Source organism: Rhineura floridana, chromosome 2 (genome assembly GCF_030035675.1).
Source record: "Rhineura floridana isolate rRhiFlo1 chromosome 2, rRhiFlo1.hap2, whole genome shotgun sequence".
Taxonomy (NCBI): domain Eukaryota; kingdom Metazoa; phylum Chordata; class Lepidosauria; order Squamata; family Rhineuridae; genus Rhineura; species Rhineura floridana.
In genome coordinates this window covers 170,132,738-170,204,826 of record NC_084481.1, presented here as the reverse complement: position 1 = coordinate 170,204,826, position 72,089 = coordinate 170,132,738, and the positions used below count along the sequence as shown (strand labels likewise).

The 72,089-nt window shown below is 41.7% G+C and overlaps 2 protein-coding genes across 6 annotated transcripts; one reads left to right on the top strand and one right to left on the bottom strand.

The window, feature by feature from the left end:
* The first annotated feature begins 19,336 nt into the window (after positions 1–19,336).
* On the top strand, positions 19,337–24,511 carry LOC133377404 (cytochrome P450 1B1-like). The gene has a single exon (XM_061611426.1). It carries the CDS (start codon positions 19,503–19,505, stop codon positions 21,099–21,101), a length of 1,599 nt encoding a protein of 532 aa, XP_061467410.1. The 5' UTR covers positions 19,337–19,502; the 3' UTR covers positions 21,102–24,511.
* Positions 24,512–28,942: 4,431 nt separating this feature from the next.
* RMDN3 (regulator of microtubule dynamics 3) lies at positions 28,943–71,121 on the bottom strand. 5 transcript variants are annotated; one of them, XM_061611421.1, is made up of 13 exons: positions 71,021–71,121; positions 69,181–69,389; positions 67,716–67,911; positions 66,537–66,683; positions 65,251–65,518; positions 63,536–63,638; positions 59,113–59,173; positions 46,890–46,965; positions 46,052–46,129; positions 43,669–43,767; positions 42,574–42,627; positions 40,091–40,171; positions 28,943–34,191 (listed from the first exon to the last, which is right to left on the bottom strand). In XM_061611421.1, exons 1-13 carry the CDS (start codon positions 71,050–71,052, stop codon positions 34,129–34,131), a joined length of 1,467 nt encoding a protein of 488 aa, XP_061467405.1. In that variant the 5' UTR covers positions 71,053–71,121; the 3' UTR covers positions 28,943–34,128. The 5 variants fall into 5 exon arrangements, with proteins under 5 accessions (XP_061467405.1, XP_061467407.1, XP_061467409.1 ...); XM_061611423.1 differs by having other exon boundaries at positions 70,950–71,035; XM_061611425.1 differs by lacking the exon at positions 71,021–71,121 and adding an exon at positions 70,788–70,890.
* Between the last annotated feature and the right edge of the window lie 968 nt (positions 71,122–72,089).

Below are 72,089 nucleotides of genomic sequence, written 5' to 3'. Positions count from 1 at the left end.
TTTGTGGAGTGGCCAGCAGGGACATGCTGTTAGAACACCAAAGAGGAGCCAGGATCCAATTTAATTGAGCACGAACCTGTGATCTGCTCCAACATTTGGTCTCGGGGGTCTGGCATTCGGACCTGGCATGCCCCTGAAAAACTCAATAGTGCTTATTAAGGGATTTTGCAGTCCACACAGTGCCGACATGGAAATGAATTAAGTAATAAGGCCCATAAGGGATTTTTTTCTTTATGCCAAGAAAGCTGTCTTTGCCTCTTGTAGTCTGACAGCAAGTCTAACTGTCCAGGAAAATATTCCTAATGTAATCTTTTTTTTTTTTAACACATTCAGAGACTGCAGTAAAAAACATGACAGGTTTTCAGCAGGCCTTTACCGGCAGGAACCCTCAGAGGAACAGTGTGAGAGGTGAAACCACTGGGGCTACAGGAGGATAAGTTTCTGCTGGATCTTGAGTCCTTCCATGAATAGAAGGAGCCCTTCTAAAGGGCAGGTCTACAGCCAATCCAATGAACTCCATTTTTTAATTGCTTCTAAGTATTTATAACCTGCTCTTCACTAAGTATTTCAGTCTTAGCCGGGGGAACATTAAAGTAAAATATTTGGTGTTTCCCCCTTCGGAGCAGCTGACTATGCTGTAGCAGTGCTCCTTAGTGATCGCTGGGCTGAAAATCAGCTGATAAATCACAGCAGGTGTCTCCTCTTCTTCCCAGTACTGACCAGACTCCAAGTCAGGAAGGCTGCTACAGGGTGTCTATTTGCAGAACTCCTCCATTTCTGTGCTCCTTCCCAGCTGATATCCTTTCAAAGAATAGGCTACAGTAACAGGCCTCAAGGTCGGTAGAGCTGTTAGGAAGGGATGTAATTTTACTCAAAGGATCATGACTCAACATGCTTAGGATTGGGTTTCATGCGATAAGAGACCACTAGCTTCATTTGGAGGGGGCACAGGATTGTCCTGAAGATGATGGTCAGAACATTTTGCCTCCCTTTGCAATAGATTGGCGAAAGAGCCAGTGTTCTTCAACATTTTTTTTAATGACTTGGTTAAGGAGCTGCAGGGAATGTTTATCAAATTTGCAGATGATACAAAATTGGAGGGGATAGCTAATACACTGGAGGACAGAAACAGGTTCTGCTCCCCTTCCTCTGCTTCTTTTTGTGTGATAAGTAGACCCCCCCTGCCCCTGTGAAAATAGGGCAAACATGGTTAACATCTGTCCATTTGCCCTACTCCTCTAGTTTGGTCTTCCTCACCCCAGTCACAAATATGGTAACATCGTACTTGGCAACTTGAATGGAAACTGCTGCTCTAAGAGCAGCTGCAACACTGTCTTCAGGATGAGCTGACCAAAAGCTCTGAATCAACACAGGAGCGGAAGACATTCCTCCTGGATCACTTGTGGCGCACTAAGACAGAGACAGGCCTGGAAACCGAAAATGAAGGATGGAGGGGGATAAAGAGAGCTTATAAGCAAGCTGTCAGGCTCAAGACTCCAAAGTCCTGCAGTCTGAGCATCCCCTCTGTCGCCAAGCCTGCGTTCTTTTCATAAGTTCCCTCAATCATCAACTTGTTTTCAAGAAGCCTTTGCATAAACAAACCTTCCTCCACTGTCCTCCAGTTGCTGGAAGCAAATAGGCTACAGAGTAAGGAGAGCGGCTACTCACAGCTAGGGTCCTCCTTTCAGAGGACCTATTTATTGAGCGTTCATCCTGATTTACTTTCACAAATTTTACACAGGTTAAATTATACCTGTTCTTCACTGAGCATTCATTCTGATTTATTTGTGGGAGGTTTACACCTCTTGCCATTAGTCATTTGTTTATTATCCCACATTTTTCAATCCATTTCCCCATCACTTTCCAAACAGCAGAAACTCAACTTCTTTTTTTAAAGTGGATTTGTTGTTCTACAGCAGGTGCGGGGAACCTTTGGCCCTCCAGATACAGTGCCCATCATCCCTGGCCATTGGCCATGCTTGCTAGGGCTGATGGAAGATGAAACTCACCAACAGCTGGAGAGCCTAAGATTCCTCACTCCTCTGCTAGAGCAATAGAGCCCTTTAATCCCCATTAACTGTGCAAACCTAACGTTCTTGTACATGCTTCAATCCCTCCTGAAAAATAGTGACGGTCTGGGGCATGGGTCACCAGCCCTTTTGGACCAGAGGGCACATTTCAAATGTTGAGAGAGTGCTGGGGGCACCAGTCACAAAATGGCTGCCATGGGGCTTCACTCACTGGCTAATAATACTGACAGGCAGGAGCATAAACACAAAATTAAAAAATAGTCATGGCGAAGCTTTTCCCATAATTGTATTTCCATACTAGAAAAGGCTCAACCTGTTGAATTTCTTCCTGCCATTCTGCTGTTAGGCACAAAACCCGTTTTTTCCTAATGCCAGCCCTAAACCAAAGCCTAGGCTGCCAACCTGTACCCACATATCTGAAAGTAAGCCCCATTAAACACATGTACTTCTGAGTGGACATGTATACAATTGAACTGTAAGTTAACTATACAGTGAATTTTTAATGAGTTCCTGGTCTTTAACTCCCACAAAGCAGTAGACATACCTAAGCCTCTTTGTAGTTTACACATTTGCCTTTTGGGGGGAGAGGGATTGTTTAACATTCACCCACACTTACTGTGTAGTAGTATTTGCAGAAAACAGTAAGAATAAAAAATACACACCTGTCTCTGATGTGATTCTGTGATCCAAAACATTGACTGTACTACCCTCAAAATGTGTCATTTTTAAAAACACACATTAGCCTTGTACCCAATGGAGTTCCGCTTGCAAAATGAGACGTCCCTTTCAGCGCTCTCTCTCTCTCTCTCTCTCTCTCTCTCTCTCTCACAAACACACACACAAACACACAAATGAGTTTCCAGGTGTCTGGTTTTTGCCTGGATACTCCATTTTTTGGGAGTCCTCTCTGGGTGAGTCACCTTAATCGCCGGACGCTTAGCTTTCATTTTAAAAAAAGTTTCTAGGTGGTCTGGTTCAAAAGACGTAAACCAAAATGTTAGCCACTGTTCCCCCCCCCCAAACGTCTGTTAGTACCGGCTACTCTAATCCCCTTCAGGTTTTTAGCCAATAAGTGAAGTCAGGGTTGTGATTGACAAGATTTATTGACCCCCTGTTGTTCTTATGTCCCTTCAAGTCGACTATGACCCATGGCAACCCTATGAACCAGCGACCTCCAATAGCATCTGTCATGAACCACCCTGTTCAGATCTTGTAAGTTCAGGTCTGTGGTTTCCTTTATGGAATCAATCCATCTCTTGTTTGGCCTTCCTCTTTTTCTACTCCCTTCTCTTTTTCCCAGCATTATTGTCTTCTCTAGTGAATCATGTCTTCTCATGATGTGTCCAAAGTATGATAACCTCAGGTTCATCATTTTAGCTTCTAGTGACAGTTCTGGTTTAATTTGTTCTGATAACCAATTATTTGTGTTTTTTGTGGTCCATGGTATCCGCAAAACTCTCCTCTAACACCACATTTCAAATGAGTTGATTTTTCTCTTGTCCACTTTTTTCACTGTCCAACTTTCACATCCAGACATAGAGATCAGGAATGCCATGGTCTGAATGATCCTGACTTTAGTGTTCAGTGATACATCTTTGCATTTGAGGACCTTTTCTAGTTCTCTCACAGCTGCCCTCTCCAGTCCTAGCCCGCTTCTGATTTCTTGACAATTGTCTCCATTTTGGTTAAGGACTGTGCCGAGGTATTGATAATACTTGACAAGTTCTTTTTTTTTTATCATTAATTTTTATTCAAATTTTCAAAAACAAAACAAAACAAACAAAACAAATTAATAACTATTACAATAAAAACTATTGACTTCTGATTTGTCGTAGATTAGCTATAAGTCTATAATATATAACAAACCTGTCTCTTAATAAAATTATACAATCACCTTCCTCCAGTGGTTATCTTAATTGGTATCAAATCTCATTAACATCATTTTATTCTTTCCACAAAAAGTCAAAGAGAAGTTTCTAATCCTTGAGATATATATCCATCAATTTTTCTCCAAATAGACATGTCAATTAATCCATCTCTTCAGGTCTACTAAGTCCAGTAATTTCAATAGCTCTTCTCCCATTCTCCCATTATCAGTATTGATTCCATCTTCCATCTTTACACACCCAATAATCTTGGTCTTGCTGCCATAGTCATATAATAAGAGTCTGATAGGGATTTCTTTCATCACAGATATTTTCTTGCCATCAATTCTGAATGTATTACTGAAATGTTGTTGTAAAGTTGTATCTCTGTTCCTCTTTTTCACAGAATGCACTAACACATCTCTTGAGAGTTTTTCCATTGTTACATATCTGGAATTTATTCTATAAACTTTCTCTATTTCAAGTTCCATCAAATCCTTCCAATCCAGGAATTTTTTCGAGTCGTTGATATCTTTATCTCTAATCTCTTCACCAATTCCTTCAGGGGCAGCGCTGAATTCCAAACAGTAATATTTGTCTTTAGGATCCATCACAACCATAAAATCCAAATCTTTTTCCAGGTCCATATTTGATAAATCTATTCCAATCTCCAGGGCTTGAACCTTCCCTTTGATCTTTCTTTCATCTTCTTTTTCTTGTCCAGTTATAGAATCCTGAATTTCTTTCAGCTCCTGTCTCATTTTGCCAAATCCAATTTTCATCTCTTGTCTGTTCTGTCCCAGCTCTTGTTTCGTTAGCTTAATCTCATTCATTATTTTCTGAAACATATTTAGAGAGAGAACCCCTTCCTGAACATCCATGGTCTCAGCCACCTTCTTGATTGTCATTCTTAAAACCAAAAGAAAAAAACCCCTTCAATTCGAATATAGTCACTATTCTCAAGCAAAGAACAGTTTATTTCTTTTTCCAGTCACAAATGAGTTAATCTTCCAAGCCAGATGACATCACCCTCTAGACAGCACGAACTGCCTTATCTCTTATATGTCCAAAACAAATTTAGTTCACAGCGTCCAAATGATTAGTGGCATAAGGAATAAGCAGATTCGCCAACAACAAAAAAAAAGTAGACCAGAAAAAATAGTCCCAGACATATAATACTCAAATATCAGATAAAGCAAATTTTCTCTTCAAATCAGATGCCTCTCATCCGTTTATATCTTTAAAATGCTCAATTCCATGCCAGCTTTTTGCAATAAAAAACAAAGATAGGCTATTTCAATTTTCTTCCTCCTTAATTCCGTATGTAAAAGAGAAAGTTATAACTCACCCAGGGCTTCTTTGTTGCTGACTCTTTGACAAATCTCTTTTGCAGTAACGATAACAAAATGATGATAATAGACAGGAGGATGCTTGCCTGTTAATTTCCGTTTTTCTTTGAAGAAAAAAAAAGTCTCGCTTAATCAGTTAGAGCCTGTTTGTAATCCCTGGCTCCATCCGACGCTGTTGTCTACCTTCCTTCATAGGCGATTCCAATGAATTCCAGTCCAACAAACACCATGGAACTTCTGTGGGTAATCTCTAAGTTTCTCCCTTGCCTGGGAGAAAAATTTCCCAGTCAAAAAAACTCTTCTGACTGGTTTTAAAACTGAAAAAGCTTCCTCTGAGACGAGAGCTCGTCTAGAGGCAAGCACAGGCGGAGCGATCCTCCTGGGAAGTCTGATAATCCTTGACAAGTTCAATGTCCTCATTGTCAACTTTAAAGTTACATAAATCTTCTGTTGTCATTACTTTAGTCTTTTTGACGTTCAGCTGGAGTCTTGCTTTTGTGCTTTCCTCTTTAACTTTCATCAGCATTCATTTTAAATCACTACTGGTTTCTGCTAGTAGTATGGTATCGTCTGCATATCTTAAATTATTGATATTTCTCCCTCCAATTTTCATACCTCCTTCATCTTGGTCTAATCAAGCTTTCTGTATGATATGTTCTGCGTATAGATTAAATAAACAGGGTGACAAAATACACCCCTGTCTCACACCCTTTCCGATGGGGAACCAATCGGTTTCTCCATGTTCTGTCCTTACAGTAGCCTCTTGTCCACAGTATAGGCTGTGCGTCAGGACAATCAGATGCTGTGGCACCCCCATTTCTTTTAAAGCATTCCATAGTTGTTCATGATCTACACAATCAAAGGCTTTGCTGTAATCTATAAAGCACAGGGCGAGTTTCTTCTGAAATTCCTTGGTCGATTTCATTATCCAACATATATTTCTGATATAATCTCTGGTGCCTCTTCCCTTTCTAAATCCAGCTTGGACATCTGGCATTTCTCGCTCCATATATGGTAAGAGCCTTTGTTGTAGAATCTTGGACATTACTTTACTTGCATGGGATATTAAGGCAATAGTTTGATAATTACTGCATTCCCTGGGATCCCCTTTCTTTGGAATTGGGATGTATATTGAACGCTTCCAGTCTGTGGACCATTGTTTAGTTTTCCATATTTGTTGACAAATTTTTGTCAGAATTTGGAAAGATTCAGCCTCAGTAGCTTGTAGCAACTCTATTGGTATGCCATCTCTTCCTGGTGATTTGTTTCTTCCAAGGATTTTAAGAGCAGCTTTCACCTCACATTCTAAAATTTCTGGTTCTTCATCATACGGTTCCTCCGTGAATGAATCTGTCATCCGGGCATCTCTTTTATAGAATTCATCAGTGTATTGCTTCCATCTTCCTTTTATTTCATATTGGTCAGTCAGTGTGTTGCCCTGTTGATTATTCAACATCGTGGTTGACTTGGAGGCACACAACAACAAAACTGTTGGTTTAAATTTCCCTTTCATTTCTCTAATCTTTTGGAATAGAGCTCTTGTTCTTCCCTTTTTGTTGTCCTCTTCTATTTCTATACAATAACTATTGTAATAGTTCTCTTTGTCCCTATGTACTAGTCGCTGTACTGTTGCATTTGGGGTTCTGTGTTTCTGTCTCCTTTTGCTTTTGCTTTCCTTCTCTCTTTAACCATTTCAAGAGTTTCTTCAGTCATCCATTGACGTCTTTCTCTGTTTTTAACTAGAGGTATTGTCTTTTAGCATTCTTCCCTGATAATGTCTCTGACTTCACTCCATAATTCTTCTAGTTCTCTGTCAACTAAGTTTAAAGCTTCAAATCTGTTCCTTATTTGATCTTTATATTCTTCTGGGATTTTATTTAAATTGTATTTTGGCATTGTGATTGCTTTGTTCTTCTTTAGCTTTGCTCTGATTTTCGATATTACCAGTTCACGATCTGTACCACAGTCTGCTCCTGGTCTTGTTTTCGCAGAAAGTATAGAACTTCTCCATCTTCTGCTACCAATTATATAATCAATTTGATTCCTATATTGACCATTTGGTGATGTCCACGTGTACAGTCGTCTTTTTGGTTGCTCAAAAAATGTGTTTGCAAGAAACAAATTATTGGCTTCACAGAATTCAATAAGTCTTTCTCCTGCTTCATTTCTGTCTCCTAAGCCCCATTTCCTCACAATTCCTAGTTGTTCTCTGTTCCCTGCTTTCACATTCCAGTCCCCCATGGTTATCATCACATCTTGTTTTGGTGTGTGATCAATTTCTTCCTGTACTTCTGTGTAAAATCTCTCCAATTCCTCTTCTTCTGCGTTTACTGTTGGATTATAGACTTGATGATGGTTATGTTAATGGGTTTCCCGTTTAATCTCACTGATATCACTCGCTCAGGCCTTGCATTGTAGCTCCTAATTGCTTTTGCTACATCACTTCTCACTATTAAAGCTACCCCGTTTCTTCTTCATTTCTTATTTCCTGATAAAATATTTTGTAGTTGCCCGATTGAAAATGTCCCATTCCCGTCCATTTTAATTCATTCACGCCAAGTATTGTAATGTTGATACATTCCATTTCTTGCTTGACAATTTCTAACTTTCCTTGGTTCATGCTTATCTGTGCGCATCAGCCTCTGGGCTTCCTTTTGGCTTTGACCCAGCTGTATCATTAGTCATAATGCTACTCATACTTGTCCTTTGTTCTTCCCCAGTAGCTCAGTGAGTGCCTTCTGACCAGAGGGTCTCATCTTCCAGTACTATCTCGTGTTGCATTTTGGATACTCTGTTTATAGGGTTTTCATGGTAAGAGATATTCAGAAGTCGTTTACCATTGCCTTCCTCTGAGTTTGGATGCACCTTAGTCTGGTGTCTCGGCTTTGACCATTCCTCCTTGGGTGCCCCTGCTAGGAGTCTAGCCTCTGGGTCTAGACTCCTGACAGCATTGCTCTCAGCTTCTTCAACACTCTCAACCCCCCTCACCACGTTAAGGCGTGCATCCTAGAGGGGGTTGACCCCCTGGCAATACCTAAATCCCATTTCAAGTTCTGAGAACTTCCTTTTCCTGCTTGTCTCACATCAGGAATTCAGTAAATGTATAGCTTTCAGAAGCATAAAGAGTACTTTCTCTGTACAGGATTGAGACTTGCTTCTGAATAAACATGCATAGGACTGCACTACAACAGAAAATCACAGCAGGATCTTGGTAGGCATTTTAAATTTAAATTTAAAATTGGTAAACAATTTTAGTTATAATAAAAGTGTGCATGCAGGTTTTTTTAATTACTTGCAAAAATGTCATATTATACATTTTATCTTTCAAATAATTTTTGAGCAGAAGTTTTAAAAAGTGTACATGCCGCAGTGTTATACTTTTCTAATTAAGGAATCAAATAAGTTTAAATTTTACTGGACTGTTGAAGAGGGCAGTTCATTTGTCTTATTCATAACCTGTTTTGAAAACCTTCCAAATATGAAGCTTTTTTGGGAGTAAAGCTGCAGTGCTAATTCCACATACCTGGGAGTTAACCCCATTGAATTCAGTACAACTTACTTTTGAGTAGACATAGTTAGGATTATGCTGAAAATCAGTGGGCCTTTCGAGTAAACATGGAGAAGGATTGTGTTCTAAATCTTTTTCTCCCCCTTTGGTCCTTCAAAAAAAAAAAAACCGTTAGGCAGGTGTCACTGCTTTTATTTCGCAGGAAGCTAATACTTTAAAAAATGTTCTGCAATGGCCAGCTGGTTTTGACAATAAACTGTTATATGGGGTGTATGCATTTTTACATCTCCAGTGTATGTGTATATGGAATATTTCCAGCAACCCTGTGAGGTAGGGTTGGAAACCAAGGCAGCTCACAACAAGAAATAAAGCCATATAAAATCCAATAACCATAAAACAAGTATAAAACAGTTGCAAAACAGCTTAAAGTGGCATGAATGGGTGAGTGAAGTTTCTTATCACTGAATTGCAGTCCTGTGCACGCTTCCTTGTTTGAATTAGCCCAATTGAATACATTAGGACTTGCTTCTGAGTAAACATGCATAGGATTGCACTGTAAATATCTTTACACGTTGTGTAAATAATACGCATCTTTGACATTCATGCTTATATAAATATTTCTTCATACTATGTCTTGATATGTATCTGATTTCACACTATGGTTGTAAATTATTATTTACAAATTATTATTTCCTCTACATTTTAAGTGTGCCCTTCTTCCTTGGGTTGGTCATGGTCCACCTCTGTTGTTTTCATCCTGAAGGGCGGATTAGGCTGAGAGATGCTGCGTAGCCCATGGTCACCCAGTAAACGTAGCTTATTTCCATTTTAAAATTTAAATTAATTTAATTAATTAATAAATTAATTAAATTTAAATGATTTATATGCAGGAAAAGTTTATGAAGTAGTGCAGATCCACATAATACATAATAACTCACATGTAAAGCAAATGACTTCCCTGAAAGAATCCTGGGAAGTGTAGTTTCTCCCTCACAATTATAGTTCTCACCACTCTTAACAAACTACAGTTCCCATGATTGTGTGATGGGATCCACATGCTTCAAATGTATGTTGAATGTACTTTTAATGCATGGTGAGGATCTGCCCTAGTATACTGTGCATTCATTAGTGAATTGAAAACAACAATTTTAAAAGATACTTTTTTAAACAGGGCTGTAGCTCAGTGGTAGGGCACATGCTTTGCATGCAAAGGTCCAAAATCCATTCTCTGGAAAAGATTATTGCCTGGAATCCTGCAGGGCCAATGCTAGTCCATGTCATCAGTACTGGGCTAGATGGTATCAAATGGCCTCAGTCGGTATAAGACAGATTCCTTTGTGCCTAAAATAGGAAAGAGACCCAAGGGCCACAATGGTTCTGAAATTTATTTACGAATTTTATTTTCAACATTTATTACCACTTTATTGTAAAAAACATCAAAGCGGTTTATAGAAGGAATTAAAACAATAGAATCATTGGCAAAAAGTTTTAAGACAGGTATTTTAAAACATTCAAAATAATAAAACCAACAATGAGTTAAGAACAGATGACAAACATAATAGCTTCTACCTGCCTGGGTAGACTTGCCTAAACAAAAATGATTTTAGCAAGTGCCAAAATGAGTACCAAAGCATAGGTACTACCACACTAAAGGATTGATTTCTTACAAGAGCAGAACGAGTACTATGTGGAACCCGTAACATGGAAAGCACACCTTGAACTTGGCCTGGGAGCAAATTGGCAACCAGTGCAGATTTCAGAGCAGAGGTATTATGTGCTGAGAGGATCTCACTCATGTCAACAATCATGCTGCAGCATTCTGCACTAACTGCAGCCCCCAGTCAGGTTGTGCTGCATGGGGATTTCTGTGACCTTGGATGACTGGCTGCCAGGATTTTTTTAGTTTAGGGTTTTGGTTAGGAAACCTGACTGGTTGCAAGATGCTGAGTTTCTGCCTTACTCATAGGAAACTTGTTATGGTTGGCATGGTATTGCATTTAGGAAATCATCACTGTTTTTTCTTTTTCTATTTGCATTTCATTTACCTCTGACCTCACTCCCTTACATCCATAGAACAACAGTGGTTCCATGCGCTCAGCTCAATCCCCTTAAACCCACTGTTGATGCACCTTGTTGGTTGCATGATGGTTTGTTTCTTGCCCAATAGTGATAAAAGAGAATTCACATACTGGGAAGTGTGGATTCAATTACTGTTTTCCCAATCTACTGCCTGTGAAGGTAAACCAAACCATGTGTGTTTTCTCTCTGTCAGTTATTACGCACTGGAATTGGGTTGGCTATCAAAGTGAGTTTATAGCAGCCCACAGAGTAGGCAGGAAAGAGTAGAGAATCTTCTTAACTCTTACTCATTTCTCAAACCTCTCTCTGCAATGAAGGGTCAAGTCTGTAAAGACGTTTGGAGCAGCCACATTAAAAGGCAGGCAGGACATTCCAGGCAGAGGGTTGCCAACCCTGCTTTGATATGGATATCTTTGCACAGGATCCCTAGTCAAACCTTACCAACAGCACAATCCTAATGATATCTGCTCAGTAATAAGTCCTGTTGAGTTCTATGGTGCTTAGTCCCTTTGCAAGTATGTTTAGAATTGCAGTCTTCAGGGCAGCCATTACTCCTGAGTGTGCCCATCTAACATCCCAACACTAGGCTTTCTTCCTACAATGGCCTTCTGGTGACTGGCCTTAGGGCACTTAAACCCTTCTTGCCAGAAGCAAGTAGGTTAAATTAAATGTTCCTTATGAACACACCCAATCTTTTCTGATCTCGGAAGCTAAGCAGGGTCAGGCCTGGTTCATACTTGGATGGGAGACAACCTGGGAATACTGGGTACCATACTCTTAGAGTAAGGCAATGGTAAACCACCTCTGAATACCTCTTACCATGAAAACCCTATGAATATATCCAAAAAAGATTCATGGGGTTGCCATAAGTCATAATCAACTTGAAGGCATATAACAACAACAAACCCAAGCTCTCTAAGCTGGTGAGAAGGAATGATCTTGTCACTTCAGCTGGATCTGGAAACACCCTCATTTAGCTAAGATTTCTATCTTAATATCCAATCAGAGAATTTTTTTTGTTTGAGTGGTATGCTCCAAGCAACTGTGGTTGATGCGTAATGTATCATGCTTAATGACATACCTAGGGCCCGCCCCTATGACATCACTAGGACATGCCCCCATGACATCACTAGGGCCCGCCCCTGACATTTCAGGGTTTGGGATACTTCTGACCTGGCACCCCTAACACACAGTAAGTGGCAGTGGAGCTCCAGGGGTCTTTCCTAGGCCTCCCTGGAGATTCCAAGGATTGGACCAGGGGACTGTCTGCATTCAAAGCATCTGCTCTGTCACAGCCCGCCCCTTGAACACTGGGAACTCACTGACTTCTGAGAGAACATCCGTGGGCTCACACTGTAATGCTGCAGTGTTGGCTAATCTGGGTTTACAGGAGCCACAGCAGGTTCACTAGACAACACCATGAAAAAGCAGCAACGCAGAGAGGAAGGTATTGAAAAGTGTTCCCTAATGAATAAAAGAGCTTCCTCTACAGCTTTATTTGGTACCAACTCAACTACAATGTGGTAAACAGGGCCACGTAAATGATTTTTCCTGAAAGTTACGGCATATGTGCAAAAGGCAGTTTTCAAATGTTGGCAGCTTGCATGGTTTTAATTAAAGCATATACCAAAAAACATTGCAGAACAACTTTCTTTAAAAGGAAGTAAGTGGCTTTGAATTAATAGGGGAACAAAACATGCATTTTAATCCAACAGCTATTGTTTCACATTCATATAAACACAGTCAAATGGATGTTTGAAGGATTTCCTGAAAGTCTGCATATTGGGCAGGGGGGATCCCACTTTGGGCATAATCCATCATTAACGTCTTCTGTACAAGCCTCACTAAAATGAAACAGAACAGCAGAAAAGCATGACTTCCATTCAATGAAATGCACTCATGCAGAACTCTGTGTGTGTGTGTGTGTGTGTGTGTGTGAGTGAGCGAGTGAGATTTTTGTTCCTAAACATTTTATCCTGAACTGAGGTTTTTTAATTATTCAGGAGTATATTTGATACTTTTCCAAACCCTGTGTAGTCAACACACAGATAGGAATGCTGATCCTGTTCAGGTGGCCCTCCTGTGGGCAGCCCACACCGCTGTACAGGGCCAGCCTGAAATCACTCGGCAGTAATAGTCATCTGCACAAACAGTGTTGCTAGTTCTCTGCAGGAAGGGGAGACTTGCCTTGTACTGCTGCTTTTGTGCTACTGGGCACAGCTGTTGCATGGGTGTATCAGATAATTGCTTCAGTCTTCAATGCAACTCATGAAACCCAGTTCCAAACGTGCAGTTACAGTATAGTCAGGATGCCAACAGGATTTCCTGGGCGCAGGACACTGTATGTGGATTGCCCCCCTTGCATTCTCACAGTGCCCCAGTCAGAACAAAACAACGCCAGGTGCATTGTGGGAATTTTATTGGCTGCTGGCCTTAAAATGGGACCAAGGAAGGCAGTGAACCCTTCCAGAATGCCTGGTGGTGATGCTGGCCCTGATGGTGAGAAAAGGGATATGAGAAGAGAGAGGTCAGAGGAATGAGAATTGAATGTGGGCAAGTATGTAGTCTTTGTCAGCTGGGGACAAGGAACTAAGACCTCCTCAGTGGGTGCCATGCCATCATCTGCGCCCACCTTTTTTTCAATCATCCCCAAGATAAACAGCCCCCAAAATGGGACCCCGAAGGAAAAAAATAAACTTCCATGAGTTGCCTTTCTTTAACTTCCCTCAGGGTGAGATGTACTCTCTGCCCACTCCAGTAATACTAGAATGAGAGATGTATCATCCCTGCCACAATGTGTGTGTGTGTGTGTGTTATGTGCCTTCAAGTCAATTACGACTTATGGTGACCCTGTGAATCAACCTAAATAAATGGCCAAATAAATGAATAAATGTGTGGGGTGTCAAGATAAAATATTAGGATTGGTGGAGTGTTTGGGGGGGAGGGATAAAATGAAGATATTACCTCTCTCCTGCAGCAGAACAATCACCTTCACACTGAGATGCAGAAGTCTCTACAGCAAATCACATTCATCACATTTATGGTGTGCAAAAAGGCTACTATTTAAAAATATACTTTCTTCTCCACTTTTCTCCCCACAAGATATTAACTGCTGAATACTTATTTGCCTCTTGTAGGTTATTGGATATGGGGTCCTGTTATCTTTATAGGGCTCTAGATCCCTTTCCCTGCCTCCTCGAGTACCATGCTTGCCAAGGAGGAAAAACACTGCACAGGTTTGTGTATTTTATTGCTAGGTCACTTATTTTAAGTGTCCCAACCTTAACTCTTCACATTTAATTAAATATTCCCCACTGAATTTCTCTGCTTTGGGTGGAATGTCAGATATTAACCCCTCAAGAGAAGAGATGGTTAAGAGGCAATATGAAAGCCATCTCCAGATATTTGAAGGCTGTCACACAGATGATGGGGCAAATTTGTTTTCTCTTGATCCAATGAGTACAATCAATAGGTTCCAATAATAAGAAAGGGGATTTCAACTAAGCCACTCCTTGCAGTCCAACTTTGAAAGGGGGGCAGGATCAGCTAATGTCATAATGATGTCACATGATTGACATCTGTCAAAGTTCAAATGAAGGTTCAAAAGGAAAAAAATGCTCTGTATAAAATTTTTTATTTCCTCAGAGAGCAGTTTGTATTCAAAGCACTGGAGAAAGTGCTTTAAGTTCAAACCACTTTCTCCTACTCCCTCAGCTGCACTAGGGAGTTTCTGAATGGGAATCCCTAGTGCTGCTAACCTCAGGCTGACTGTCAGGGCTTTGGCTGTCCAGGACTCTCTTCCAGCACCAACAATCAGTTGATCATTGGTGCTTGCAGAGAATCCTAGGCTGTGCTTTGAAGTCCTGACAATCAGCTGATAGTCGGGACTTCAAAGAGTCTTCCAAAGGGCATGGCAGGTGCCACTGATCAGCTGATTGGCAATGCCTGCACACTCCTTTTTGGCCCAACCATGACTTTCCCTACCCCACATCTGACATCATATATGTCAGGTGAAGGGCAAGTGGGAATGGCTTGACCAAAATCGCCTGGCTGGCCTAAATAGCTCTGTGGGCCAGATGATCTCCACCCCTGAAACAAACAGTACAAGCTGTTTGACTGCCTTGGGAGGTGGCAGATTCTCCTTTTCTGTTAAACCAGAGACCTGTCAGGGATGCTATAGCCATGCATTTCCTGCACTGGCAGGAAGTTGGATTAGGTGATCTCTGAGGTTCCCTCCAATTCTGTGATTCTTTGACACAGCCTCTGCCATTACTTCCATACAAAACCTGCAACTCATCTTTGACTAAGCAACAAAGAGTCCTGTAACACCTTAAAGGCCAACATATTTAATGTGGCAAATGCTTTTGGGGAATAAACCCACTTGAATTTAATGAGTTCTAATCTAGTCTCTGGAATCTTATGCTACAACTGATCTTTTCCTGTTTAAAATTCCAGAAGACTCTTTTCCTGCAAAGACCAGTGCTGTTACCCCTTTAGAACTTTGTCTAAACAGAATGCCATGTCCTTTGAAAATTCACACTAAGAGGGAAAGGAGGCCACACACTTCAAACAACATCTTTAGAATGAAAATAAAGAGCTTCAATTAAAAAAAAAAAAAAGCACTATCAGAAAGTGTAGTGAAATGAGTTATGACATATCCAGTTTTCTACCGTCTTCCCTTGGGGCTATATGCAAGTCTAAAAAGCAACAGAAACACAGATTTTTCAGAAATCCATGCAAGCCCTCCATTTGGTCGCAATTATTCTGTATTGGAAACGTCCCTAGCAGAACACTTGAGCAACAGACGGGCTCAATTTAGCATCACTCATCATTATGAGTGACATGTTGATAGCGCAAACTGTCAATTTATAACATAACAGTATTTCCTTCCCCCTCAGGAATGTTAGGGGGATTTACCGGAAACTTTTGAAGTTGTAAAGGACTAGATGATATCACATCATCTTGGACAGCAACAATAAAGCTTAATCGTATTTTACAACAGACCTTTGCAAAAAGTTTTGGCTCGAATCAGGCTATCCAAAGCAGAAGCTTCTCCCCTCTGCTAAAATATGACTTGCAGATGCTCCCTCTTCAACCCGCTGTGCCAATAGCTATGATTACTCACAGCTACCCCATTAAGCATGCTCTGACACTGAGGCCGTACAGCTTCATCAAGGTGATCTCTAAGTGGCATGTCACTGACAGCCCGCAATAACTAGATGTTCAACATCCCCTTGTTGCTTACAGATGAGCCCAATGTAAGTTATCCTCTTGCTTTGTTTTGAAGGACTCCCTTATGCCCTTCTGTTCCTGTGTAGTATTTTGGCACAAAAGTACATGCAATTCATTATTATTATTGTGAACTTATCCGTTCTGCAATGAACAAAACAAAGCTTTCTGCAAAGATTTGGTAAGCATCAGTGTGGCCCAGGTTTGCACAAAGGATTTATGTCTAGGCACCTTGGGGACAAATGTCAGCTCAGCCACAGGCTCACTGAAGTCTCTCTCCATCTCAATTCCCTTTTTGTAAAAAAAATGAAAAATGATTTGTTTTTAAGAAGACATATGGGAGAAGGATTATATCAGCAGCAACTTTGCACTCTGGTTGATGTTACAGCCTTATTAATGTGTGTGTACATTTAGGACTGAGGTGGAACATAACCTAGGTAGCCGCCTTATACTGAGTCAGACCACTGGTCTATGCAGCTCAGTATTGCCCACACAGACTGGCAGTGGCTGTCCAGGGTTTCACCCATGGTCTCTCCAAGCCCTACCTGGAGATGCCCGGGATTAAACTTGAGACGTTTTGTATGCAAAGGATGTGCTCTACCACTGAGCTACAGTCACAGTGATGCTATCCTTGCAACTGTGGCACACAATGATTTCCACTGAAGCACAGAAATGCTTGATGGGAAAGGGTGCAGCACTACTCCCTGTACTGCTTTACTTAAAAATGCCACTTCTTAAAACTGTTCTCTCTTTTTTGGAAAGATGTATTTGCATATAATGTGCAGTTAGCCCTTTGGGGAAAAAAGCACTTTTTTTAGCCTGTTATTGTTCTGAAGAAAGCTGTAAAAGCATGGGCCACCCAGTTCACATAGGATAAACCATCATCAATGGTATACCATGAATACAGAGATTGCTCGTGCTTTGCTCTTCCCCTATCACGACTGGGAGTACCAAACCAGAATCTTGGTTTAGCATTATGTCTGAATCAGCCGTCATGGTTCGCTCAAACAAACTACAGTTGGTAAGCTAAGAACAAATTTTGCCCTAATGCCACAGGTTTTTTTGGACTGAAACAAACCACGATCCTCAGTTTGGAAAACCAACAATGATGCTTTGCTACTCCCACTCATGCTAGGAGAGGAGCATCAGCAACAGCCATCCGTACATTCACAGTAAAGCATTGAGAGCCCCGCCAGACTGGGTTTTTTGAGGGTGGGGGGGTGCACTTTGCAACATGTCACTGACACAATCATAGTGCATTAGCGGTGAATTATACTGGACCGTCCACACGTCATTCCACTTTATTAGTTGTTCTGTGCTGCCTCCCCAGCATGATTGCTGTCTGGAGGGGCCTCCTGCACTACACAAGCAAAGGAGGACAAAAACAAAACCAAGGAACATTTGTGATATAAAAAGCTGCAGGATTTCAGTTAGGGGACATGCACTGATTGGAGTCAAAGCAGCATGTCCACCCGGAACCCTTTGCAGGCACAAGCAATATTGAAAGCGGGATTGCGTATTACTGCCCCAATACCATCATGAGCACAAATCATCATGAATGCACAGTAAAAAAGGACATCTGGAGGGAGGGGCCCCAACTACAGTTGAGTGTGAGGTGTGAGCGCTGCCTGTGTGTGCAGAGCTCTGAAGAAGGCTCAACGATCACAGTGGCTCCTAGGGTTGCATCAGCAGACATGTAACATTTGGCCCTGCCCATTATCCCCCTGCAAATTATGACTTGCTCTACTTATTATGAATCTTGTGGCCACTGAAACATTTTCTCCACGTACCTCCTTGCCCTACCTCCTTGCCCTCTGCTTCCTAAGACCTACAGGGGCGGGGAAGCATCCCAAAACAAAACTCCAAATCAATACCACCACCACCACCTAGGAATTTTGTGCGTTCAAAGTCCTTCATGTATTTATCTCAGCAGCCCTTACAGTTAAGTCATAGCAGATGGGGAACTGAGGCTCAGAGATATATAACAGTGGCTTGCCTGTCACACAAGCTCATGGCGGAGAAGAGATTTGAACTGGGAACTCAGTAAGCAGAGCAGCTTTGTTGTGCAAGCAAGTGCTGTGAGATGTAGTGGGACTGTGGCCCCCTGGGACATGTGCAAGGCACTTGCAGAAGCCGTGATCCAATTGGGAGAGGAGGTGGGGGTCTTAATAATACCCAGAAGCCCCACCCCTTGCCTCTCCCCTCTATTTCATCCAAATGATCTCCAAGCCTTATAAAAACAGTACCGCTGTGTGCTCCATTAGGTGGGATCCTCTCTCCCCCCCCATGACCTGAGCACTGTGCGGGAGTGTGGCAGACTGGGAGTGGGGTCGACTAGAGAAAGGGCTGTCAGGAGCTTTGGGAAGCTGTCCAGGGGATCATGGGACTTCCAGACATGCAGCAGTTGTTGACTTTGCAAACTATCATGCAGACATTTCAAGTAAAATTCTAATCCCTAAGAAGTGACACCATGATTTCATAAGAGCACGTACATCAGCATCCGTTTTTCAGCAGTATAATGACTGTGTTTCCTTTTTCTCCATACTGGCATCTTTCCCAAAGCATCCCCCTCTTTCTGGATCACTCCCTCCTCAGTTATCAAGCCCTGTCTCCTTCTGCCACATGCAAGGTCTGCATGGTAGGTAGACTGCTGTGCTCCCACTGAGGAAGGTCCAAGGTCTGAGCAATAGACAGCCCTTTTTTACGGAGATGTTGCACTGCGAAAATGTCTAGTGGCAGGCAGTCAGGCTGCCGGCAGAGTAACCGCCGTCCAGTCACAGTCCCTGACAGGTGTCTCAGCTTTGATGAAATGTGGTGACAAAGCAGAGGAACCAAATGGCAACAAACACCCCACACTTTGGACTGGAGTTATTCTGGCATTTTCCTCCCGCTGGCCGGAGGCACCAGATTCCGCTGCATCCCCCTCCTGCCACTGGCCAGTTTCTCTCCAGTCACGAAAGCAGCAGCATTTCCAAGGCAGCCAAAGGTGTCTGGCAGAGTCCAGCAGCTCTCACACTCTGCCGTCCCTTCCTCCCCCCCCCCTCCTGCTGTGAGGATCAGGCTGTCTTTGGCAGACGGAAGACTTTGGAAAGTTGCACACATTCCTGCTGTGAGGGATCAATGTGCTGTTTCAATTCTCTCTAGGAGGAAAGCACGGAATGGCTGTGCACGGGGGACTCTGGGACCACCACGAGGGGAGGAGGGAAGTTCAGCCCCCTTCCCAGACGGCTATAAAGCCGGGACGGGCATCCTCCGACCTCCTCAGAGCGGAGCCAGGAGGCATCGTGGAGGGGGGGGGGTTCCACACACGGGACAAAAGGAGGGAAGAGAAGTCTCTGGCGAGAAAGTCCCTAACACACGATCTCGGGGCCGAGACAGGAACAGTCGGCCGAAGGTCTCCTCCAAAGAAATAGCATAGGAGACCCGCCGGCGTGAGCCACCCATGGGGGAAAGCGGGAGCCACGACGGGGAGCCGGTCGTGCTCTTCAAGAGCGCCGTCCAGCCGGCACTGCTCGTTTCTTGCGTCCTCCTGCTGTACCTGTGGGCCAGACGGAGCCCGAGGGCGCCGGGCAAGAGCCTCCCGGGCCCCGTCGGGTGGCCGCTGCTGGGTAACGCGCTGCAACTAGGCCGCCTGCCGCATCTCTCCTTCTGCCAGCTAGCGCGGCGCTATGGCGACGTCTTCGAGCTGCGCCTGGGCAGGCGCGCCATCGTGGTGCTCAATGGGGAGGCGGCCATCCGGCAGGCCCTGGTGCAGCAGGGGGTTCCCTTCGCGGGCAGGCCTGACTTCCCCTCCTTCCACCTAGTGTCCGGGGGAAAGAGCATGGCCTTCGGGCGCTACACCGAGCGGTGGCGGGCGCAGCGGCGGGTGGCGCACGCCACGCTGCGCGCCTTCTCGACGGCCAACACGCCGAGCAAGCGGCTCTTCGAGCAGCACGTGGCGGCCGAGGCGCAGGAGCTCATCCACGGGCTGGTGAAGCTGAGCGCGGGCGGCGCCTACACCGACCCCGCGCCGCTCTTCACCGTGGCTAACGCCAACGTCGTATGCGCTCTCTGCTTCGGGCAGCGCTTCAAGCACACCGACAGCGAGTTCCGCGCGCTCCTGGCCAGGAACGACCGTTTTGGTCAGACGGTGGCGGCGGGCAGCTTGGTAGACGTCCTGCCCTGGTTGCAGACCTTCCCCAACCCTGTGCGCAGCGTCTTCCGCGACTTCCAGACGCTCAACCGGGAGCTGTACGACTTCGTGCGCGCCAAGGTGGCGCAGCACCGGCTTACCTTCCAGCCCGGGGCCCCTCCGCGCCACATCAGTGACGCCATGCTTGAATGCATGGAGCACGGCCCCGGGGCGCTGCAGGGTCTCGTCGGCGACTATGTCGAGGCCACGCTGTCAGACCTTTTCGGCGCTGGCCAGGATACCACCTCGACAGCCCTGGCATGGGTGCTGCTCCTCCTCCTCAAACACCCGATGCTTCGACGGCAGCTGCAGGTAGACCTGGACCGGGTGGTGGGTCGCGGCCGACTTCCGACGGGCGACGATCGCGTCTCCTTGCCTCGCCTGGAAGCTTTCCTCTTCGAGACATTCCGCTACACCAGCTTCGTGCCTTTAACCATCCCCCACGCCACCACAGCCGACGTGCTCCTAGATGGCTTCCACATCCGCGAGGGCAGGGTGGTCTTCATCAACCAGTGGTCAGTCAACCACGATCCGATCCGCTGGAAAGACCCGCATCTCTTCGACCCGGCCCGCTTCCTAGACTCCCGGAAGGAGAATCTCGACCGGGACCTCACCTCTCGGGTCATGATCTTCTCCTTGGGCAAGAGGCGCTGCATTGGGGAGCAGCTGGCCAAGCTGCAGCTCTTCCTGTTCACGGCCATCCTGCTGCACCAGACCGACCTGGAGGCCAACCCTGCCGAGGAGCTCACCATGGATTGCGTGCACGGGCTGGTCCTCAAGCCCCTGCCATATACTGTTTCTGTGGCCAGGCGAGGCACCCTCGAGAGCCCAGAAGGAGCCAGCCCAGGAGGAAGGGCAGGCGCCTCTTAGGTGGGGGACAGTGCTCCTTGCCCAGATACTCTTTTAGCTGTAGGTAAGGGCCCTGCTGGGTCCCAGAGGCCACAGCTGCCCTCTCTCCAAGGGAAATTTATGTCTTTTCCCACCCCCTACTTTTTGACAAGGCTCCTGGCTTCATACTGTGCCTTTCACACAAGGATGAGAAACCTGTAGCTCTCCAGGCTTACTCCAACACCCTGCCAGGATGGCCAGTGGTCCAAGACGATGGGAGGTAGCCCCGCACCATCTGGAGAGCCACTGGTTCCCATTCCTGTGAACAGGAGCCTGACCAGCAGACATTTTAGAAGGTGATGATGCATTGCTCCGTGCTCTGGAAAAGATAAGCCTGCAGGTTTCTCTGCACATCACCCAGCTGCTAAGCCATTTTTTTCTAATCAGCCCAACCAGAACAGCTCATTGGGGTGTCCCATTCTTATCCTAAGTAGTTCGATCCAACTTTCCTTAAATTAGAGATACAGTGAGACTATTGTGATTAAATTAAAAACATATAAATTGTTTGGTGGAGGTCTGGGAAATTCTGTGAGACTGAAGTTTTGAAATAAATGCCTCTTTGAAACAGGCATGCCTTTTTAAACGACACACACTTTTGCAGCCAGAAAAAGTCTCTTGGACTATTTTTCTTCCAGATTATTTTTGTGAAGAAGTTTGACACTTAACAGGATTGCTAAGACAAAAGGGGGTTTAGGACCATGTTAAGTGTAAATTACTTTCATGGGAAACATTTCTTTGGAAGAAATCATGTGTAACCTGTGCATAGAGTATCACAGTGACAATAGGGAACTTAACTGTAGGTATATCAGGTGAGAAACTACAGCTAGTGTGGCTGCTGCGCACATACATATTATGGATAGGTGTAGAAAGGACATGTGCACAGTTGTCACCTGGGTCAATCTGCACACAGTTTTGAATGTTTTCCATGATGGACACTTGTTATATTTGAAGCAGACCAAAAAGAGAAAGGGACCATCTTTACCCGTGGGAGCCAATTCAACTGTGTAGAAAGTGTTATGACTTTGCCAAGAGTTAACCTTATGGCCCCATCCTATAGCTTTCTCAGAGGGCAAGTCATGCTCTGTCTCCATGGTCAGAAGCAGCATGCTTTTGAATACCAGTTGCTAGAAACCACAGGAGGGGAGAGCGCTGTTTGCAGGTTTCCTGTGGGTACCTGGTTGACCACTGTGAGAACAGGCCACTGGATTTAATGGGCCATTGGCCTGATCCAGCAGGCTCTTCTTATGTTCTTGTATAAAGTATACTTTATTCAAAAATACAGGAGGAATTCCTTTGGTTAGTAATGCTAAGTATGGGCCAAACTGCACACAAAGATACCTCCCCACCCCAACAGCCACATTGTCTAAGGTAGCGACAGGGAATCTGTGGCTCTCCAAATGTTGATCAACTTCAGTCCCCATAATCCCCAGTTATTGGCCATGCTGGTTGGGGCTGATGGGAGCTGTACTCTTAACATTTTGAAGGTCGTAAGTGCCCCATTCCTGCTCTCAGGAAAAGCTGCTTTAGGGGAGACTGGGAGAAGTAGCATAACCCTTTCCTTTTCCACTGCTGAAATTACCCCCCTCACTGGGTTCTAGACCCATGCTTGTGACAAATATGATTGGAACCTTGCTTGCTGTGGGAGGGAGCTACACTGGAAAAATGGCTGGCAAGGAAAGGATTAAGCAACTCTGCTGCTGCTCTGCTCCAAATCACCCTCTCGTGAAACTGCTTTTTCTTATAAGCACTTGACTGCAAAGGTTTGCCACATGTTTTTGTGTACATGCAGACCTATTGTTCCTGCTCAGCTCCTCTACAAGACTCTTCAGTGTTCTTTAGTAAAGCACTCGGGTAGCAGCAGTGTTCTGTAATCATCTTCCTTGCAGCATGGAAATAACTGGGCTTAGTGGCCTTGTCGCTTCCAGTTAGAGCAGAAAAATTAATGAACATCTACTTGTATAGTGCACACTCAGCAAGCTTGCCACTCCTAGCCAAGGAATAGGAAATATTTCATCTGTAGTCCTTGGCATTGGCTTGTGGGAAAAATTATATTTTTCTGTTATCAATCAGTGGTTCCTACCTTGACATTCAACTTAGTAGTACCAGCTGTTTTTAATAAACTTCACCAGATTGATTAGAACTTGCATCCAGATCATTACATTTTAACATGAGATAAATTGAGACACTCAAAATTTCCTCATTCACTGATTCTGTTCTTTACTGCATAGGCAGAGAACCTTTTTTCTTCCCTGTGAAGTGCTTCATTCCAGCAGGAGTAATCCACTGGGGATTGCATACTGGAGGTGTGTGAGACCAAAACGTAGACAGGATAGCCCCTTTTCTTTTGTACCCATTTTCCTCCTATTCCCCCCCCCTTGCCATCCACATGAAATTAGGCCAGGGATGCAGGCTCCCAACCTCATCTTACAAGTTTTCCACCCCAGAAACATCCGATGTCTGGCTAAAGTGGACAAAAATATTTTCAATACTCAGAGCCAGTTCCTCTACTGCTTGCTATCAGGAGTTTGAGAAGCAGACTGGAAGCTGATTTGAGCCTGACTGGCTTTCTACATATAGAGATGCATGTTCATAAACAATAGCATATTTCACATATGGATGGTGGAGGAAGATTGAGCATCAGCCCAACTCACTTTCCCGCTTTACTGCATACAAGATCAGCACTGGACAGAGTATCATGTGAACCAGCCATGCCCTTGGGGAGGAGGAGGGGGAGAAATAGAACTCTTAATAGTACCGTTAAGGTAACTCCTGCCCATGTCCCCACAGCAGGCCCTCTGCAGGGGCCCCCTCCACCTGTCCCCCATGCTTGTCAGCAACCAAGGCAGCAAACCTTGGCTGTTTCTTGACCACCTCATCAACCTATTCAGGTGCCAAAGATGATGTGTGAAAACCAGTATTCACCAGAACACAGATTTCAGAGACAGATGTCTGAACCTTGCCACCTGTATGTACACTGCATTGTGTAATTGTCTGTTAACTAGGGCTGGAGACGCTGTGGCCATCCAGGAATTATTCTCATCAGCTCCAGCAAGCATGGCCAATGGTCAGAGATAACAGGAGCTGGAGTCAACCACATCCAGAGGACCATAGATTCCTAATTCCTACTTTAAACACAAGTAAAATCTGCACTTGTCTATTGCTGAAAAGTAAAAAGTTAATTTGGGCAACAGTTTTTCCCCATGAGTCTTTATAGTTATCTAATAAGCTATGTAATCAGCCTAAATAATATAGCATACATATATTTGAACCCACCATTAGGCATTTCTTTCACCTAAGTTTGGGTGGAGTGCATGGAGTGAAGATACCTTTTCCATAAATTGCACTTTTTTCTTTTGCATTAAGCATTTCTTGATTTTTTAAAAAAATGTGACTGTATTACTTCTGAATAAAGATTTTGTCACAATTGTTTGTATTCTTGTAGCAGGAGAGGAATGAAATACAGGCATACCTGGGCCTAGACACTAAATAGAAGTTTCAGATGAGCGCAAACAGCAAGCACTTTAGAGAATTCACACTGCTATTCACTTACTGGTAGGAAAGTCACCTTCCACCAGCATTTCTCTGGCTCCAAGTCAGTAAGGTTACCAACAGTGATAGTTAGAAACAATGAATACTCTCCCTTGTAGGATTTAAGAATCAAGGTGATGTTAGCACCAAAGGAAATTGACTGGGTGGTGCTGCTCCCTTGACATTTTGCTTGTACACCACAAAGAAAGAGGGGGGAAATCCCAAAATGCTGAGAGGAAATTTATTTCTTGGGAAAGCCCAACGCATTTTGGGCTGTAGTATATTGGGCCTTCATCAGGGATTATAAAGAAGACTACATTAATACATAAAAATGGACAAGTATAAATCATAACAGAAGATGCAGGATGAAGATGTATTAATGTCGTGTATTATCCTTACAGCCCCTGACAATATACTAGAGGGCAAAATGCATTGGGCTTTCCCAAGAAATAAATTTCCTCTCAGCATTTTGGGATTTTTTCCCTTCTTTTTGGTTCTTTGGATGCTGACCATCTTTTGTTACAGTTTTGCTTGTACAACCATGAATTACAGGAGTAAAAACTAATGGCATACCACCAGCTTTGTTTACAGCTGTCAGAAATGTTTGCAGGCTCGAGGTTCCTGTCCTAGGTGACTGAGTAGAAAAAAAGAATTAGAAGTGGGGGTAGAGAAAGTAACACAGAGCACCTTAGAGGGCTTGAAGGAAAAAGCTAGTTTCTATTAGTGAGAATCCACAGTGGTTGAAATGTTACAGAGCTTGTAATGAGAACATCACTATATGCTTCTGTTGTTCCCTGGGGCCACTCTAGCAACAATCCTCTAAGCAAGAACATATGATCACATTTGGAAGTGTTCAATTCCAGTCAGTAGGGGAGACATCAGTCCTTCTCATGGGTATAAGATGTCCCTATATATGCAATGGTTATGAGCCAACTCGTCATAGCTACCACTGGGGAGAACATCTGTGTCCTTTTCACAGCTAAGAAATGTGCAGATTTTCTTTTAACACATTAGTCAGCAAAAGCACTCTTTTAAATAATAGGTTACAGTGACCAAGAAACACTGGAATCGCAGCTCATAATCTGGCAGACAATCGCAGCCCATAAACGGAATGTCTATAAACATTTCCTTTTAAAAGCTCACACAGCATAGGATTTGCTGAAGACAGGGCCCTAAATACATTTTAAAGAAATGTATTCTTCAAAAATATAAATTCACATCCTGCCTGGCACCTGTTTGAAATCTATTATTTCCCCCCCCAAAAAAAATCTAGTGAAACTAGATTAGTAAACATCAGTCTTGAGGGAGCAGAAGGTATCAGGTGGTGGGAGGGGCAGATCTACGAGCCTTGCAGAAGTGGGGATGGAAGCAGATGCATTATTTACATTCTGTTAAAACCATCCTGCAGTTAGCTCATCTGAGCAAAGCTGAAGCCACCATACCCATCAGAGCAGACTACCAAACACACATGCTTGTCCCAGACTAGAGTGACAGATGGAGGAGGAAGCCTGTATTTTTTGTCAATCCATTCTCTATCAGAACAGCATTTTGATAGTTTACAGCAGGGGAGGGGAACCTGGTCCCTGTGCCTTATTAGTCTTGCCAGGCCTCCTCATATGCCCAAGCCATTCTCGCCTGCCCTACACCTGCCATCATATGACATCAGGTATAGAGCAGGTAAACTCACAGCTGGGCCAAAAAACAGTTTGCAGGCATCACTGATCAGCAGCGCCTTGCCTTTGCAAGGCACTTTGAAGCCCTGACTAGCAGCTTATTGTTGGGGCTTCCAAGAGCAGCAGGCAACAGGCTTCTCTGTAAGCACCAATGATCAGCTGATTGTCAGGGCTTGGAGAGCCCTGCACTGCTGACAGTCAGCTGATGGTGCTCTGAAATCCTGCTAATCAAATGGAATCAGCTGCACTAGGATGTGCCCCAATGCCAACTCCCTTGCACAGCTGAGGGCTGGAAGTGACATCTTGGATTCAAAGAACTTTATTCAGAGTGTGTGATGATGTCAGGTGACTGACAGGTGGGTACAGAAACGCCTCCCCTGTCTTCCCACTCCATAGAAAGGTGGAGTGGGTGTGTGTCAAGTTTTAACTCTAAGATTCAAGCAAAATAAATAACATTTTAATTGGAATCTTGTTTTCTACCACAAGTGTCACTGTAGAAATTACACGCTCAGCTCATAAGCAGAGTTATGTACATTGTATCCTTATATTCTAATTTATGTAAAACTAAAAACTCATGTTCAGGCACTGCAGCATAATAAATGGGTAACAAAGAGCCAGTGTGGCATAGCGATTAGTGAGTCAGACTAGGAGACCAGGATTGTAATCCTGATTTAGCGATGAAGCTCCCTGGGAGACCTTGGGCCAGTCACTGCCTCTCAGCCTAACCTACCTCACAGGGATCCTTCTGCATGCAAAGCACTTGCTTTACCAGGAAGCGACAGCTCTTCTCCATAGCTAATTCTATGCATTACAATTTTTGAAAGTGAATTATTCTATACTAAGAAACCTTGAAATTTTAATAAGTGCAGAAAACCTTCAAGAATTCCATTAAATTCTGTTACATTTTTCATTTGAAGGGAGAAGTTACACATATTTGCAAAGATGTATGCTATGTTACTATCTAGTTGGAGCTCTTGAGGTGTAGAAAATGCAAGTCAGACCCATAAAACCTGAAATACTGTGTTATTTATTGGTACCTTTGAAACTGCCATGCACTCTTGGTGAGGCTGCCCTTGGGCCTGGTCCAGAAGATCCAGCTAGTGCAGAATGCAGCAACAAGACTGCTGATGAGGAGAGAAGGCTGACAGCATGTGACACCCATGTTAAGACATCTACACTGGCTGCCGATATGCTGCCAGGCCAGGTTCAAAGCTCTTGTATACAAAGCCCTGAACAACTTAAGTCCAGGGTACCTTAAGGATCGCCAGCTCAGTTATGGAGATAACCTGCAGGAGTGCTATTAGTTTTCCCTGTTACAAAGGCCCAACTGGCCTCAACCGGTAGTCATGCATTAGAACACTCTTCCAGCTCTGAAGATGTTTTTTATGCTGACAGACCTATGCAGTTTAAAACTGTCTTGACTAGCCAGTCATTTAATGATTGTTTTGTATTGCTGTAATGTTTTTATATTGCTGTATTCTCTCCTTGATAATTTATGAGGGTGGTATATACCTTTATAAGTAAGATTGTGACTACCCCCACCCCCATTACTAAATCATGTCACCATTTTGAGAATATTTGGAATGTCCCCTTCCCTCAATTTAAGGACAACCATCAACACCAAGTTTCATCCTTCTATTACACAATTCCTGATTCTAATCATAAAGATTACAAAGGCCAATCCTTGAGGATACAGGATGCCCCTTGGCATACTGTTACTTTGGAGCCAATAAACCTGGTGCTAACCTCCATTCTGATGGGGAACATTCCACTTCAGAGTGCCAAGGAGGAACAGTAATTCACAAGAATGCTATTAACTCCAACCATGAAATTTGTTCATTTAACAAAGCATTTCATATATGGTCTCCATCCAGTCACAGCTTGGATCAATGCATTTACAGTAGGGCCCCACTCGTACGGCGAGTTACGTTCCGGACCCCCGCTGTAAAACAGAACCCATTGAATAGAATGGCGTGCGATGCCCGAAAACCGCTGTAAAAGCTGAACAAGCGCCTTATGAGTGGGGCTTTAGTCTAATTGCGACCGCTGTATTAGCGAATTGCTGTAAAGCAAAGCACTGTAAAGTAGGGCACTACTGTAATCTTTGAATAGGTAATATGTTCTGCCCAGGCCACTGGAGAAGCAAAAACGGTGCCATTATAAAGTAAAACAACCCAATTATACATAGGTGGTTGAAAATCATAGCCGGAGGCTATACTATACCAGCACCACAACTAATAGAATGATGCACTGTTATTCTTGACTTTGAGTGACCTTTTCCTTTATTAAATAATTCCTGACATTTTAAGAAACTAGTTACTGATTAGAGTTACCAATATTGTCCTTGCTAATTGTGCATTCAAAGTCAAAATACACTTCTTGAAATGATGAGAACTTTGGAATCAGATTTGGGTCTTTATATTTGCCTTTCCATTTTTGTTCCTTCAGCCAAGTTATTCCCAGTAGTTCCCAGCTCTCTGGAGCAGCTTTTCAGGGGACTGCAGGGGAAAGTATGAATCAGTTAAAGTCATCTCCCCCCTCCCCCCTGCAGGAAGTCCTGTGAGTAGAGTTCTGCTCACAGAACTCTAGATCCAAACCAGTCATATAAAAAGAATGCAGATTTTTATTTCAGAACTGTTACATACACATCAGTAGATACTATTTTCACTTTCATTTTAAATAAAGTTGAAGTTAAAATCACATAATTTCACAATTAACTCTTGCATTAGTTTGTTTTTTTAAAACAAATATACAGTTGCAGGGAAATAGTTGCTTTTATCCATTAACGGATCTTGAAAATAAGTCTTGTCAGTAGCGCAAATTTTCTTTTTGAACTACCTCTTGCCCACCTGACTTCTCAGTATTGAGGCCCTCTAGGAGGTTGCAGTGCATTTGTAAAGGATATTTGCCTTTACATTCAGTTAGTCAGCAAAACACATACAACTAAAAAAAAACACCTTATTTCCACCTACGGCTGCGTAAGTGTACCTCCTTCTAAATGAACTCTTCCCAAACCACACTCTTCCAAAAATAATAATGCTCTCAGGTTTACCATCTACCACACTCAAAATGAAATTGCTTTGATTACTTACATCAATTTCAGAATGTTATTTTGAGTTTTCTGCACATGATTCTATGGTATTAGTGATAACAGTAATCTCTTGAATAAAAACCATTCCAAAAAGGAGGGAGGAAAGGACTCAAGGCAAAGTTTCCTCTCCAGTTCCTTAAATCAGGGACATATAATGGATAGCCCGAGGATCATATCCAGCCTTGACAAAACTTTTTCCTTTCAGCCTGCAAAGTCCTATGGTGCTCCCATGTGGCAATTCACTCATAGGATGTTTGTTCTGGGGGGCATGGGGACAATGTTGCCAGAGGTCTTAATGGGATATGGAATGCAGCCAATGGACCATAAGCTGCCCACTTCTGCATTTGAATCATACTAAAGACCTTGCTTTGGTACAGCATATACTCATTGCTCTGTAAATTGAGCACACAGTGTGATTTTACATAGGACACTACAGTATGTCTGCATTTGAATTGAGGATTTATATTAGGCAACGTTACTGAAAGATTCCTTTCTTCATTTTCATTAGCAGCGTTTTAGTCAAGTTTAATTGCTGAAGCATAATCAGATCAATTACTTTATTCAACATCTATCTCACATTAAAAGAAATGTGTTTGCAATGAAAAAATTAATCTGTAGTATTAGAATATCACATATGGATATTTAAAATTTTAAACACATTAACAAATGGATAATGACGGTAAATACTGTATCATCCAAGCTCTCATCAATAAAGATCAGTTGTAATGTGAAAAGGTGGTAAAAAATAGCAAAGTATTTAACACTACAATCCTGTCATATCTACTCAGAAATAAGTCCCATTGTGTTCAACGGGGCTTACTCACATGTAAATGAGTATAGAATTACAGCCTTAGTCACAGTTCTCCATCTTCTGTAAATGCTTTCAGGGCATATTTTTTTAAAAGTAGCACTGACAGAAAATGCTTTGGTCATGGTCTAATAATTCATACAGTTCTCCTAAGCATTTCATTTAATTCTTCCCATGCAATAATAAATAATAATTTGGCCGAGGTACCACAGACCAGCTGAACAAGTTTTTAACTTTACCAGATATGCAAGTACTTCTGAATGGCAATATAAAGACTGATTCTTTTCAAGGCATCAATGTAAGAGCCTCAAGAATGGTTTTGTTAAAATTAGCAGGATTCTTACATTTGTGTACATGCACACGCATGCTTGAAATTCAGTCAAATTCTCACCCAAACCCAATGTCTAGTATCTATATGTACATTTTGACTAGAGGCTTTAAAATTAAGGGAACAACTGATGTAATTTAAACCAAAAATAGTCAAAATTATACTATTTTTAATTTACATATAACAAATATCCGTAATATCACAACAGAAAACCAGAAATGAAAACTGGCAAGATCATGTTCCAAAACTGAATTCTAAAGTGTTTTTTCTTTAAAAAAAAATTAAAATGGTTGAAGACTTGCAGTTAGAATCATGAAATAAAATACCGGTAAAGCTAGTTGATTTTTTTTAAACAGGCTGCTTCTCTGCAAGCTGGCAGAGATTTTGTTAAGATTTTTCCCTGCCTCACCAAACTCCCATCTGTTTCTTCTTGCAAATCATACATGTAATATTGAAATACATTCTATAAAAGAATAATTTAGTATTAGCATTATAGTTAACAGCAGACAGTGAATAAGAGGTTCCATTAAGTTCGTGCCCTTGAAACGTGCCAAACAATTTGTTTTCTGTGGGTTGCATCCAAATAAATACTCAGAGTAGACTTGCTGAAATCAATGAGCATGAGTAACTTGTTTATTGATTCAGTGGGCTTACCCTGAGTATGACTTAAGAGTCACGGTATTCTATCCAGCTAACGTAAAGATACTGCAAACTTTGTTAAAGCAGGATACAAATTATAAGTATTACAGCAGGGGATCATCTAGCAGAAATGTATCAACATCACTGAAGCAAATAAAATTGTGTAAAATGGCATGGGCTAAAACTTGCATGGGCCATGAACCTAGCTGACTGTGAGCTTGTGTTATTACAGTCAATTATCAAGGCCAGCAAAGATTTAATCAAAGACTTATTTAAAACAAGAATTGTTTCAGTAATTTATAAGTTAATACAAACCTTTAAATACTAGGAAACGTTCATTAAGTTGAGCTAACTTGAGGGAACCTCAATTGAACATTTTATGGCCAATTATTTTGGGTACACAAGGAACTCTCCCATTCATTAAGCAGATGGCAGCACATTCTCATCCAAACTACACGGGCATAAGAAAAGATAACATTGCTGCCTACTCAAAAGGTTGTATCCAATGCTCAGAGTAGATCCAGGGAAGCTAATGAACATGATCACGGTTGATTTCAGTGGGTTTACTCCAAGTATAACTCAGATAATACACCCCAAAGTTCTGATTTTACCATCTTAACAGAGTTGTACTCCTTGTGACCTCAGTGAAAGTAAAACTGTAACACTACTTGCTTGCTTGTATGTTTAGGACCAAGGTGACCGTCTAAATGTTTTGGATAGAAATGTGAATCAAGAAACAGGACAAAAATATTTTCCCCTCTTCCAACTTGATTTCTGTAATGTTAAAAAGCAATGCTAGTCAATGTTAAATACATATTTAGGTGACTAAATCAGACTCTTTATATAAAAATTGCTCTCTAATATCATTTTCTAGAAATGTCAAATGTAGCAGTATATATTAAATAAAGCTCAATATAATTATCTAAATATAGTGAATTGTAAAATAGGTTTCAAAAATACTGAGAAACTCCACTTGAGTTCTTGGCAAAAATCATAGCACACACAGAAAATGGAAACATTCTGCATTCTGGAAGTAGTAAGATTGTTGGGTTTACAACAGGCTGCAACTGAATGTTAATTTAATTCCACCTCTAATTCACTGATGTTATATGTGTGACATATCATGTACAACTCAATTTATGAAGCAATGGATTCTGGAAAACACATGGGGTTCTTCTCTTTCTGTAGCAAATATTCTTCCCTGCATTGTACTTCAGAGTAGCTAAGTAACACTCATGATTACAGAGAAGGAATGAAAGATAATTAAAAAGTTATCTTGGTATATGCTGTCATAATTCAGCAGATGAAGAAAATACTTCATTTTGTTCCTTAAACTTTAATAGATTTTAGTTGCCCTTTGTGGGAGTGGTATTTCTTTCAAAAGACCTTTGGAAACTGAGGGCAGGTTATTTGGTCCCCCAACATTAAGGTTTTTCTAAGTTTTGCTGTTGCTGCTTTAATGAGGGGCAGTGCAATAGGAAAGAGTGCTCTGCCCATGTCAACACCCTGATAGCATACTATGCTCAAAAAGTGGAGTAGTCCAAGGAGAAACACAAAATCTACAAGCAGCCAGGTTAACATGCAAAAATATTACTAGGTGCATACTTTGGACACAATCAATATTTTCAGAGCTATTTGTAAGACGTGTAGTAGAAATCTAGTTTCTGGAATATTGACCTGTTTGCATTTGTACTCAGTGCTGTTGCTATAAATCCCCACCTGGATATTAATCATAGGTACAATGGAAAGTGTCAGTATCCCACTGTCTTAAATAAAAACAGACAGTCAACAATATTTATCATGCACAGTTAACAGAGTGCCGCGTGTCCACTGATTAAGCAGCAATCAATTTGCCCAAAGAAGCCATGATCTATAATTTTATCTGATACATTCAGCTCAAACTAGATGCAAGACAGGGGAATTTAAAAAACAAGATCTCAGATGTTTTCTCCATTTAGAACAAAGTAGTAACTGGGTTTAGACTCAGGCTGTGGACCAGGATCAGCCAGTCAGGAGGAACTGGGTGGTGTAGCTTATCTGACTTTCCAACATGGAAGTCACTGCTGGTAACCAAGAGGGAAAAGGACAAGGTGGCAGGGAGGCTGGCATGGAGAGGGCACAGCATCGGGAATGTCAGGCTGGCTCTGCCACTGTGTCTGCACTGCGCCAATCGCTCCATCGCCTCCCCCTTCCCCCTCTCAGTTACCAGCAACAACCTCTGCATTAGGAAGCCAGGTAAGCAACACCACCCTGCTCTGCCCCAAAGGCTACTACTGCTGGGGGCAATAGAACAGGGGAAGATTAAGGCTTTCCCATGTACCATCCCCTCAAAATTAATCCCCCAAATCTGCTATTTGTCTAACGGTAAATAAACTGGAGAAAAACACACAGATATTGTATATACCTAAAATAGTTGGGGGATCCTAAATGGAAAACTACATGTGGAAGGACCTTTTGAAAATCCTCCCCAGGTCTGTTTTGATCTAAAAACAAAAACCATGAGAGATCCTGTGCATAATTCTGCCACATCACAAGTAGTACGACCCTTCTTTTCATTGAATAGTTTATAACATTTTATGAAAACAGGATTAACACACATAATGTCACATCTCATTATATGAAGCATGTAATGAATGTATTTGGAAATGTCTGGCTGGTAAATATGTAGAACTCAAAACACAAGCATGAAAAAACAATCAAATTGGTACCTTTTGCCCTGAGAACAGTTAAGCAGACCGTCTGATTTAGTAGGCAAGGGATATGAACTGAATCACTTTTTTTTAACCCTCACAGTACTGACAGTCTCGATATTTGAAAAAGGACTGCTGAAACTGCAGTATGATTTTTCTTTTGCATTCTGTGGTTTGTTCATGAAGCCCAGTGAGGGTAATCATGATTATGAAACCTTTTACACTGGAACTTTCACTGTACATGCACAACTATTATGTGGATAGGAACTTTAAACTTGCTTGCATCTCTTCCATCTCACTACTGCTTTCAGCATCCTGGAGAAAGGAAGAGAAACAAATTTATGGCTTAGATGGGTTGAAGTAATCCTATCTGCAAAATTATATAATCCTGATCATCAGCATTCTCTGTCTCCAGCCTTCTAGTGACAAAATAAATGAAATCTTCCCCCATCCCCAGTGGCTCTTCTACTTTCTTTTCCATACTATTTATGCTTTTAAACAGGGATGGGAACCTTTGGCCCATGTCTATCTGTCCCAGACCTGACATCATATGCGCAGGGCAGGTGAAGACATGGCTGCAAAGGAACTATCGGGATCTTAAAGTGCCAATTGTTTCTTGGCACATGGGGCTCACTGAGACTGGCGATTAGCTAACTGGTACTGACAGCAAGCCCTTCTGAAGATGTCAATTTGCAGAGGCAGTTTGGATTAAAATTGCGTCTGCAAATGGACATTTTTCCTCTTTGCAGAAAGCTCTGTCAGACTGCAGAGGAAAAATGTGCCTTTGCAGGCAGTTTGAATCAAATTGGGGAACCCTGATCATTCCCCCTACTTCTTCTAGTCAAACACATAGCCTATATTATACGATTATCAGATGTGGGCAGTTAATAGCAGAAGCTAGAACACAATGCTGACTACAATCGTGTACCTCAACTAGTCAAAGATATCCAGGCTGGAATACAACAATAAAAAAATAGCAGCATAAAAATGCCCAACGCAAAATCCTCTGTAAGCAGGAGCAGCACAATCTTTTCTGCAGAGGTATACCAAGGTAAATACCCAGCCCATCACATCTAACAAGGAAAGGTAATGACCTAAACCCATCACATAAGCACAGCGCAGCCAGCAGAACCCCATTCATCCACCCAAATCCCAGGCAGTCACCATGGGCCTTCTACTGCAACACTGCCAGTCCCCAATTCTCATGCCAGGGTGGGTGGGTAGGGAATACTCGGCAAGCTCAACTCACAACAGTATCTGGCCCATTACCTCCATATCCCACCCCATTCAACACAACTCAGCCTCCCCAGGAGAATAACCATGCAGGGATACCACTGGCCAGGCAGGCAGACCTTGCCCTTCTACTGTTCCCAGAATGCCCCTCTCCACACGGGCTGACCTGCCACCTTTGGCCAGCCTGGTTTTTATACCAGATGTTAATTCTCCACTTCAACACCCAATTCTACTTTCCTTTTATAAAAATTATCCCTACAGTGTGCAACTTATTTCCCCAAAATATCTTGTTAGCAAAATGTCTTCCCCTAGCCAAGTCTGACAGGTTTTTGCTGCCTGAATTGATGAATCTAACCTATGCTTGATCTCTGAAATTTCCTGTTCAAAGCCTGGAATTTTGACATCTGGTTTCCCTAAACTTGGCAGCCTGCAGTAGCAAGATTTCCTAGTGCAGTACTGGAGATTGTTCTGGAGGTGGCAGCAATGCCAGTTTTGCATAATATCAGATAGTGAGCAGCATTCCGTTTATTTGTAGTCTGAAAGCCAGTTAAAGCGCTGTGTTTAACAACCTCAATAATTAAAGTATGAAAATAATTAAAGGTTGAAAAACGTTCTTATTTTAAAACTCTAGTTTTAAGAACTCCAGAATGATGTTCACTCAGTTTATTGTGAGGGCAAGACTTGGCTGTCTGGACTACTTGTGAGACTAATGGCCTGATGAATGGAAGAGGCAATTCCAGGTGGAGAAGCATGGCATAATACACAGATAGTGGAAGGAAAGCAATATAAAGGGGACCAACAGAGGAGCTTGCCGGGTGTTGAAGGAGATAAGAGAAATAAGGCACAGATGAATCCTTAAAATGTAAGGGTTACAAGGTTGAGGAAGATGTTGAGAGTGACAAGGAGTCGAGACTTCCCAGGAGGATCCTTCCGCCTGTGCTGCCTCTGAGACGAGCTCCCGTCTCAGAGGAAGCTTTTTCAGTTTTAAAACCAGCCAGAAGACTTTTTGACTGGAAAAAAATTTCTCCCAGGCAAGGGAGAAACGCAGAGATTATCCACAGAAAGCTTCGTTTTGTTTGTTGGACTGGAATTCATTGGGATCGCCTATGAAGGAAGGTAGCCAGCAGCGTCGGAGCTAGGGATTACAAACAAGCTCTAACTGATTAAGCGAGACGTTTTTTTTCTTCAAAGAAAAACGGAAATTAACAGGCAAGCATCCTCCTGTCTATTCTTATCATTTTGTTATCGTTACAGTAAAGGAGATTTGTTTAAGAATTAGCAATAAAGAAACCCTGGGTAAGTTATAACTTTCTCTTTTATACACGGAATTAAGGAGGAAGAAAATCGAAATAGCCTATCTTTGTTTTTATTGCAAAAAGCTGGCATGGAATTTAGCATGATAAAGATATAAACGGATGAGAGGCATCTAATTTGAAGAGAAAAAAATTGATTTATATGACATTTGAGTATTTTATGTCTGGGACTATTTTTTCTGGTCTACTTTCTTTTTTTCTTTTTTTTTGACGAATCTGCTTATTCTTTATGCTACTAATTATTTGGACGCTCTGAACTAAATTTGTTTTGCACTTTTGGACACACAAGAGATAAGGCAGTTCGTGCTGTCTAGAGGGTGATGTCATCAGGCTTGGAAGATTAACCCATTTGTGACTGGAAAAAGAAATAAACTATTCTTTGCTTGAGAATAGTGACTATATTGGAAATTGAAGGGGTTCTGTTCTTTTGGTTTTAAGAATGATAATCAAGAAGGTGGCTGAGACCCTGGATGTACAGGAAGGAGTTCTCTCTCTAAATATGTTTCAGAAAACAATGAATGAGATTAAGCTAACGAAACAGGAGCTGGGACAGAACAGACAAGAGATGAAGGTTGGATTTGGCAAAATGAGACAGGAGCTGAATGAAATTCAGGATTCTATGAGAAGGGAGGTGGATGAGACCAAAAATATAATGGGACAAGAAAAAGAAGATGAAAGAAAAATCAAAGGGAAGGTTCAAGCCCTGGAGATTGGAATAGATTTATCAAATATGGACCTGGAAAAAGATTTGGATTTTATGGCTGTGATGGATCCTAAAGACAAATATTATTGTTTGGAATTTAGAGCTGTCCCTGAAGGAATTGGTGAAGAGATTAGAGATAAAGATATCAATGGCTCAAAAAAATTCCTGGATTGGATGGATTGGATGGAACTTGAAATGGAGAAAGTTTGCAGAATTAATTCCAGATATGTGACAGTGGAAGAACTCTTAGGGGATGTGCTGGTGCATTCTGTGGAAAAAAGGAACAGAGATACAATTTTACAACAACATTTCAGTAATACATTCAGAATTGATGGCAAGGAAATATTTGCGGTTAGGGAAATTCCTATCAGACTCTTATTATATGAGTATGACAGCAAGATTATTGGGTGTGCAAAGATGGAAGATGGAAGATGGAATCAACACTGATAATGGGAGAAGAGCTATTGAAATTACTGGACTTAGTAGACTTGAAGAGATGGATCAATTGACATGTCTATTTGGAGAAAAATTGATGGATATATATCTCAAGGATTGGAAACTTCTCTTTGACTTTTTGTGGAAAGAATAAAATGACATGATGTTAATGAGATTTGATACCAATTAAGATAACCACTGGAGGAAGGTGATTGTATAATTTTATTAAGAGACAGGTTTGTTATATATTATAGACCTATAGCTGATCTACGACAAATCGGAAGTCAATAGTTTTTATTGTATTAGTTATTAATTTGTTATTTTTGTTTTGTTTTGTTTTGCTTTTGAAAATTTGAATAAAAATTAATGATAAAAAAAGAGAGTGACAAGGAGTCAGAACAAAGAAATCAAGCGCTTAAGGCAATTAATGATATAATAAATTGATCAATGAGCACAACTGACACTTAACAGTCACCCAAGACACACACAAATTCATTAGAACAGTAAAGAAACGTTTGTGATTTACATAAGGATATAAGTCAGCCACACTGACGAGCAAGGCAAATACAGTACTGCTCAAACGAGGCAGGAAAATGAACTAGCACTCCGTGGGAGGGCCTGGGGTGAGAGTCCTTTGGAGTGTTAACTCTTTCCTGCCTTAAGCAACAAGAGAGGAAGACAATACCCACTTGGGGGTGTCCTGGTGCCCACTGGAGAAAGAAAACAGGAGGCAAGGCATACAGCCAGGAGGTCACAATAACCCAAATGAGATATGACAAGGACACAGACAAAGGTATTAACGCAAGGTTCAGCGAGGACAGGCCAAATTTTCCAGATGTTGTGTAAGTGGCAGGCACTGCTAGGGCTTAGATAAGAGAAGAAAGAGTAAGTAATCACAGAACATTTCAAAGCTGTGTACTTGAGAAAGAGAGGAGGTTTTGCATGTAGTCACTGAAGAGTGGGTAAAAAACTTCAAAATTCTCAGTTGTGCAATACATTTATTAGGATCAATCAAAATGTCAAAGCTGTGGCATGTTTCTGAGTTCTCCAAAACTCATTATTAACACACAGGTTCCTAAGTAGACAGAGAGTTTGCTCCCAAGGCCATTTTGTCAAACTGGGGTTGATTAGCCATTTTAAACACACTTTATTAGGCCTCTTCCTAGGGAGGAAAGGGCAGAAAGTAAAAACACCTATCACAGGCAAAAACAGTCAAAATACAGATTGCATTTCTTCTGTGCTTTGTTTAAGAAAAGCCTGTACTGAAGCTCAGATTCTTAATGTGATACGGACAATTTCAGTGCTCACGTTTAACACTTGTTTAGAATGTCCAACTGCTTATGGAATGGTTAGTAAGCATTTTTTAAAAGGACTACTGAATTTTAATAATCAACTATTTAAAATGTCCCAAACATTTTTGGTGACTTGGGTAGATTCTGCAAATTTCATTGCTAAAAGTTTCTACAGACATTCCCTCCATAGGCACACGTCCTTCATTCAATCCAGAAGGGCAAAGCTGCTGAAGCTATACAGTTTCTATGGGGATGTTCCCAGGAATATGAGAAAGGGGCAGACAGAATTTGGACTGGCACTGAAAGTTTCAAGCAGACAGGACTCTAGACTATTTGTAGACCACTGCCATGTCTTCTAAGGGCAGGCCCTCCTTCCTCCCTAGAACCAAGAGTGAAAACTGGAATTTACACCTCTTTTAAATTAACTTTTCTGCAAAGATCAGCCTCCATAGTGTGCAAATCCAACCACCTCCACCAGCTGAAAAATAAAAAAAAAGAAGATCCCAAAACCATTATTAGGAATTATAGCCTAGAATGAATCTCCCAATTTGAAAAACATCTGACAGACTTAATCTGCACCTCAATATAGCAAGTTCAATGTATTCCATTTAACCTTATTTAACTGCAAAATTACTTACTACTAACATCACACTAAGCCACCCCATGGATTAGCATGAATGTGCAGGCTCTGGGAGACCCACTTTTCTCCTCCCTAGCTGTTATGCTACTGTGCTGAGTTGGGCCATTGTTTGACTTTGGGTGTTGTCAGTACCTGGGCTTGTGATTTAGCTCTCTCCAGGCTAACCATGAGTTATAACCAAGGCTTGCCCTATGGTATATGGCTTGTAGTTTGTTTGAGTTCACACAATATGCTAAGCTAAGCCATGGCTTTAACTCAATGCAACAGAACAACCAGGGAGGAGCAAACCGGATGTGATTTCCTCTCCCGGAGCCCACATATGAACCAGGCCAGTAGGATGCAGCAATTTGAATATTTAGGTTCACCTTCTATCTTAATGGCTTTGTCTTAAAGTTCACAGATATTAGTTTAAAAATGGCTCCGGAATAGACTTAGAAAACTGTCCAAAATCAGAAAAGGATAAAATAAAGAGTGTGGATTTAACAGTACCTGTCTTCAAAGATAGACAGCCTATTAACTATGACATGGCATATCATTTGGATCCATTACTTAAAAAATTAATTATCATATTCACACATGAATGGCAGTCAAACGCTACCTCTTTTGTGGTAACTGGCAGCTCTGAAGCCAAATTTAGCCAATGAGCAGCTGTAGAATTATCCCCCAGTTCCCTGTAGCACTGTAAGAGACAGTGGGGAGAAAATTACAATGAGACAGAAATTACAATGAGATAGAGATGTGCATTCCATTTGCTCTTTTCAAACACTAATATTCAGCAATCAGAAGGTTCACCATCCTGCCTTATCCCTTCCTTCCTTGGCAGAGACATGCTTTATTGTAGGAAATACACAACATCTGGCTGAAGCTTCAGACCTATGCACTCTTATCTGGGAGCGAGCCTCATTGAATATGCATAGGATTGCACTTTAAGTTCATTTTTGGCATGAGGAAGTTTGAGCTTCACTCCTTTTTAGAGCACTTTATGAGACACGTTCACTTCTATCTCACCTATGTATCCATACACTTGGTTTACAGATACTGAGTTTTCATAGGTTTTGGGGATAAGCTTGGGGACATTCAGAAGTTCTACTCAGAACCCATTGAAACTAATGGCCACAAGTTAGCCATGTCCATTAATTTGAATGGGTTTACTCTGAATATTACTGATGTTGGATACAACCCTGAGACTTCAGAAGACTATTGTGTATATCTTGCTTCCACAATGAAGTAAGTTTTGGAACTGTGACATATACCAAGACAAAAGGTGGGTATAGGGCAAATATACCAAAAGTGACTTGGAAGCTTATACAAGAGGTAAAGATCAATTACAAGACCAGCATGGCTTGCAAATTACCAACACACCAATGCTTTGTAATATGGGAAAAGCATAGCCTCATGTCTTGTTTCGCGAGGCTTCATGTAGAATTTAAGTCCAAGACCGAGGTATGATAATGGGTGGCATCAATGGCCCATTAAGCTGTACCCAATACTATTCAGAATTATGTTAGAGAAACAGCATTAGAGAGGCTGTCACATATAAGGTGTTTGTCACATGCACATCCAAGAGCATGGTGTGTTTCTGCAATGCAAGGGTGAATGTGTGAATGTGACATCAGCACTGCTCATGTGGTTGTGAAGTTCTCACTTGCATCCCTGCAGCACACCACTGGGAGAGTGTGCTTACGGTCCGACCTCCTCCTCACCCATCCCATTCAGCAGAATTTGTCTAATCCTCTTGGGAACATATTTTACCATTTGCTTTCACTATATCATGTGGCATCAGAGGACTTTGATTAATCATGTACAATGAACAATTTCCTTTTTATAGAAGAATTTAGTACTTTGTCCAAAAGCCAAACACTAACTAGATACACAAGTCCTACTGTCAACCTTAGTGCAATCTTTTGCATATTTATTCAAGTTAATCCCACTATGGTCAATGGGGCTAACCTTCAGTTAAGTTTGAAAAGAACTTTTGCAGCCTAAGTTAAAAAGGAACGTCTTTGAGTAGAGTATGGGATTTTCAAGACACTCGAAGAAGTTTTTTTGCTAAGGAGGACAGGATCATCTAAGCACATCTGCTAAAACGTATTCAGAATATTAGTTAAGAATGACCATATGTGTCTTCATGGTGTTTAATTACACCAGATTCCTAGTTCATGTATCAACTGTGACATATACAATACTGTTAGCTGGATGATACTTGTAATAGTTGCTTCCCTATTTCATTAAAAGCTGCATTAAAAGCAAACTCTTCTTCAAACGGAAGAAAGATGCAGACATGAGAACTGGAATGAATGTAGATCTAGGTTTTTAGAAGTATATATGGAAAACATTCTACAGGGGAAAAATCTTTACAGTCCTCCTAGCTTTTACTTATAACTAAAGACTATATTCATTTGATAATGGAATATCCTATTCATGTATAAGATACATAATGACCCACAATTATAGTAAAACAAATGACTTGCACAAAAGTTTCTGCATTTTGTGAACTTTTTTGCTTTATATCACCTTTCAGTTTTTACATTAGACTGTCAAAGCAAGTAAAACTTGTGACACGTTCAAATTCTAATATATTCCAGGCCAGGAACACCATCTTAAAAACATGCACACTACTCAAAATAAAAATAAGATATCTTGGGTGTTTGCAAATAGAGTAATTTTATAGGGAGCAAATTCAGCTATACTTTGCTTGGCTTCTCCTTTGGCTGTTGCAGCAAAAGCCATTTGGATTGAAAACTTTCATGGGCTCCAACTGGAAGCTGAAGGAATAGTGCAATGAAAGAGTTTTAGCACCTAAAAAAATGACTGGGGTTTTTTTTTTTGCAAACAAGAACACCACCGGGTTAAATAGACCTTGGGTTGCAGGCTTTGGGAATGCCACTTCCCAAGGCATTAGAAAGTCATTACTCATTGGAATGATGGATACTAGGGTCATCCTGAGTGATGCCGATGCACTGGAAGGGTATGCGATAAATGATGGTCTGACTCCATGTTAGGCAGCTTCGGATGTTCATACCAAGGAGTGTAGGTATAAATGCACACTGTTAGTCAGTGGCCCAGCAAACATACAGTTACCTTGGCAATGTATATTCTTCCTGCTTTTGAAAAACCAGCACTTAGGTCTTCAGCCTACAAAGATAGGTGAAGGGAATATAAAGATTTAAAGAGGATGCAGGCTGAATAGTTTAGCTTAGCCTATGCAAGTTTTACAATGCATATTAGATAAAAACTTCCTGCACTGAAATGGTTAATGAAAATGGGGAGGGGGCCTACTGGAGATAAATTTCTGCTACACTCAAATCATTTTAAGAAGTAGGGCTTTCAAATACTCCCACATGTAACCCCTATGATTCAGTTTCTCTTGCCCATCAATATACCTAACCTGACCAGAGCAGCTAACAAACATGTAAGCAAAAACATCTAGAGGGGCAGTCATATTAAAAACAAGAAACTTGTGAGCTTATCCCATAAGAGTTTTTTAGTATTTAAGGCAAGGGTGGAGAACCTCAGGCCTAGGGTCTGAATGCAGCCCTCCAGGCCCATCTAACCCTCGGGACTCTCACTAGGCCTTGCACTGCACTCTCCAAGTGTTTTTGCCTGGCTGAAACGTGTCCTTGAACTACGATAAATGTCTCTTACCTGCCTGAAGGGAAGTTAGAGAGATGTCTATGTGTGTCTGTAGAAACACTGGCTTTTGCGTGGCTGGAATTTAGCCTACTGTACAAAGGCAAGAATCACATCCATTATCCCAACCACTTTTGCCCCAGTCCCACCCACATTGAAATGAGGCTTTTGGGAAGTTCCCCGTGAGGAAATGTGGTGCTTAGGCTGAAAAAAATTGCCACCACTGCTTTAAGGCAGGGGTGGGAAAGTGAATCCAGCCAGTGGGCTTGGTCCTGATGACCACACCCTCTCTGGGCTGGGCCACTTGGACAGGTGGACAAGACTGCCCAACTGACAAGTCATAATATGACAGATCTGCTGTTGAAGGTATGCAAAGGTCTATCCAGCACCAGGCTATTCAGGCATAAGCACAACTTAGTAGCTTCTCTTGCTGCTTGATACAGAGTTAAATGGGGTTGTTGAAAGTGTTGAACTTTAGTTGCTTCTCTTCATTGTTTGTGCAAAATTAATAACTAGCTAATTTCATATTTGCTCAATTGATAGTACCTTTAAGAAATTCTGCAGTGCATCCTGGACAGTAGCTTTGGGGGGTTCTTCATACAAAGCAGAAGCAGTTTTCCTTTCCAACCATCCCAGGTGAGAGACCTGTAAAAACAACCAAAAAACCAGATATACCTAAGCTTCCTACTAGAAGCTGGCAGCCAACAAACAACATCCTGGTTAATATGCCTGTCCAGCTAATGTTCCTGTATGATGTACAGGAGATATGGTGAAGAAGCAGGAAGACACACATTTATCCTTCCACAAAGAAAGTATGGCAAGTGCTCCACAGAGACCAGTGCATACCAGACAGATTGGCACGATTCTTCACCCTCAAAATAAAAAAAAAAGGTGGTAGCAAGACTGTGTGAAGACACACTTGCACACTTAGGGAGCTCCACGTGAAGTGCTTGTCATATGTTACTTTAAGTGTGTGGTGACAGGTAGGACCCAAACTCCCCCCTCCCCCAGCAAAGAGAATTGCTAAGTGGGTGAAGAATGAATTAATCTAGTGTCTCCTCCCACCAGTGTCACATTGTTTCAGCGATGAAACACTAGAGAAGCGGAGGCTGCTACTCTCCACTGCCATCCCATATAGTAAACATGTCGTGAATGTATGCTTATAACTACACTATTTGATACTCTGTTTTGTTATCCAGCACGAATAAACTAAACTATGGCCAAGCTGGGCTCTGCTATTAGTGGAAGGTAGGATTAGTTGCAAGTTAACAGTCTCACGGCCTGGGCATCTTTCTTTGATGCCTCAGTCACTGTACTAAATACCTTCAACATTTTTGTTCAATAAGTGAATGAACTGCCCACAACTCATTCCAGTTTTTACTCCAGTGAAAAAATACAAAGCGCATTACATGTTTTTTGTAATATCTGCAACAGTTTCTGATAAGAGGAACAGAAGAAAAACACATGCAAATGATTATAGAGAAACACTGCATGCAGGAGCCCTGGAGTGCTCCAAAACTTCCTTAATCACATCCATGTGTGTTCAAAAGAGAGAAGTGTGATTGTTTTTACTGGAGTAAAAATATGGGAAAAGTGAAAGCATGCGTTTGCCTGCAACTAGTGCTTTCCTTTCATGATCCCTTTGCGTCCACTTCCCTTGCCCCCTCCAACGACCAAAGCACTAAATCAGGAGATTAAAACTACCCAGGATCTTGGGCTTCTCACAACCTGGAAGACCTGATTCCAGCAAAGTAACTTTTTTTCCCTTTAGAGGAAAAGGAAAGAAAGAAAACAGATCCCGGTAATAAATCATGAAGATAATGTTGCTAATATAGAACATGCACTCAATGCATAAAGACAGCAAATAATTTAAAGTCATCTACTGATGCAAATAATAGTTATGTTTCAACAGTAGGCACAATAGGTTTTACAAAGTTGTTCAACACAATTTTAACTTGTTTAACCAAAAAAAGTATCTCTTAAACTTCAGTAATCATAATTTTTAATATACTACATATTCATAAAACAAAACATGCACTGATTTGGGACAATTGCATACAGCAAAAACAAGGCTGTATCAGTTCTACACTAACCTACAATATAAATAATTTATGGCATATTTATATTCGCTACACAGAAAACACAGTGAGTGATCACACTATAAATCTCTCTAGTCAGACACATCTGACTCCCTCATGTGACTCCCATCTTAAGCTATTTGCCATATGAAGCCTGTGGGACAAATCCAACTATGCAATAGTACCTTTTGGCTCATTAGTGATAGATTGAGCTTGTTGCCCGTTTATAAAAATTTAAAACTGTTTGCACCAACTCCCTAAATCAGCAATTTGTAAACTGACCATCCCAGATCACTGAGAAAACCATGTTTTGTCAACTACTAGGTTCTATTTTAAATGCTTTAAAGTGAATTATGTCAGATGCCACTAGCCGTCAGTGTGTGTGCATGTGTTAGCATCATGAGACCACTCTACAGCATCTCATTGCAAAGATCCTAATTTAGCTTATTCTTAACCCATAAATCATGTTGCCTCAGATTAGTGTTGCATCTGCACTGCCAATTGCCCAATATAGGAAGAAGTGGGGAAAGGGGCTGTAGGTCAGATTTCATCTTTTAAAATCAGGAACTCTGTACCACAACAGGATTTTGTGGCATCACAAAACACTAAAACATTACAATCGCATCATTCTGCAATAAATGCAATAAAGTAAAGTCACTGAACCAAATCAATGAAGCAGACATTTTTGTGAATATCTTATCAGTATCTGAAGATTATAGAAGATAATCCAGACAGTTAAAAACAGAAACATCTAAAGCATTCAACAGATGTATTTTATTTCCTACCTAGACAAAATGATTTAGTATGATGTCTTGTGATTTCAGAGGTACATACTGAGGAAAACAATTTACCTGGTAACACCACCGGCCCAGAAGATAGTAAGACTTGGGGTCATCTGGCTTCAGAGCAATTGCTGTGTCTACATGTTTCTAAAGAAATATACAGCAAAGAGACTTTTCACACATTAAGCACAATTGGAAGATTACACTCATTTTAAAGAAAACCTATGATTCACTAAAAAATTAAGTTTCATATGCAAGAATTACTGAAAGCAGCAAACCTATCAAAAGGTTCATAACACAGTATTTGCTAATACTAGAGTTTACATCAAAGGCCAAGTCAAGCACAAGTTCTCTTCTCGTTATGCAGCAACTTCTTTAAGTTGTGTTTTAAATTCTGCGTGTTCTCTTTTATGCTGACTACACCTTTTAAAATCATACACACGCACACACATACTCTCATCATGGATGGGAACTGCTTCCTCATTGTTTGCTCCTACGTCACTGGAGAGTGTATGTGAAACAAACAAAAAATAGGGAGGAGCCAATTGTATATGGGTTGACTGAAGCAAAGGCTCCCGTTCAATTAACTGGAACAGCACCCTGGGAGAGCAGCTCCCACACATCCAAGAGAGAAGGGGGGTTGGGGAGGAAAGGACAAGGGGGCCAGAAATATATCATGCAGATTAGTGACTAAAGTGTACATCAGAATAACCTCAGCCATAAACTTGCTGGATAGCTTTAAGCAAGCCATGATTATTATAAGCAGTGGGAAATATTTTTGTAGCTGAGTCTTATACTGTCTTTGGTGCCTTTCCTACCATGCTCCTAGGATTTTTCAACATAATATCCTATCTTTCTCCATTGCAATAAAAATCTTTTAAAATGTACAAATAGCCATTTTACTCACCTTAAAAATGTTTCCTGCTTGTATGCGTTTTTGTATACTGTCATGTTCTGAAACCTGACCGCATATAACAGCATACCTGGAATTACAATGCGCCCAAACATTAGTGTACTGTTCCAAAATATGACTTTTTAGAGCAGTGGTGGGCTGTTCTGTGGAAGAAGTATATCAAACCTTCCCTCTTCCACAGGATTCATATACAAAGAAAACAAACTAAGAAATTCACCAAGGTTTAATGAACGCAAAGTCTTACGCTTTGTCATTTCATAGGAGTTACAACAGGCAAATCTTTCCATACTCTCCCTGGTGGAACTGATACCCCAACGCTCAGGTGAGCCGCTATCCCCTCTCCCAAGTATCCTTTGCAGCCTTAAGTACCAGATCTTCCTTCAAGGGCTCATACTTAAGCTTCTCTTTGGCCAAGTTGGAACTCCCCACTCTCAACCAAGCCCTCAGTGCCATCTGTGCCATTCATTAGCTAACTGTGATGTTAAGGCCAACTTTGGATGCATGGAAAGTAGCTCAGGTGGGAGTGGAGGGCTGACGCAGGATCCCCTACTATGACTCCATCATAACCAAGATTCTTCCAGCTAAGCAAAGATGGGGTAGCTAACTCCTCACTCCTCCATGGGTCCTCTTTGAGGGCCTTGTTATTCTCCACAGAAACAGGTGCGCCAGCAAGCTCTCCACTTCCACCTGGTTGGTTGCTACTGCTAAAGGCAGCATGTGAAACTGCCTCTCTCCCTCTGGAAATGCCTTGCTGCCACTGGATGGGGGAGATACCCTGGTTCCAGGAAGAGGGTTGTTTAACCTCCCACCTGCCCCTTCTCTTTGCTCCATCCTCCAAAACTCTGCCTACTTCATCTGCCTTCCTCCATTCTTCTCCCACTCTCTGCTTCTCCCCAACTTTAGCTTCTCTGCCCACCTTTTTAGGACTGTCTCAGTATCCAGCTCCCTGCCCCCTACATACCACCCACAGCTACCAGCATGTTTAGGCTGGGGGGAAGGGGTGGTGGTGTGTCCAACTTGTAACTTTATCAGATGCCATCTCTTGCCGGTGCCCTGACATGACATTCTGCAGAGCCAAGGGGCGCTCAAGGTGGGCGCTCACATAGAATTTTTTTTTTGAGAGCGTGCAAAATAATCTAAAACTGAGTATCAGAGAAACAGATGCATCATATCAGTTTTATAGACAGAGAAGCTAGTCACTAAAATATAGAGTTACAGCAGCTTCCTCATGTGATAACAGCATAGCAGAAAATGGAACCAAAACAATGGAAAGTTACAAATACATTTAACACACACCACTGCTGTATTTTACCAACCTAATTTCTTTTTCATGGAGAAAATTTTGTGCAGACCCTCTAGAATCATAGATAAGCTCAGCTAACATTAATCAAACAAAGAGCAATTTGATGATTTCTGTAGAAATTGGGACACAGGCCAACATTTAGTTCAAGTAGATTCAGCTCATTTAGCTCAAGGCTGTTTCCCTTGGGCGTATTAAGGATGTCAAAGGACTAGTTCAGGCAAGAAGAAAGGCTGTAACAAAGTTGGAAAACCATAGCATTAAAATATTAATTCTGCACCTATGAAACAGAATTAAGAAAATACAGAATGAGATACAGTAATACCTCAATTAAGGGATCCTCCAGGAACAAAGCTCCTTTTAAGGAAGGCTTTTTTAAAGGTGAAACTGACCAACTGTACTTAGCTATGGATAAACCTTCAAGCCTGTGCCTTTGCTTTAAAGTGAAACTGACCAGCCTGTGTCTCTGTTTTGCTACCAATAAACTGATAAGCCTGTGCCTTTGCTGGGATAAGCCTGGGTTTCCTTTGCATCAAGGAGATCTCTTGCTTTCTCCCAGGGCTGGGGAGAGAAGGACCCAATACAATTTGGGCAAGGGAGTGGGAGCCAACTAGGCACCCTTTAAAACCCACTGAAGCTGCCCCCACCGTCTATGAGAGGGTGTAGGAACCTATCCCTATTCTTTCCATGTTATTACTACCCTCTGGTACCAAAGTTTCTGTTAAAGTAGTAATGTCCAGGACTGCATCTATTTTGTTAACTGAGGTAATACTGTATAGTAATCCTGTCTTTAAAAAAGTGCAGAATGAGGTATAACAATCCCAAAACATTTCGAGTATCACTCTTTTTCAGGGGAATAAACTGAAACAAATCATAAGCCAAATTTAACAAAATGTGAGATAAATGCATGAAAACATTTTCTAAACAATTAAATATGAAAGAACAGATGTGAACTGGAACTTATTAAAATATCTGCAAATTTTTATGTATTGCAGAAGAAGTTCACAAGTTCAATCTATTATTCCTGGCAGGGTCAGGGACCAATACATATTGGGAAACTGAGGGATCACCTCAGTGGGAAACAGATTGTGGAGAGAGGCCAGAGTAGAGACTATGGGTCTAGATGGACTCATGGCTAACAATCATTCCAGTGGGAATGGGGGGGAAGGGAGGGGAGGGGAAAGGAAGAGAAATGGATGGTAGGCTCAGGAGGCTGAAAAGGGGCAAAAATACTGGAGCCTTTGATACTGAATATCAGCTTTTCTGCCATTTTCGCATGCACCTAGCTGCAACATGCCTTGTCTTAGAATGAACAACTCCAAAATACAGGGCTGCTGAAAGCAACATGCCTGAAAGTTCAAGGGTTCATTTCAGATTCTAATTCGGGCTGCTCAGGGACTGCATAAAACATTAGGCTGATCTAACGAAAGTTATTAAAACAGTACTAAAAGTTTGTGTGATCTTTAAAATGTAGTTTTACAAGGTTGTTTAAACAAGCAAAAGCCATATAACCCCCATGTGAACTCACAGACCTTCAAATAAACACTGTTAATTACCTCCATGCTTGCCTGAAGCCAGACACTAGGAAACTCTTCCCAGTAATATTAGTCACCATAACTGCTTGTAAATCCTAACATACATACTTTCAGTTTCTACTGCTAGGGGTAGCAAGAAATGTGAACAGCTTAAAAGCAGCTTGCCAGAAACTGTGACTTTGGAGAGTCTAGTGTTAGCTCCAGGAACACCAAAGTTGCAATCCTGGGCACACTTATTTGGGGGTAAAACCCACTGAACTCAGCAAGGTTTACTTCCAAGCCAACATGCACAGGATCAAGCAGAAACTCATTTTCTTTCTTCCTCCTTTTCTGGTTAACATACTAAGCCAGGCAGCCAGGCCACTGGGAAGTGTCAAGCTGTGCAAAAACTCTCATTCTCCATAGTAACAGTGAGGAATGCTAGAGGCAAAAAACTGAATTAGCCCACACATGGCTGAGGAACTCAATACAACACAATCCTCCCACCAGTTCTGATGGAGTTTCTCTTCATGGAAAATGAACTGGGGAGGTTTTCAAAGTTCTATTTGTCTCAAGTGTCCCCTGCTGCTATCCCACAGCTCAAAGACTGTGGATGCTGACGGTTCAGATCTTGGAGCAATGCCATACATCTCAAAACTTAAAAGATTCTCATGAACCTTGGCCAGCTGAAAAAACAGAACCAACCACCTAGGTCTGCAAAAAAAGATAGAGACTTGTCTGCTTCAGACCCTGAAGCACAATTACATGCCTTGTGTTGATTTTTTTAAAAAAAATATGTATTTATATCCCATCTTTTTTGGTCAACAGGCTAACCAATGTATGTAACACAACATTAAAATTGGGATAAAAATATTTTGACACACAATGCAAACTACTGTAGTTGCAAAAACTAAACTATAGAAGTTCTTACAACAGCAGAGCCATTTAACAGCAGAATAAGCAAAAATAATTAAATACAAGAGAGATTAAAAGCTAACACCGTTAAAAAGGCATGAAGAAAAGACAACTGTTTTTCACCTAGTACCTAAAACTCACAGTAGTAGGGACAAGGAACACCGTCCACACCAAGGGGAGTTCAGAGGATGTCAGTGACAATGCTCAATCCTCATTAATCTTCTATCTGCCTCAGTTGGCAGGGCAAGAGATTTCAAAAAGACGTATGGATGACAACTTATTTCCCAGTGTGTTTTGAGTATTCTTCTTCAGGGGTTACCAATTCAGTTCCTTCACAGAGAAATCAAAACTGTCTTCCACATCATCTCTGGGCAATAAATCTTGATCTGTGTACCTTTTTGAAGTCTCCTCCCCTTGAGCTTCTACATTTGATGCCTTTCTTATTTCTGTTGCTCTGTAGATGGAGGGCCTGAAGAACAGCTGCAGACACCGAAAGTCACTTAAACCATATTAAAAGAACTGAGATGGATTCCTGGACACATAAACCCAGTTCAGATAAAATGTTCTGGGCTTCATAAGTCTTATGAAGCTGGGAATGAGCATCAGGCCTGCATGTTCCTCCCTCAACTCTCACACCGTGCACCAGTTTTTGTACAGAGATCCTGGTTGATTATGAAGAGTTTTCAATTTCAGAGGCAACAGGGACCTCTTGTTCAAAGCTGGCGTGCGAGAGGAGCGTGCGTCTCCAATACTCATTCCTTGCTTCATAAACCATAGTTTTTGAAACCCAGAGCAGTACATCCAAACTGGGTCACTCTCTGACTGGACTGTTGAAACTGCAAGTTCCAGGGCAAGGTGATGTGTGATTTTGCCTTCAAAGCACTTAACAAACAAGTCAGAATGGGATTTCTATAGTACCCCAACCCCATTATGTACAAAAGATCAGCCAAAACTAATAGTAAAGCAAAGAAAGACACCAGCAAAAAACCTTCAGAAAAGATGGAAAGCAAGCAAACAAACAAAAACAACAATACCAGACAGCCCCTCAGGCTCAAAGAGTCCCCAAAGATCTCTGAAATAAGCAAACCGTAACCTGATATTGACCACCATCAAAGAGATGGCAGAATGAACTCTTCCAGGAATTCCACTGATAGGGCTGTTATAAAGGCCCTGTTCTGGGGATCACCCTCCTAGCCATAATTCAAATGGTAAAGGGACCTGAAGTATGAGGAAGCTCTCAAACCTTTCATTTACAAGAACAGACTGAACAGTTTATCATCAAAACATTCTAAATGCACTATGAATGAATGGTGCCAAGTTCAGATCTCTCAACATCATTATATTTCTCTTAAAGCAGTCATGGAGGGCACTGAATTTTACAGAAGCAGTGACAATGGCAGCGGGGGGGGATTATTTCACTCCTGTCCCTCCTTCAAAACTGCCATTAGCCAGTGGAAGAAAGGTACCTAGGAACCACAGAAATAACATGTTAAAATCACACCACACAAACTGTGGTTACTTGTCTTCCATCCTCAGAGTTGCAATTTTTTACTGAAGTATTTTTGTCTTATTGAACTGCTCTTACATGGAGATGAACCTTGCAAAATACTAATAGTTTTATTTCTTGGAGCAAGGAAAAAATATTGCATTTCTCCTCCTCTCAACTATATCTTTTATTGTACATCAGTTTTCACATTAGTCAAAAAAAAGCAGGCTTACAATCTTCATTCTTCCTACAAAGTCAATCAGTGAAGGAAGTAATTCAAGCTGACTTATCAGTGAACCTTTTCCTTAAGGCAGATACAGAGAAATTCTACTAGATACAAAGAAAACACTATCCTCAAAAATCTTATCCATACAAAGACAAACTCTTGAAAGAAGTTCATTTAATGAAGATCTGCAAAGTTAAAATTCATTCAGACATCTAGTTCTTTCTCCTTCCCAAAAAAGGGAGTCTTGTGACACCTTCAAAACAAAAAGATTTATTGTAGCACATGAAGATCAGTCATTCACAGACTTTGCTAAGACTGATTACTATCCAGAATCCGGTTGATATGGATATGGCATTATTTTCCTCTTTGAATTACCACTTTTTCAAAATGATGAACAAAAAGGAATACAGATGTGAGAAATTTCAATGACTGCTTTGACATCTGGGCTAGATGTTGCTGCGACTTACATTTTTTAAAGTTTCCTAGAAGTTTAACAACTGCTGCTTGTTTTATTGGGCAGCACTGCTTGCATTATAAAATAGCAGCTGCAAGTGAAGGACACTGCTTTCTCTGACAAGAGATAAAAAACATGAAGCTTGGGTAAGGTAATTGTTCCTCCTCTAGGATGCACACCTTAACGTGGTGAGGGGGTTTCAGAGTGTGGAAGAAGCTGAGAGCAATGCTGTCAGGAGTCTAGACCAAGAGGCTAGACTCCTAGCAGGGGCACCCAAGGCGGAATGGTCAAAGCTGAGACATCAGACTAAGATGCATCCAAACTCACAGGAAGGCAATGGTAAACCACCTCTCAATACCTCTTACCACAAAAACCCTATGAACAGACTATCCAAAATGCAACACGAGATAGTGCTGGAAGATCAGACCCCCAGGTCAGATGGTACTCAATGAGCTACTGGGGAAGAACAATGGACAAGCACAAGTAGCGCTGTGACTAATGATGCAGCTGGGTCAAAGCTGAAAAGAAGCCCAGAGGCTGATGCGCACAGATGCAAAAGGACAGTCCGGAGTTGTATGACAAAGGAACATGGAATGTGAGAAGCATGAACTAGGGAAAGTTAGAAATGGTCAAGCAAGAAATGGAACGTATCAACATTACAATACTTGCCGTGAGTGAATTAAAATGGATGGGAATGGGACACTTTCAATCAGGCAACTACAACATATTTTATGCAGGAAATGAGAAATTAAGAAGAAACCGGGTTGCTTTAATAGTGAGAAATGATGTAGCAAAAGCAATTAAGAGTTATAATGCAAGGTCTGAGTGAGCAATATCAATGAGATTTAATGGGAAACCTATTAACATAACCATCATCCAAGTACAGGAAGTACAGGAAGAAATTGATCACACACCAAAACAAGATGAGCTGATAATCATGAGGGACTAGAATGCAAAAGTAGGGAACAGAGAAGAACTAGAAATTGTGGGGAAATGGGGCTTAGGAGGAATGAAGCAGTAGAAACTAGCCTTATTGAATTCTATGAAGCCAATAATTTGTTTCTTGCAAACACATTTTTTGAGCAAACAAAAAGACGACTGTACACGTGGACATCACCAAATGGTCAATATAGGAACCAAATTGATTATATAATTGGTAGCAGAAGATGGAGACGTTCCACACTTTCTGTGAAAATAAGACCAGGAGCAGACTGCGATACAGATCATGAACTGGCAATATCGAAAATCAGAGTAAAGCTAAAGAACAACAAAGCAATCATAATGCCAAAATACAATTTAAATAACATCCCAGAAGAATATAAAGATAAATTAGGAATTCATTTGAGGCTTTAAGCTGAGTTGACAGAGAACCAGAAGAACTATGGATTGAAGTTAGAGACGTTATCAGGGAGGAATGCAAAAAGGCAGTACCTCAAGTTAAAAAGAGAGAAAGACCTCAATGGATGATTGACAAAACTCTTAAAATGGTTAAAGCGAGAAGGAAAACAAAAGCAAAAGGAGACAGAAACACAGTCAGAACCCTAAATGCAACAATACAGCTACTAGTATGTAGGGACAAAGAGAACTATTACAATAGTTATTGTATAGAAATAGAAGAGGACAACAAAAAGGGAAGAACAAGAGCCCTACTCCAAAAGATTAGAGAGATGAAAGGGAAATTTAAACCAAGAGTAGGGATGTTGAATAATCAACGGGGGAGCACACTGACTGACTGAGATGAAATTAAAGGAAGATGGAAGCAATACACTGAAGAACTATATAAAAGAGATGCAAGGATGACAGATTCATTCACGGAAGAACCATATGATGAAGAACCAGAAATTTTAGAATGTGAGGTGAAAGCTGCTCTTAAAATGCTTGGAAGAAACAAATCACCAGAACAGATGGCATACCAATAGAGTTGCTACAAGTTACTGAGACTGAATCTGTCCAAATTTTGACAAAAATGTGTCAACAAATATGGAAAACTAAACAATGGCCCACAGACTGGAAGCGTTCAATATATATCCCAATTGAAAAGAAAGGGGATCCCAGTGAATGCAGTAATTATGCAAGTAAAGTAATGCTCACAATTCTACAACAAAGGCTCTTTCCATATATAGAGCCAGAATGCCAGATGTCCAAGATGGATTTAGAAAAGGAAGAGGTACCAGAGATCATATTGCAAACACACACTGGACAATGGAACGGAGCAAGGAATTTCAGAAGAAACTCACCCTGTGCTTTATAGATTACAGCAAAGCCTTTGATTGTGTAGATCATGAACAACTATGGAATGCTTTAAAAGAGATGGGGGTGCCACAGCATCTGATTATCCTGATGTGCAACCTATACTTTGGACAAGAGGCTACTGTACGGACAGAATATGGAGAAACTGATTGGTTCCCCATCGGAAAGGGTATGAGACAGGTGTTTATTTTATCACCTTATTTGTTTAAACTATATGCAGACCATATCATACGGAAAGCTTGATTAGACCAAGATGAAGGAGGTATGAAAATTGGAGGGTGAAATATCAATAATTGAAGATATGCAGATGATACTATACGACTAGCAGAAACCAGTAATGATTTGAAACGAATGCTGATGAAAATTAAAGAGCAAAGCACAAAAGTAGGACTACAGCTGAACATCAGGAAGATTAAAGTAATGACAACAGAAGAGTTATGTAACTATAAAGCTGACAATGAGGACACTGAACTTGTCAAGGATTATCAATACCTTGGCACAGTCATTAACCAAAATGGAGACAATAGTCAAGAAACAAATTAAACAAATTAAACAAAAAGAAATCAGAAGGAGGCTAGGACTGGCAAGGGCAGCTATGAGAGAACTACAAAAGATCCTCAAATGCAAAGATGTATCACTGAACACTAAAGTCAGGATCATTCAGACCATGGTATTCCCGATCTCTATGTATGGATGTGAAAGTTGGACAGTGAAAAAAGTAGATAAGAGAAAAATCAACTCATTTGAAATGAGGTGTTGGAGGAGAGCTTTGGGGATACTATGGACTGTGAAAAAGACAAATAAATGGGTGTTAGAACAAATTAAACCAGAACTATCCCTAGAAGCTAAAATGATGAAACTGAGGTTATCATACTTTGGACACATCATGAGAAGACCTGATTCACTAGAAAAGACAAGAATGCTGGGAAAAACAGAAGGGAGTAGAAAAAGAAGAAGGCCAAAGAAGAGATGGATTGGAAGCCACAGACCTGAACTTCCAAGATCTGAACAGGGTGGTTCATGACAGATGCTCTTGGAGGTCACTGATTCACAGGGTTGCCATAAGTCGAAATCGACTTGAAGGCACATAACAACAACAAAGGTAATTGTTTAAACATTGCTGCTTAACAAAGCATTTACAGTTGCCTGAGTCATTAGTTATCTTGACAAAGGCTGTTGGAAAGGGTGTAGAAGCAAGCCTTACACTGCAACTTTTATTCACAGCAAGATCAGAAACTGGCTCAGGCTCACATGCAGCCTTCCTGCTTTGCTCATATAGAAGTGAATGTCAAAACAGAGTTCAATATCTAGGGACATCCTGCATTCATATAAATAAGGGATTCCTCGGATCAGACATGTGCTTCAATTCATTGTGAAAGGAGTGAGCTGACAAATATGCCTATGGCCTAGATGTGATCTAACCAGGTATTAGGTGGGGAAGGTAACACCTGAAAAGCCTCTTAGATTATGGATGGGAGGGGGCTGTAGCCCTCCAGATATTGTTGAACTACAACTCTCAGCATCTCTGACCATTGCCAAGCTGTCTGGGGTTAATGGGCATTGGGAGTCCAACAACATATGAAGGACAATAGGTTCCTAATCTCTGCCATAAAGAAATTTCTTAGGTATGTTTACCTTTCTTCCCTATGTTCCATCATGACCAAGAGCTCTTTCTTCACAGATGTTTGCTATATCTCCAAAGCAAAGCTATCTAGAGAGTTTTCAGTGGCTTCTCTGTGGATCTCCCTTCTCTATTGGTCATCCAACACCTGGGGCCCTTTTAGATTGCTTTCTGGATACAGCTTCCAGAGCAACAGCCACAAATCTGGGTGCAAGGCACCCCCTAAAAGTATTTGTTACAAGTCATCCACTAAAGCACTATAATAAGTGGAGAAAATCAGCATCTACCTGTCAATGCACTTTGGTTAATACAGATAATCTGGGACACACATCTAAACTCCAAATTCTCTAGATAGCTCTGAATGTAAACATAGCACTTTAACTTAGCCCAAAGGTCAATAAAACTTGTTATCCCATAATAATGCACATGACAGAGTACACAACAAGAAGCACAGGCATATATGATGCTTTAAAAATCCATGTTTTGTGAACACAGTTCACAAAAATTATTCAATTCTCAACATTTGAGAGCTGCAGTTTTTCTGAACTTTTTTTTAAAGTGACAAACCATGTGCAAGAATTCCATTTAGGTCTGGAGGCCAGCCTCACACATCTTTTAATTGACTCTCTATGTTCAGTCTCAAAAGGCAAATAAATGTTGACTTCTTAACACATATCAGTAAATATTTTCAAAACTCTTCATTACATAAAAGATTGATAATGCTGCACCTGCACTGCTTTTTCTCCAGAGTGTTGTGAAATCCCCTTCTGCTCTTGTTGTACTTCCAACATTTCTTTCAACAGCAAATGCTTAAGCCAAGGCAAACAAGTAACTCCCCTTCTTGATTCTTAATTCATAGAGGATGTTTTTAAGGAATGCAGAGGCCACAGACATGCTAAAGTAGAAGGGGAATTCAGTTGTTTTTCTCTGGTAGGCCTTCGGGAATTCACATAATGGTGCCTCAGCAGATTAGACTGCATGCCGTACTGCACATAGAATTGCCCTAGTTTTTGATACGAGTGCATATTTTTCTCCCTCTATCCCATGATTAAATGTTAAAACTAGTTTTGGAAGTCATGGGATAATGTTGAGACATCCTATTAAAAAGCGATGCTATGTCAACACCAATCCACCATGTTTTTATTGAGAATACACATCTCATCACACATCACACCAGCAGACCATTCTATTTCCAGGAACGATATCTAGTGACTCTGAAGCTCAGCTCGAACCACCAAGAAAAACAGAACTCTAGTCTATTTCCTCAGCAACACAAAGAGTCCTAGCAAAAGCCTCCTTTTTACTGCTGGGTGGAAAGAACAATATAATAAAACATAGCTGTGAGATACCAAATTCAGATCACTATGCTGTGTGCCAGTCTTTTTGTTTTAACATCCTTGAGAGGCTAGCTAATGGAAGTGGGTCCACAAACACTTAATTCAGTTCTTCCTCTATAGCCAGGTTCAATAATTCACTACTCAGCAGAAAGACAAAACATAGTTCTGAGTAGGCACATGTGCAAACTATACCAGTTCTTCAGACCTCACGTGTTCAGGTAGCCATAGTGGAAGGGGTTGATAACTATAGTATGTTGGGTTGATAACTATAGTATGAAGGGTTGGGAGCCCGTGTTAAGCTGACCTTATTTACTACCTCATTTTTCTAACAATTTTAACCTTATGTGTGTTCTACTGACACAATATTAATATATAAAAGGTACAGCATGAAAAATGTTTTATCAGCAGTCCACCTGTCACGACAAACAGAAAAAATCCTTGACATTTATGTGATTTCTCTGTAGTCATTGCTACTTTACCTGTATCAATGGCCTATTAGCAGTACCAGGTAATATCAGTATCATAAATTTTACAGTAAGTTGTGCTGATTGTAGTAGGATTTTAAAATCACAGCTGGATTGTGCATGAACCACAAACTTGCAGAAGTAACCAAAATTAGGAGTGGGTAAAAGAAAAATAATTTTTATTATTGCTTCTTGCATCATACTTGTTTTCTTGCAGAAACAGAATTGTCCAGGATATATGCCAAGATTCTGTCTTTTTACATCCCTTGGGAACAGCAATGTATTACTAGATGAGAGCTCGCAAGAGATAGATACCAATCATATTCTCAGTATCAAGGCACACATAACATTCTAACTGCAAAAAATAAAATCCTCTAGGGGAATAGTTCTGAGCCAGTTTGTCATTAGCTGACAAGAGTGAATGGGGAAAAACACATTTTGATTAACTGTAATCAGTCCACGAACTCATAAACTCTGCTACCAAATGAAGAATTTGTGAAGGAAGGATAATTCAAAACTTAAGAACACAAGAACTCTTTATCTGGACTACACTCCTGATAATTTTTTTCTCTAAAGTGAAAGCATGAAGAAGATATAAAAGAATTATCTTCTTTTTGCTCCTTTCCTTCACAAAGGAAGTAATTACATACCACTGGTGACACTCGGCACTTTGATCTCCCATCTGCAAAGCAGTTTCTGCCTCTTCTTTTCCTGCAGCATAAACCAACAAAAATAAACTTTGTGCACCACATTTTAAATACTTCACCCTTCAAAATACTTGCCAACTGGGGATTAACAGTGAATGAAAAAGTTTCACACCTTCATTAAAGCAAATATTCTTCAGGAAACAACAACCTAATGCTAGGATGACACTTTAAGATATTTGAAGAGCTGCACCGGGTAGCCTGCCACTCTTGGAAAGAAAGCTCAAAAACTTTTGGCTTGCATGCCTCCCAACTAGAACACTAGATTGAGGTTCCTGCCACATTCCGTTAAAATTAGAACTCTTGGCATCAGGCTCTCCTCCAATATGTGTGGAGTTGTCACAAATTAGGGAGAGAGAAGGCAGGAGCAAACAAGTATTTAACTAGATTTTTAAAAAAGGCAAGCTACATATGAGGCACCATATTCAGATGGAAAACCATAACTCTGGATCTGCCAGCCTCCCAACTCCCATAGCAATGTGTGCCCAGGGTACAGACTATAGAATTGGAACTTGAGAGTTCTAGTATCTCAAAGATTTTCTCTTATCACAAAGAGAAGTAGATGGTTGCTGTCTGAAGCTAATGGCAAGGAGGAGGCCACACAGGAGGCAAAGGAAATGGGACAATTTTGAGGTAAGCATAAGCTCAGGATTTTGAGGAGTAAAGCCGTTTGTAGCAGTGGTCTGAATCAGAGGGTTGCACAAGCATCCAATATATATGCAGCTCTTCATGCTTACTGTACTGTTCATGTTATGAATGTCTAGTATCTCCTGGTATAACCAGAAAATACAATTGCAGCAACTGCCAAGCAGTTCTCTGAAAATAAGTCCATTTATTTATTTATTTATTTATTTTATTTCACTTTTAAACCGCCCTTTAGCAACAAGCTCTCAGGGCGGTGTACAACAAGATAAAACCACATATTATAGCATATAAATATAAAACACATTAAAAGCAGATTAAAACAAAATTAATAAAAATTACAGTTAAGTAAATTATAACAAAAAAAAATTAACAACACAGATTAAAATGCCTGGGCAAAGAGGTAGGCCTTTACCTGGCGCCGAAAAGATATCAACGAAGGTGCCAGGCGTATCTCGTCAGGGAGGGCATTCCATAATTCGAGGGCCACCACGGAGAAGGCCCTAGATCTCGTGATTACTCTCCAGGCCTCCTTGTGAGTTGGAACCCAGAGAAGGGCCTTGGACGTCAAGCGCAGCGAACGGGTAGGTTCATAGTGGGAGAGGCGTTCCATCAGGTATTGCGGTCCGGTGCCGTTAAGGGCTTTATAGGTAAGAACCAACACTTTGAATCTGGCCCGGAAACGTATAGGTAGCCAGTGCAGTTGGGCCAGGACAGGTGTTATATGATCAGATCTTTTAGTCCGAGTAAGGACTCTGGCCGCAGCATTCTGCACCAGCTGAAGTTTCCGAACCATCTTCAAAGGTAGCCCTACGTAGAGTGCATTACAGTAATCCAATCTAGAGGTTACCAGAGCATGGATAACTGAGGCAAGGTTCTCCCTGTCCAGATAGGGTCGTAGTTGGGCTACCAGCCGAAGCTGGTAGAATGCATTCCGTGCCACCGAGGCTACCTGAGCCTCCAGAGACAGGAGCGGATCTAATAAGATCCCCAAACTACGGACCTGCTCCTTTAGGGGGAGTGTAACCCCATCTAGGGCAGGTCGGACATCAACCATCTGGACCAAGGGCCCCCCTACCAACAGCATCTCAGTCTTGTCAGGATTGAGTCTCAGTTTATTAGCTCTCATCCAGACCATTATCGTGGCCAGGCAGCGGTTCAGTACATTAACAGCCTCACCTGAAGAAGATGAGAAGGAGAAATAGAGTTGCGTATCATCAGCATATTGCTGAAAACACACTCCAAAACTCCTAATGACCTCACCCAGCGGCTTCATATAGATATTAAAGAGCATGGGGGACAGAACTGAGCCCTGCGGGACCCCATATTGGAGTACCCAGGGCCTCGAGTAATGTTTCCCAAGCACCACCTTCTGGAGACGATTCTTGAGGTAGGAGCGCAGCCACTGCACAGCAATGCCTCCAACTCCCAAGTCCGCAAGTCGCCCCAGAAGGATACCATGGTCGATGGTATCAAAAGCCGCTGAGAGATCAAGGAGAACCAACAGAGTTACACTCCCTCTGTCCTTCTCCCAACAGAGGTCATCATACAGGGCGACCAAGGCCGTTTCTGTACCAAACCCCAGCCGAAAGCCCGATTGAAATGGATCCAGATAATCAGTTTCATCCAAAACAGCCTGGAGTTGGCGAGCGACCACCCGCTCTAGGACCTTGCCCAGAAAAGGAACGTTTGCTACCGGTCTATAGTTGTCAAAATTATCAGGGTCCAAGGAGGGTTTTTTTAGGAGCGGTCTCACCACCGCCTGCTTTAGGCAGAGTGGGACCACTCCCTCTCTTAAAGAGGCATTAATCACCTCCTTGGCCCAGCCGGCTGTTCCATTTCTGCTAGCTTTTATTAGCCACGAGGGGCAAGGATCCAGAGCAGAAGTGGTCGCCCGAACCTGTCCAAGCACTTTGTCCACATCCTCGAGCTGTACCAACTGAAACTCATCCAATAAAACAGGACAGGACTGTGCTCCGGACACCTCATTAGATTCAACTGCAACAATATTGGAGTCAAGGTCCCGGCGGATGTTCATGATCTTATCTTGGAAGTGTCTCGCAAACTCATTACAGCGGGCTATTGATGGTATCATTGCATCCTGAGGACCAGAATATAAAAGTCCCCGGACAACTTTATAAAGTTCCCCTGGGCGGTTAAAAGATGACTGAATGGAGGCAGCAAAGTACTGCTTCTTTGCTGCTCTCACTGCCTTCACATAGAGTTTGGCAGAGGCCTTCACAAGTGCATGATTACAGGCGTCGGGAGTTCGTCTCCATTTGCACTCAAGCCTTCTCCTATCTTGCTTCATCACTCTTAGCTCCGAGGTATACCAAGGAGCCAATTGAGCTCTGCAGCGGAGAGGGCGCACTGGGGCGATCGCATCAGCTGCCCGGGTCATTTCTGTATTCCACAGAGTGACCAGGGTTTCGACAGGAGCGTCAGTTTTATCAGCCGGAAAACTCCCTAGAGCCTTCTGAAAACCCTCAGGATCCATCAGTCTCTGGGGACGGACCATCTTAATCGGTCCTCCACCCTTGCAGAGGGAAGAACACATTGTAAGTCTAAACCTCAATAGGCGGTGATCTGTCCATGACAAAGGAATAGATGTAAAATTCCTTACTCCCACATCACCTTCCCCTAATCCAGTGGCAAAAATCAGGTCTAGAGTGTGCCCCGATATATGCGTAGGGCCAGTAGCAAATTGAGACAGCCCCATGGCTGTCATGGCGGTCATGAAGTCCTGAGCCGCTCCAGACAAAGTGGTCTCAGCATGAATGTTGAGATCCCCCAATACCAAAAGTTTGGGGGATCGCAACAATAAATCCGAGACCACCTCCATCAGCTCAGTTAGGGAAGCTGTTGGGCAGCAGGGTGGACGGTACACCAACAGTATTCCCAGTCTGTCTCGCTGACCCAACACAATATGAAGACACTCCAGACCATTAGCCACATGGATAGGGTGCCTAACAAGAGGGATGGAACTTGTATAGACCACAGCGATTCCCCCTCCCCGACCCTCGGATCTACCCAGATGCTGAACCGAGTACCCAGGTGGGCACAGCTGGGTAAGATTAATACCTCCCAGATCACTCACCCAGGTCTTGGTAATAAATGCCAGATCAGCCACCTCATCCACAATTAAATCATGGATGAGGGAGGTTTTATTATTTACCGATCTGGCATTAAAAAGCAGCAACTAGAGATCCGAGAGTTGGCTGATAGAACTACCAGCAATCCTATGGGTGTGGGGAGGACCGGAACACGGCACAGCCACCAATTGTCTGGGTCGAGTTCCCCTAAGCTGGCATGTCCTCCTCACAATGCCATACCTCCCATTACCCGTCACTACGCTGACTGGTGCCTCCACTGGTCCTCCCTCCCAATACACTATCCTCCCGCCCAGGCACATAATAAATAAAATAAATAACAAAACACAATAAATAATAATCGACCATACACATTTACAACATACACCAAACATCATACAGACACTCACCACATACACACCCACTATCCAAAAAATGGAAGCAACCAAAAGCCAACCCTCGATTGATAAAATCCTTAGTAATGGATTTATTAATACATGATTTATTTTTAGGAGTATGGATAAGCTACAGGAAAAAAATCCATGTCTAACACACCCTTTTCCAAGTGAGGCAAATACATGCCCAATTCAACTCACTGGGTGAAATGCACCCACCCTCATCTCAAAGTGTCTCCTTACCATCAGCTGCATAAGACTTCTTCTCATCTGCATCCTCCGCGATTTCATACATATCACTATAAGCTCGGGCCAAACGCCAAAGGAAATCCTGCTTGTCACTATACTGTGGATACAACGAACTTTAGTTCACCTGTCTGCCTTTCATTCATTTAAGCTTAAAGCAAAGTAGAATTTCAAAGTAAAACATGTAGCAGGGACCCAAAAAAATCTTAAACATCTTGAGAAACAGTGCAAAAGTATTATACTTTTTATTGTTTAGATTTAAATTAAAAAACTATAGGATTCAAGTCAGACAGTCAAACTTTAGTGTCAAATACAATACACAGGTAGCAGCTTTCCTAAAACAAGCCTTAGGTGGTTGATAATCTTGTGGATCAGTCCCACAAGTCTCTGCTCCAGCCAATAAACCGTTGCTCTGCTGCAGTGTCACATTGGAATGCACTGTGCTTACTCTCCAAGCAGACCAAGATGTTATGCTATATGCTATGTGCTGCTTAAGTACTACAGCTAGATGTAGTACATCAGCAATGTGCTCAATATACATAGCTTAAAACTGGACAGAAAGACTTGCTGTTGGGTAAAGGACTGGGAACTACATACCTATGTAACTTCATAAAAGCATGCAAGTCACTACAGCACCAATTAAATCTATACCCACAAATGTGTATTATTATAAATTTCATGCTCATTAACCTAGTTTTGCCACGGGGTGGGGCAGGAAGAGAGAATGAGTTGAAGCTGCATGGGGAGGCTTGCAAAAGGCTTTGCGAGCCGGTCTGCGCAACTCTTTGCCACCTCCAACATCAGAAGTGGAAAGGAGCAGTGCAAGGAGGCCTACAAAGCAGAGGGCTGGCAATGCCCTTTGTGCTATGGTTCCCAACCTTGAAACCCCATGCCAGGGATTGTGGCAGGTGGATGGGACAGCCCATATTTATTTATGTATGTATGTATGTATGTATGAAGCTCTCTGGGCAGTTTACAACAATTAAAAACATTAAAAACAAATATACAAATTTAAAACATATTTTTTAAAAAGCAACTTAAAAACACATGCTAAAATTCCTGGGAGAAGATGTCATCATATGTCAATCATATGACGTCACCATGATATCAGGTGATTTACAGGTGGGTTGCCCAATCCAGCTGTCAAAGTTGGCTTGTAGGGTGGAGGCAGATAAAAAGCTTGCCCCCAGAGCTAAAAAAAATTTCCCTGTCCCTGCATTAGAGGAAGGGAACAAGAGGAATGCAAATGAAGGAGGACAAAGTTTTGGTACTGGTGAGCCCTCCTTCTCTACAACAGTGATTCCCAAGCAGTCAACCATTTGATTTGTTAAGATATGTATATAAAACAAATTTGTATCTACGTTTCATGAATCAATTTTGCCCAAGCAATCACTGTAATAAGTCTGAGAACAGTTTTGTTATTAACCTCAGAGATGCTGCAGTTTCACTTTTAACCACATTAGGGGACTGAATTACTGCATGGATCAATTTGCAACAAAAAAAAGTAACTGAATACTCTTAAGAAGATGCCAAGTCCCATGAGCTTTGAGGGTTTTAATTTTGTAATGGCAGCATGAGCCATACTGTACTTAGATGCCTGGTCTCATTTACAATTGTGGTGGAGACAAGACCTTCCACAACATCCTGTTCTTCTCTCCCCTAGCTGAGTAGCTCAACTCAGTTTTTCTGGGAAACTGCTAGAGTGAACTTACCACTAGTTTATTGTTAAGCAGCAATTGGAATCCGTCTCTCTTCTCCTGGTCACTTCCACTGTGTAAGCGATCTGCCTGCTGCAGCAACTGACCAAGTTCTTCATCAATAGCAGAGTCTAAAGTCAGTGTTGTTTCCTCCTCATTGACAAGGTCCAGTGAATCTCTTCTTGCAGTTCTCACGGTTTCACAACTGATTTCATCTTCTCCTTCCTCACTCTCTTTATCAGACTCCCGATCATAATCGGACTCTGCATTGGCTGTAGTATAACTTTAAGACCAGTCAGAGAAAAGCACAGTTTTTAGATTAACATGATGTAACCAGAATTTCAGAATCAGAATTTTTAAAACCAACAGCTTTCACATACTAAGAAATATAAGCTTGTCCATGGTGGCAGGAATATCACCTGAGGGGAATTCTGCTTAGGGGATACTCCCACCAGTGGAAGTGGGGGAAGCCAATTGCTTTTTCCCTTTGCAGCCCCTTCCACTCTTCAAAAATCTGCTCCAGAGGATCAGAAGACTCTAATTTTTTAGGAGTTTTAGGGGAAATAACAATTATAGCCTCTTGTACTCTTCCACTAGCACAATGCCTTTGCTGGATTAGAAGTGGACAGAAGGACTCCTTCCATTTAGGGATAGCTAAGTTTGGATGCAACCCTATGAGAAGAATGCTAATACAGAAAACAAATCTACTATAGTTTGGCAGCAACAGACCAAAATATTTTTTTAAAAAACAGAGATTGCAAGTTTCCCTGGAACAAGAGAATTGCACAAAATATGTTATTCTCCATGAATTTAGACTACATGCCTGTAGCTATGAATTGTCTTTTTACAAAAAGTCTTTGCACATCATTTAGGAAGCTTTAGGTACTTTATAAACAAATAAATATAAATTAGGAGGTTAGAGTATGTTGCCCCAGCGATTCACATCAAAATGATCGCTTATCTCTGCTCCCCACACCCAGCACCCTTTAACTAGTTTGTCTATTGCCATTAACTGCAGGAACAGTTGTCAAATATGCATACACACATCTCTACAGCAGTATCTGTTGCAAATTATATCTCATGATCCAATCTGAAAAATACCAAAATTTACAAAATAGTCCTAAGAAAGAATTTTCCTGAAATGCAAACTTTGGTATTTCTCCCTAAGCTTTCCCCCCAGAAGGCTTAATACTAAATGCACATTTGATATTTCAATAGCAGTCAGTTCTCTTTTACAGTCTACCTCTACCACAAGTTAATCTCTTTAAACTAATCCTTGCTTTGAACTAGTGCTCACTTACCCCCCCTCACTTTCACCATCAGTAGTGTTGGCTGTCCTTGAGCTGGCTGTGAAATATATGGAGCTGGATCCTGTGGAATCGCTCCTTTCTCTGGGATATACAAAACGCCTCCGACGAATAACTTTCTGGCTTTCTTCTACATGGGTTCTGCAATGGGTGAAATTGGCATGATAAAAATTTATGCACTGAGCAGGGGATTGGACTCAATGGCCTTATAGGCCCCTTCCAACTCTACTATTCTGTGATTCTATGCCATGTATAATTATTGGTTTCACTTTCTCTTCCCTAATGCACTCACATACCACCAAAATCAGACCTTATTTAACCATTGTGATATAGAATATAAAGGTATAGCACACATACACAGGCATTTACATAATAATTTCACTATATCACCAGTCATAACTAAGAAAGAATACAGACAAAATGCATTCAAGTCCATAGATTAGATAGAGCTATGAAGTCTATTGAGTCTGGAGTATTTGCTAGTAAAAAGGCATCTAGCCAGATATACCATAATAAAAAAAGAAATGGCCATCCACTAAGAAGTGTACTAGTGCAATCCTATGCATGTCTCAGAAACAAGTCCCATTGTGTTCAATGACACTCCCAGGTAAGTGAGTATAGGATTTCAGTCCAAGTCTTTTATTGCTGCTTCTGTTTTACAGCTATCAAAACTAACACTAGTCTTTCAAACAGTTCAGCCCAAAGCATCCCAGCGGAATAATTCCAAAACCTACTTTTTCCACAATACAAAAAGCTAACCATTTCTTAGTTCTAAATTTAATTCTAATCTGCTTGCTAAACTGCTTTATACCAGTATTCAGCTCTGGTACCAATGTTTGATACTGACAAGCATTTACAAAGTATGTTCGAAGTAGATATATGATTACAGTTTAAAAGATTGTTAAGTGTGGTAAAGATTGACTCTTTGTGGAAAGCTGAAGAAAAAAGGGGGAACATGTTAAAAGTAAATATCCTGGGGAGGACATCTGTCTCCTGCACTTCCATAGCTTTTTGCTGAATATCAGTGAAATTACTCTGGCAGAATTGTGTGTTTTGCAGATAGCAGCAAAAGTAAAAAGGACAAATACAAATTTAACTCAAGACTTTGTTCACAGTCTCTAGGTAGAAGATTTTCAATAACCTGGAATTTGCAGAACATAGTTTTATACCAACCTGACTTCTCCAATAATCTCTCCTGCTAAACCCTGCAGGCTATTCCGCAACTCTTCAACTTCATGTCGCAGCTCTATAAGGCTTTTAAGCACAAAGTCCAAACGGTTCAATACTTCAGCCTGTTCTTCACGTGTTAGAAGAGATGTGTATGGGATGCTGTCACCACCCTCCACTGGTCCTGGTCTCGTCCACAGAACTAGAGGTGGGAAATGAACCAGTTTCAAGATTGTTTCAACTTCTCTGCTTTTAAAGGTTGTTAGATGCTCATTTATAGAATTCTAGACATGCACAGAAGTAGGCATATAAATTTGATTAACAGCCTTGGATCTTGATCTTGTTGAGATATTTTCTCTTAAGCTAGTCACTGTGAACAGATTACATTAATACCTGAAAAAATTATTTTCAGAGAAGTGCAGCTTTCAGTGAGGCACCCTACAAATCTAATATATGGTCCTAACATGTCTGTGTCTCCTACATCAGTATAACATGGCTAGAAGCCTGTATGCTTGCCTGCTCATGCTAAGCCATGGTTTGGTTTAGTATTACGTATGAACTGGGCCATAGCAACACAGACCAGAGACTCCAACGACTGCCACAGGACCTGTCAATCGTCATATTGTGCAATCAATGTCTCTATCAAGTGCCAATCAATGTACAGCAACAATATCATCCAACACAGCACACATAACAAAGCAACTAGAAAGATACCACAGACCACCACCATCTCACACACACACCCTACGCATATTGCTGCATATTCAGTGGTCTGAACAGAGACTCCAGAGACTTTCCAGGAAAAGAACTCAAATATGCTTTGGGAAAAACTGTCTCAATGCAGTCAATTCCCATAACACTGTACGTAACATGTTTGCATTGCTGTGCCTGTAATAACAGCCAACATTCTGCAAATAAATAATGCGAGGGCTTCCATATATTCAGCATAACCTATGAACAGACCATGCACTTACATAACTGCTTTTGATCCCAATATGTAGAAAGAGCCTGGTGCATAATCAGATTTGTATACATAATCAGATTTGTATACATTAAGATTTGTATACATTAAGCAACTGAATACACAGAAGTTGGGAGCAGCAATATCATATGCAAACCTGCTCCCTCTTCCATTCATTCAACTTAAGATATAATTGTAATTTATTAATTTACAGGAAAATGGAATCTTTTAATATATCCTCATTTGGCAAGGTTGGCAGAGTTGTAACTTTATTTTTGAAAAAATTCATAACATATCAGAACAAACAGGATTCTCAAATAATTTAGGAAGATACAGTGCACAGATGTCTCAGAGCCCACTTTCACTGAAATTAAGCAAGTAAGAACAATGCTAGCTATGAGAATTCCCAGTTCAATGAGGACAGACAACGTGAAAACCTTTTACCAGTCTGAGTAAAGAGTTAGAAGAAATAAAAGTGCAAAAGAAAAAATAATAGTATCATCATCAAACCCTGATTATAAGGCTGTAGAATTTCTGTGTGTTCCTGACAGTCCAGAGCAGTATGTTGACTCTGTAAATTTGGTGGTCTGGTGCTCCCTCTTGGCCAGGGTTTTTTTCTCTTTTGTTTGTAGAAGTAGAAGAAGAGACCTATTCCCGCAGCTGCTCCCAAGACCACACCAAGTCCCACACGGAAGACCCCTATTTTGGACATGATGCACCTGAAACAATTCAAATAGGCCATAATTTGTTTTTATGAAATAGGTAGCACATGAAGGAAGAAACGCTGGCTCATAACTCACTGTGTCATAATGTGCCTAATATATTTTAAAATAAAGTTAGCCTAAAATATTTACAACTTAAGGATTTTTGAAAACGGCATAGCAACATAACCTTCAGTTCCGCATTATGAGTGACAGCCACAACCTGCTTCTAGAAATATGTTAAGCTAAGCCATCTGATGCCCTGTCCATATAGGAAAGAAAATCCTGATTTTGTGACCGCAGTGGCAAATTCTTGCTTAAGTTCTGGAGAAACAGAATTTCACCCTGAAGACATCACCATCTATTATTGTTAACACAAAAGGCCATTAAAATGAGATTTCATCCCACAGAATGGCACTTTATAAGTTTCTGTTGTTGAAGCTATACACATTTGGTCCAGATAATACCTGGACAGAGCTTGATCCAGGAGCTTCAGAAATAGCAGGTAGGATACTCGTGATAACAAACCAGGCAACCTCATCTAACACTCCCATTTCAAAGAAGGATGACATCTGCATTAGCATCAGTTTCAAAGAACTCAGCTACATAATTTTCTTTCCTGTGCACTTTCCAAATTTAGCTGTCAAAAACACACTGAGAAACCAAAACCCACTTACATGGAAACGTTATCAGTTTGCCTCTATTATTGCTTGTCAGTGCAATCATGCGAGACAGAGCACCATTTATGTGGGTGGGTGCGTGGGTTAGAAGAGATACTGAACCTTAGCGGTCCAAAGCCACCAAGGTTTGAAACAGGATTTAAACTCTGCCTCCAGCAGGTCAGGCAATTGGACCATAAGAGTGGCCCGCAATAACACTGCATTTCTCAGGCCCCAGACGTTAGAGAAAAGAAAGCATGGAGGAACCCCCACCCAAGCCGCCCACTTGGTGTGCTCAGAGATAGCGGGAATCAGTCAACAGAACCGAGGCACACCCGTTTCTCCCAATGGGCGGCTAGAAGTGCCTTGTCAAAGCTTCTCGTCGCTCTAGGCGCATGCGTAGGGAAGATCAAGTTCCAAATTCCGAAGGGAAAGCAGAGCCATATTCGTTTGTTTGCAATGAAATGCTTTAGAAAGGAGTGTTATGGCACCGTAGCGACAACCGGATTTACTTTATGCCACAACAGATCTTTTAGGCTGCATTTATAGAGAGGGAGAACAGTAACCAAGGCTACAATCCTATACTCACCTGGGGTAAGACCCACTGAACTCAGTGGAACTTACTTCAGAGTAGACATGTATAGGATTATACTGGTAAGGTGACACAACACACACTCCCCCGCCCCCGGTCTATTTGTAGTGTCCAGTTCTATGGCCCGGCGTGTCACCTCAATAGCCAAGTAGCTCTTCTCCCTACCCAAATAGGGAACCGCGCGCGCGCTTAAGAGCGAGAAAGGCGGGCTGTGGGGAGGCTGCGTGCGGGCTATGCTCGCGGCTAGTTCCTGAGGAAGCCCGTTTAGGAAGACAGAGCGTAACTCTCAAAGCATCACCAGTGAAAAGGAAAACCACTATCAATTACCACTACGCCTCCCACTGGGTCTGTCCTCGTGCGGCCACCGTCCACCCTCCTCTTTCGCATTCGCCCCTTACCCAGCCGCTGGTCTGCCTTCCCATCGGCGCATAGAAATGATGCCGTTGCACCGCAAAACTCCACTCCCTCCCCCTCCGCTAATAAAAAAGAGTGGCGCGAAAAATTGACGGAAAGGAGGCCGCACCTCTATTTAGCAAATGAAAATAGGGAAAGGATGGGAGAGTGAATTATCGGCGTGCGCGCCTAGCCGATTATTTTAGTCTATAGTTAAATAGTGAAGAGGGTCTCCCCGTAACTTTGGGTGGAGTCGCTGTATTGGAGACAAGCTTATTCTGAACGGAGCAAGAACTGAAGGGCTTGGTGGTTGGTTTAGAAGCATCAATGGCTAGTAGTCATGTAGCTATTTTTACCTGCAGGATTGGAAGGAGTATGCTTCTAAACAGTAGTTGCCAGGGAATAACAGAGCAGGTGGTGTAGTGGTTAGAATGTTGAATTAGTGTATGGGAGTCCCGGGTTCAAATCCTCACTCAGCCATGAAGCTGACTGAGTGATTGTGGGCCAGTCACTGTCTCTCACCCTAACCTACCTTACAGGATTGTTGTGTGCACAATAGAAAGAGGGAGGGGGAGAGAACCATGTACGTCAGCTCTTTGGAGGAAAGGCAGGATATAAATGTAAATATACTGCCCTCAAGTCAATTCTGACTTATGGCAACCTTATGAATAGGGTTTTTGTGGTAAGCAGTATTCAGAGGTGGCTTACCATTGCCTTCCTCTGAGGCTGAGAGGCAGCGACTGGCCCGAGGTCACCCAGTGCGCTTCATGGCTGTGTGGGGATTTGAACCCTGGTCTCCCAGGTCGTAGTCCAAAGCCTCAGCCAGCATTGCCAATGGTCAGGAAGATGGGAGTTGTGGTCCAACAACATCTGGAGGCACACTGGTTGGGAAAGGCTGCTCTAACCACTACACCACAATGGCTCTCTAGGATATAAATGTAATAATAAATACATAAGCAACAGCAGGAGAGTGCTATTGTCTTCATGTGTTGCACAGAGGCATCTGGTTGACCACTGTGGGAAACAGCATGCTGGACTATTTGGGGCTTTGGTAGGATCCAGCCAGGCTATTTT

What these genes read in the sequence shown, in the direction of transcription:
- RMDN3 (XM_061611421.1), bottom strand. Translation starts at nt 71,052, where the DNA reads ATGCGCCGATGGGAAGGCAGACCAGCGGCTGG. An exon ending in GATGGTGAAAGTGAGGGGGG is followed by an intron (nt 65,519 to 66,536) that starts GTAAGTGAGCAC and finishes CTGGTCTTAAAG; the next exon opens with TTATACTACAGCCAATGCAG. An exon ending in TGCCAGTTACCACAAAAGAG is followed by an intron (nt 34,192 to 40,090) that starts GTAGCGTTTGAC and finishes TCCTTTCTCCAG; the next exon opens with GATGCTGAAAGCAGTAGTGA.
- LOC133377404 (XM_061611426.1), top strand. Translation starts at nt 19,503, where the DNA reads ATGGGGGAAAGCGGGAGCCACGACGGGGAGCCGGTCGTGCTCTTCAAG.